The 72,089-nt window shown below is 48.3% G+C and overlaps 1 protein-coding gene across 1 annotated transcript; it reads left to right on the forward strand.

The window, feature by feature from the left end:
* The first annotated feature begins 29,571 nt into the window (after positions 1-29,571).
* On the forward strand, positions 29,572-31,428 carry LOC141165179 (beta-1,3-galactosyl-O-glycosyl-glycoprotein beta-1,6-N-acetylglucosaminyltransferase 3-like). Its single transcript, XM_073650809.1, has one exon. The coding sequence runs from the start codon at positions 29,695-29,697 to the stop codon at positions 31,015-31,017; it is 1,323 nt and encodes a 440-aa protein (XP_073506910.1). The 5' UTR covers positions 29,572-29,694; the 3' UTR covers positions 31,018-31,428.
* Positions 31,429-72,089: the final 40,661 nt, after the last annotated feature.

Raw genomic sequence — 72,089 nt, forward strand, 5'->3', positions numbered from 1 at the left:
ATCAGGTTGCAAATTGAATATAATTTTTATCTGCATCTAGCTCTGAAAAAATATTTGACCTTCTAGAAGTGTGTGGGACTTTCTCTATTAGTCCATCAGGTTGCAAATTAAAAATAATTTTTATCTGCATCTACCTCTGAAAAAATATTTGGGCTTCTAGCTGTGTGTGGGACTTGTTCTATTAATCCATCTATACAGACCTCCATCAGGTTGCAAACTGAATATATTTTTTTCTGCATCTACCTCTGAAAAAATATTGGGCTTCTAGCTGTGTGTGGGACTTGTTGTATTAGTCCATCTATACTGACCTCCATCAGGTTGCAAACTGAATATATTTTTTTCTGCATCTACCTCTGAAAAAATATTGGGCTTCTAGCTGTGTGTGGTACTTGTTCTATTAATCCATCTATACAGACCTCCATCAGGTTGCAAACTGAATATATTTTTTTCTGCATCTTCCTCTGAAAAAATATGTGGCCTTCTAGCAGTGTGTGGGACTTTCTCTATTAGTCCATCTATACTGACCTCCATCAGGTTGCAAATTCAAAATAATTTTTTGTCTGCATCTAGCTCTGAAAAAATATTGGGCTTCTAGCTGTGTGTGGGACTTGTTGTATTAGTCCATCTATACTGACCTCCATCAGGTTGCAAACTGAATATATTTTTTACTGCATCTACCTCTGAAAAAATATTGGGCTTCTAGCTGTGTGTGGGACTTGTTCTATTAATCCATCTATACAGACCTCCATCAGGTTGCAAACTGAATATATTTTTTTCTGCATCTACCTCTGAAAAAATATTGGGCTTCTAGCTGTGTGTGGGACTTGTTCTATTAATCCATCTATACAGACCTCCATCAGGTTGCAAACTGAATATATTTTTTTCTGCATCTACCTCTGAAAAAATATTGGGCTTCTAGCTGTGTGTGGGACTTGTTGTATTAGTCCATCTATACTGACCTCCATCAGGTTGCAAACTGAATATATTTTTTTCTGCATCTACCTCTGAAAAAATATTGGGCCTTCTAGCAGTGTGTGGGACTTTCTCTATTAGTCCATCTATACTGACCTCCATCAGGTTGCAAATTCAAAATAATTTTTTGTCTGCATCTAGCTCTGAAAAAATATTGGGCTTCTAGCTGTGTGTGGGACTTGTTGTATTAGTCCATCTATACTGACCTCCATCAGGTTGCAAATTAAAAATAATTTTTATCTGCATCTACAGTACCTCTGAAAAAATATTTGGGCTTCTAGCTGTGTGTGGGACTTGTTCTATTAGTCCATCTATACTGACCTCCATCAGGTTGCAAATTGAATATAATTTTTATCTGCATCTAGCTCTGAAAAAATATTTGGCCTTCTAGCAGTGTGTGGGACTTTCTCTATTAGTCCATCTATACTGACCTCCATCAGGTTGCAAATTGAATATAATTTTTATCTGCATCTAGCTCTGAAAAAATATTTGGCCTTCTAGCAGTGTGTGGGACTTTCTCTATTAGTCCATCTATACTGACCTCCATCAGGTTGCAAATTAAAAATAATTTTTATCTGCATCTACCTCTGAAAAAATATTTGGGCTTCTAGCAGTGTGTGGGACTCATTGTATTAGGCCATCTATACCAAGCTCCACCAGCTTTGAAATTAATAATAATTTTTAGCTGCATCTAGCCCTGAAAATAATTTTTCCCAATAGTGGTAGCAATAGAAATATGGGGCGCGCGCCTGGCTAACAAAAATATACGCTTCATAACACAAAACACCAGCCTAGCGCACTGCATTAATAAGATGGCATCATCGTCTCTCCCAGTGCTAGGCCTACTACGCAGGCTAGTATTCCTGTGCCTAAAACACAATGTATGGGTCCGCGCTAGCCACTATGCTGAGGGGTATAAAGCTGCTGCCAACGCTTTATAACAATTCAATTGGCAGATTTTCACAGAGCTCTTCCACAACGCCCACCCATCGGGCAACAGTTGCCCACCCTCCCTATGGGATCTAGTGGCGAATAGTTGATGCCATTAATCAGAGCGTCAGTTGCCCCGTCAACGTGGCAAGCATACGGTAAGGCATGGGAAGAGTGGACACGACTAGTAGCAGGCAGACGGGTTGACCAATGTGAACAAGCCAGATCACAAGTCACCATAGAATTTCTCCACCAGCTAATGATGAGGGGCATATCAGGGGCGTCAGCGCAGCGGTGTCTGACCGGAGTAGCATTTCACTTCCAAATACTGAATTGGGGAGATGTGACAAAGATTCATCATCAGACAATCCATAAAAGGGTGGAAAAGGGGTCAGCCAAGTCAGGAATGTAGACGTCCCGTCCCGTGTCACTAAAACTGATTTCTCACATCTTATCCCTAACACCATTAACATGACACTCACAATTTGAAGCAACACTAATGTCTACTGCATTTGTGATCGCCTTCTTCGGGGCGCTATGTATAAGCGAATTAGTCCCTCAATCCAAAATTACCACCAGTGGACGCTTATTACACCAGGAAGTAGTCATAGCCAATAATGCAATACGTGTACGCATACACCAATCGAAAACGGTTCCAGCGGGCAGGGGTACTTGGGTACTTCTACAACCCACAAACGGTACACTGAGTCGGGTAACAATAGTAAAAACATATCTAACCATCAGATCACAAAGTAATTTCTTCGTATCACACATTGATGGAACGCCATTATCAAGATACCTGTTCCAAGCTATATTTAATAAATGCATAACATCGGCAGGGAACCACCCCAAAGATTACGGGACACACTCATTCCGCATAGGTGCGGCCACGGAAGCAGCAAGAGCAGGACTGTCAGAAACGGAAGTTCAGAGGATAGGGAGATGGCGATCCACGTGTTTGGCGAGATACATAAGACCGGACTTGTTATCCTAACGTGGTTTGTTTCTTTTACAGGTGACGCTAAGCCAACAGTGTGAGTGATAGGCCACTCGTATATATATTGGGCACAAAAAAGGGTGAAAGTCCGCCCAGGCGGGAGGAAATTAGAGTTTCATAACACATATTTCAACTGGAGAGGTATTAGAGGCCTGCTATGGCCACAGGTACTAATGGAGGTAATCAAGGTAGGGAGAGAGGCAAGAGGTCCGGTCATCTTAGTTATACAGGCCGGGGGAAACAACCTAGGTCATCACAAGAGCGCATAACTAATGGCAATAATGAAACTAGACACTGAGCGCTTCAGAGAATTTTTCACAAAATTAGCTATAGTATGGTCAGAGATTGTGCCGATAGCGGTATGGCAAGGTGCGCGAGACATCACGGCCATCGAATGGACAAGGCGGGTAATAAATATTTGGATGGCAAAATTTAGAAGAGACAGAGGCGGTGTAGTGATACGACACCGACAACTGGAAGGAGATAAAGCAGGCCTCATACGTCCCGACGGTGTTCACTTAATAGATATTGGACTGGACATATTCCTGTCAGGACTCCAGGACGGAGTGGAACAAGCGTTAAGAGTGATGGGTGGGGGTCAGAGTCCTGCATACGAGTACGCTGGATCCTCCGTGGCCTGGAAATAGAAAGGACATGTTGGAGAGTTACACTTGTTGGCCAACTTGCCGGAGTGGGGACCCAGGGCATGCTGCAACAAGCTGAATTATTTTAGAAATAAAATGCCTTTCTAATGGAATAAGTATAAAGAGTTAATAAAGCTGTGACCGATCCTCACCCATCCAGTTGTAAGAGTTACATTATTGGGTTGTCCATGAAAGGGGGGCGGTAGGGGGGCTGAGCATCTGGGTTTGGTTGGGGGTCCCCACAGTCTGCCTAGGCTAGATTAATTTAAAAATTCTTATTAGATACACAGGCGGTGCAGCTTGCTTCGCAGCTGGGCTACTACGCCCAAAGTATTGCCTAGGCTAGATGCAGTTAAAAATTCTACGCTGACTAGCAGACACTGAAGATTTGGAGCAGACCTCTGAGTAAACAGCTCTTCAGACTCAACCATCTGTGTTACCCCAAGCCATAGTGTATGTAGTTTCTTACAGTTAAAAGGGGGGGGTGCGACCCAACCCACCTGGAATTGACGATGCCAACGTCACGTAAGACACAGCAAGGGGACTCCCAAAATTGTGGCACAGACACCACTTAACCCTAGAACGCATACCTGTGGCCTTGCAGGCCCGCCCAGTTAATTGTTTTCTATTTTCTGCAAGATTGCTTTAGTTAGAATTTTGAAACTTTAGGTATTCTTCATGTATATAGTTGTTTGTCATTTGAGTTTGAGTTATTCCATGTTATTTGCACACGGGCCTAAAGGGCCCCAGGTATGTGAAAGTGTAGATTTTTATGGTCATGCGTTCTAGGGTTAAGTGGCATCAATTGCCCCACTGTTGCTTAAAACAGTTGGTGAGGTGATTTTACCAAATCCCCAAGCTTTTAGTCTCCCAAGGATGACACAGGGGTAGAAATGTCCTTGCGAATCCATGATTTGATCATCTTTATGAACGTGAGTCTGTCTACATTCTCAGTGGACAGCCGCGTGCGCTTATCTGTCAGCACACCACCAGCAGCGCTGAACACACGTTCAGAGAGAACGCTGGCTGCATGGCATGACAAGATCTCCAAGGCGTGAGTGGCGAGCTCCGGCGATTTTTCAAGATTGGAATACCAAAATGAGCAAGGGTCCAGTGACACAGTCATGGCTTCGATGTTCACTTGGAGATTCTCCTGTACCATCCTCTCTAGGCATTGACTATGTGTCAGACTTCTTGTCTCCTGTGGCCTTGCAAAGGATGGTCTAAAAAAGTGGTGAAACGATTCCACAAAATTGCTGTTACCAGCAGATACTGTGTTACTGTTACTGTTTGAGTGATGAAGACTCGACAGTCCCACCGTTGGCAAGTTAGAACTGTGAGATTCACTACGTGCACCACTGGTGTTTTGTGGAAAAGCACATGTAAGATTCTGCAACAGATACTCCTGCATTCGTCAATACCTTTTTATGGCAGGAATTATTTCGGCAAATATACTTTTGTACCGGGGGTCTAAGAGTGTGGCAACCCAGTAGTCAGGATTACTTCGAATTCTGACAATCCGGGGGTCATGTTGCAGGTAGTGCAGCAAGAAGGCACTCATGTGTCTTGCGCATCCAGAAGGACCAAGTCCTTGTTGTGTTGGTAGCGAGGTAAGAATCATGCTTCCTTCCTCTGCCCTCTCCCTCCAACCTCGCACAACAGAAATGTGATCAAGGTCTCCCTCATCTGATGAGTCTTCCATGCCCATTGCCAGTTCGTCCTCCACTTCTTCCTCGGCTCCTGCACCTTCCTCAACAGTTTGGCTGCTACCATGCGCCCTGGTTAATCCCTCTCCCCCACCCTCCCATGCCTGCCGCCTTGGTGCTGCCAACCGTCTGGACCTTGGAGATGTTATCCCTTCCGCATACGACTCCTCCTCTACTTCCTCCACCTCCTCTTGTCCCACCACCTGACTCCGAATTCTGTTTAACATGTGCTCCAGCATGTAAATCACCGTAATAGTCATGCTGATAATGGCATCGTCAGCACTAAACATCTTCGTCGCCATTTCAAGACTGTGCAGAAGGGTGCATAGGTCCCTGATCTGAGACCACTCCTCCAGCGTGATTTGCCCCACCTCTGGATCTCGTTGGCCCAGGCTATACGTCAGAACGTATTGCACCAGGGCTTGTCGGTGCTGCCACCGTCGCTGCAACATGTGCAGAGTTGAATTCCACCGTGTCGGCACATCGCATTTCAGCCGGTGAACTGGCAGGCCCAACGACTTCTGTAGAGATGTAAGTCTTTGAACTGCGGGATGCGAACGGCGGAAGTGAGCACACAGCGACCGTGCACTCTGCAGAAGGCCATCTAGTCCGGGATAGTGGGCTAAAAATTGCTGGACAACCAGTTCAACACGTGAGCCATACAAGGCACGTGTGTGACATTGCCCCGGCGAAGTGCCGCACCCAGGTTTGCAGCATTGTCGCACATGGCCTTCCCTGGTTGCAGGTCCAGTGGAGACAACCTTTCATGAAACTGGGTCTCCAGAGCTGACCAAAACTCCTCAGCTGTGTGACTCACATTTCCCAGACATTTCAAAGTAAACACTGATGCGTTGAGCCCTGCTGCCAGCATAGTAAGGAGGTGTGCAGGATTCCTTCTGCGCAGTTAGAAAGCAGGTGGCATTACCAGACAGGCTTTGGGTGCAGGTGGAGGACCGAGAGGAGGTTGAGGAGGCAGAAGCAGTGGAGGAAGTTCGAGATAAAGAGGATTAACACACAACTCGTGGGGACGGTAAGACTTGGACAGCAGCCCCTTGTCCTGCTGTCACCATAGTTACCCAGTGCCCAGTCAGCGACATGTAACGCCCCTGTCCATGCCTTCCCGTCCAAGTGTCTGTGGTGAAGTGCACCCTGTCACACACAGAGTTTCTCAAAGAAGCGGTGATGTTGTGTGCGACATGCTAGTGGAGCGCAGGCACACCTTTCTTTGAGAAGTAGTGCCGACTGGGCATCTGGTACTGGGGCACTGTGACGGACATAAGGTCTTGAAAATCCTCTGTGTCCTCCAGGTGGAAAGGCAGCATTTCTGTAGCCAACAGCTTGCAGATGGTGAAATTCAACCTCTTAGCTTTCTCATGGCTAGGAGGAATGGTCTTTTACTTTTCCACATCTGAGGGACCGAGGGCTGGCTGTTGTGCTTAGACGGTGTTGAGTAGGGTGTCCCCGGCAACTGCCGGTCTGTGAGGAAGATGCAGGCGGACATGTTAGGTTGCCTTGATCCAAAGGTGGTGCTCTCGATGTCGGAGAGCGCTCAACACTAGCAGGTGTTTCCACTTCCCAATGAACTGACGACCTGCCAATCACACTGGCTGTTGCGGGTAAAGAGGTGGCAGGTCTGCGTCCAAAAACATGTGTGACTGCTGTCCCCCCAGTCACAGAGGATGAAGAGGCTGCGGATGCACAAGATGGGGCAGACGGTGGTTGGCCCAGCCGGCTAGGCCGCATTGTAGCACAGTGAGCTTCCCACTGCAACTTATGCTTCATATCCATGTGACGGTACATGCATGAAGTACTCAAACTATGTATTTTTTGGCCTCTACTTAGCTTTTGCTGACAAATATTACAGATAACACGAGTTGGGTCATCCTTATCGATCTGAATAAATGCCCAGGCTATGCAAGGCTTAGAGCCCATGTGACCTGAAGAGCCACTACGACTTGTGGTCAGAGGCAGAGTTGTGGTTGAGGATGCAGTTGTTGACGTGCTTCCAGTACTCCGTCTCTGTTCAGGAAGGCGCAACCTAACCTCGTCGTCAATAGCATCTGTGATGCCCCACTGCGCTTGGTATCACAGATCCTACAAGAGTGCATTGATGGAATCCTCCACAAGAGGCCCCCATAAACATTCACACATCTCCACCTTCCACCTCAGACCAGCAGAGGGAGCCCGTTAGGGATATAAATAGGGAAGGTGGAGCTAGGCAGTTCAGTTCCTCTGAAGAGTTCCTGCAGTAGAGAAGCCTAAGAGAGGTCAGTCTGCAGTGGAGCTCAGTCTAGTCTAGAGAACGCAGTTAATAGTTCAGCAGTGGAGCACGAGGCTCCTGCTTGCTAGATTCAGGGAGCCCAGATAGAGCTTAAGGTGTGCCGGTGCCGTAAGATCAGTGAAGCGCGGCAAGCTGCCGTTAGTGTGTATAGCCTAGTGAGGGCCTGAGTAGGCCGAAGGCGAGTGGCGAGTTAGTACATAAGGGGCAGAGGAGCTTAACCAGCTCACCCCGAAGCATTTACCGGACACAGGATCCGAGCTTACCGGTATCTCTATGACCCAGTAAGGCATAACCGGAATCCCTGGAGAACTACAAGTCCCAGGATCGCTAAGGTGCTGATATGTAACAGAGCCAGGAGACGCTTAGGCCCCGCATACTGGGAGCGTGAACTCCAAGAGAAGGCCCTACCACAAGGTCAGCCAGCGCAGGACAGAGACAAAGTTAGGCCTAGCTCCAGGCAGGTCAGAAACTTACTACGCAGAGGCAAGAAACAGGAGGCCCTACACCCGCTCATTGGGGAGGATCCTGATATGCACCCTTCACCCTACAGTGCTCCGGGATGTGCCTGAATTTCCACCAGTAAAAGGTACTGAAGTGACTACCGTGTCCATTCCCGTTCTTGCTCTGACCCAGCTGGGTCTCGCCTGTCCTGCATTCCCCCTGCATACGCTGCCCTGAGACCTAGCTCCACCTGTGGGGAGCTATACCATCGAGCTGCCTTATCACCGGCCTCAGTGGACTGCTGCAGCGCTGGTGCTTGTCACCAGATACCACAGGTGGCGTCATGAACTCTTATAAAATTAACAATTATCCACCCTTTTAAAGAGAGACCCCAGGGTACGGGCCAGGGAGCCGACCACCGCGACATCCCCAAGGCCAGGCAAATGCCCGGGTACCGAGTCATCCCCATCCCCAGGGCTAGTCACATCCTCCTCCACCTCCTCTGCTGACCTCATCGACTGTCTGACTGTGGGTTGACAGTAAGTGGGATCTCCAACCTCGTCATCATCACCCTGTGTGTTATCACACCCGTCGCCCTCAGAGCCAACCTCTTCCTGCCCTGACCGAAAAGTCAAGTTGTCGCTCCAATCAGGTATTTGAGTCTCATCATCGTCTTCATCATTGTCTCCACCAACAGGAGTTACAGTTTGGGAACAAGGGTCTACATTATGCTCAGAACCTTCTTCATCTGGTCCTGGATCCAACTTATAAAGATTCTGGGCATCGGATCAGATCATTTCCTCATCTGGATTAACAGAAGCTCTGGAGCAGACCTCCGTTTCCCAGGCTATAGTATGAGTAAACAGCTGGGCAGACTCAGCCATCTGTGTTACCCCATACTCAGACGGGCAGCTGGAGACTTGGGAGCTGTGAGGAAGCAAGTGCGATTGGGGTGACACCTCTGAGGACTGGAGTATTTGTGATGTTGAAATTGAGGTGATGGAGAGCCCACTTGAAGGAGCACTTGATATCCGTTGAAGCACCTGCTGTTTTTGTGCCTCATCTAGAATTTGTAGCGATGGGCGTGTCCGTAAGAATGGGATCGTATCACATTGTCCACGAAAAGAAGTCGACATCTTAGTTTGGCTGGAAGATGGTCTTTCTTCTGCAGATGTTACTCCCCCCCCACCGTGGGGGGCCTCGACCCACCGGCGGACAGGCACCAGTATTGGGATAGGGGGGCTGGCCGTCAGGGTCCACCGCGGCTCTGGCACAAACCCGGCGACACAGAGGTGGCACAGGCAGGAACGGACTGGCCGTGTCGGCTTCTCACTTTTTGGATTTTAGAAGGGCATGACATGCCTATATCTGTGTCTCCCCCTCCTTTTACTCCTCCACCTCTTTTCTTTTCGCATGACTATATGTACTTGTCACTTTTCCATGTGTTAGTTGTGTCTTCTGAGCAGTTTGTCAGCTTTTGGACACCTTTGAAGGTGTTTTCTATGTGTTTCTATGTGTTTTTGTTTGCCTGCCATTGGTTTTAACGGTGTTCGAAGGTGTTCGACGAACAGTTCGATGAACAGTTCGGCGAACACACGGGTGTTCGACGAACTGAACCGAACTCGAACACTACGGGGGTGGCTCAACACTAATAACCATGTTTGGGTGTGAAGAGGTGCATGGGAATACACCTCCCAAAAAAAGACGCTCTATTTGAGTTTATGTTACGCTGCTATCATTCGGTGGTGTTGAGAAGTCTGTCCCAATCCAGCCCTTGTTCATTTTTATAAGAGTCAGCCTGTCAGCATTTTCAGTTGACAGGCGGATGCGCTTATCAGTTATAATTCCACCAGCGGCCCTAGAAACCCGCTCTGATAAAACGCTAGCGGCAGGGCAGCCCAGGACCTCCAAGGCGTAGAGAGCCAGTTTATTCCATGTTATCCAGCTTGGATACCCAATAATTAAGAGGCACAGAGGAATCACGGAGGACGTTGGTACGGTCGGCAAGGTACTCTCTCAGCATCTTCCCAAACTTTGCACTCCTTGTGAGAGTACCCTGCACCTCAGGGCCTGTGCAATGTTAGGGTCTGAGAAAACTCTCCCAGAACTTTGACAGTGTTCCCCTGCCTCTGTTAGATTGCATTTGTGTCTCTCTCGCCTGTACTTACTCCTTGGTTGTCCAAACGAACTGTGACCTCTGCCTCCAGCATTTTCAGATGGGAATTTTTTTAATAGTTCCTCAACAAGGGCCTTCTGGTACTGCCCCATTTTTGTAGACCTGTCCACCTCAGGAATAAGAGATATAAAGTTCTCCTTGTAGCATGGATCTAGAAGTGTCACCAACCAGTAATGACTGTCACCCAAAATTTTGAGAACGCAAGGGTCATGGAAAGGCAGAGTAACATAAACTCAGCCATGCGTGCCAGACTGCTAACAGGCAAGACTTACGTGTTCTCACCAACAGGATGACTGACCATGCTCTCCTCCTCCTCCTCTCTGTCCTCTGACCATCCACGCTGAACAGACGGTATGACAGTTGTTCAGGTAGTACCGTCTATAGCGCATTAAACTAGCTCCTGTTCTTCCTCTTCCTCCTCCTCTTCCTCACTGTCACCCAATCCAGGTTGAGATGAGATGAGGCTGGGCTGTGTGTAGTCACCATGTATGGTTCCTTGCTCCATCTCATCGTGCTCTGCCTGCAATGCATCGTCTTTGATTGTGAGCAGAGAGCATTTCAGAAGACAGAGAAGCGGGATGGTGACGCTAATTATGGCATCATCGCCGCTCACCATCTTGGTGGAGTCCTCAAAGTTTTGGAGGATGGTACAGATGTATGACATCCATGTCCACTCCTGAGGTCTTATGTGTGGAGTCTGAACTGATTACCGACAGCCTTGTTGATGCTGGTACTCAACAACTGCCCTCTTCTGATCACAAATTCTTCCCAACATCTGCAGTGTAGAGTTTCAACGCGTGGGGACATCACATACCAGTCTGTGAGCCAGAAGCTGCAGGTGACTTTCTAAAATGGACACACAGGCGGCGTACTTTAACAAACAGCTCCAGGTAGGATTTGAGAAACCGCTTAACCACGAGGTTAAGCACATGGGCCAGGCATGGTACGTGTGTGAGCTCGCCTCGCCTCAGAGCCGCCACAGGGTTCTGGCCATTGTCACACATGACCTTGCCGGGCTGTAGGTTCAGCGGTGTGAGCCACAGATCTGCCTGCTTTTTCAGAGCTGTCCACAACTCTTTAGCATTGTGCGGTTTGTCACCTAAGCATATTAGCTTTAGCACAGCCTGTTGCTGCTTGGCCGAGTCAGTGCAGCAGTGGTTCCAGCTTGTGACTAATGTTGTCAATTTGGTTATGGAGGCTGAAGAGGAGGAGGTTGAGAAGGAGGAGGAGGTGCATGAGCTGCAGACTGTGGGAGCAACCCTGATTGACCTAGGGCCCGCAATCCTTGGCTTCGGGAGGATGTGTTACGTCCCAAAGTCCGACTGGGTCCCAGCTTCCACTGTATTAACCCAGTGTGCCGTCAGTGAGATGTACCGTCCCTGCCCACAAGCACTTGTCCAAGTGTCCGTGGTTAGGTGGACTTTCCAAGTAACTGCGTTGTTGAGGGCACGGCTAATGTATTGGGACATGTGCTTGTGTAGTGCGTGATGGCACACCGGGAGAAATAGTCGCAGCTGGGGACCGAGTACCTAGGGATGGCCGCCGCCATCAGGTAGCGGAATGCTTCCATCTCCACGAGTCTAGAAGGCAACATTTCGAGCGCAATCAGTCGTGAAATGTGGGAATTTGGTACTGTGGCCTGTAGGGCGTTGGCTGAGTATTTGCGCTTGCGTTCCAAGGACTGGGGTATGGACAACTGCACGCTGCACTGGGACAAGGACGTGGACATGCTTCCTGATGCTGCTTCTTGAGAGTGTGCAATGACAGGTGCAGGGCAGGAGGCATCTTCGCATGCACCACGGACAGGGGATTGGCTTGCATGCACAACAGCGGAAGAAGCAATGGTGCCACCCGCAGACACTGTTCCTGGACCCTGAGGTTCGGCCCACAAAGTTGGATGCTTTGCTGCCATGTCCCGGATCATGCTGGTGGTGGTCAGGCTGGTCGTATTGCCACCCCTGCTGATGCTGGCCTGGCAAGTGGTGCAAATGACCTTTTTGGTGTTATCGGCAGAGTCTTTAAAAAACAACCAGACTCAGGAACACTTAACAGTTGTACTGGCAACTTCCTTTGTGTTGGTGTTATGGGGAACGGTTGCCTGCCTTCTGTCTGTGGCCACCACACTGCTTCTTCCTGCCTGTTGGGGTGCTCTGCCTCCCTCCCCCTGTGTGCTGCTCTCCTCGCTCTGCATGTCCGCCTACCAGGTTGGGTCAGTTACTATATCATCCACCACCTCGTCTTCCACTACTGCATTCTGATCTTCCTCCTGACTTTCTGGCAATTGTGTCTCATCATCGTCCACCTCTTGTTACACTTTCCCACCGTCGCCTTCGTGTGACCGTGGTTGCTCAAATATTTGGGCATTGCTACATGCGATCTCCTCTTGCCCCGCTTCAAGTGGAGCGGGCGAGAGGCCAGAATCTATAAATGGGAAAGTGAACAGCTCTTCGGAGTGTCCAAGTGTGGGATCAGTTGTCTCTGGGCACTCGTCATGGTGGGAGGAAGAAGGTTCAGGGTGAGGAATATGCGTTCCAGACTCACAGCTACTGAGACTTGACCATGTGGAAGACAAGGTGGTGGTGGTGGTGTCTGGAAGCATTATCTGCTATCCAACCAATAACCTTTTCACACTGCTCTGTGTTCAATAGTGGTGTTGTGCCGTCCCCTATTAATTGGGACAGGAAGGTCGAGTGAGAAGATGTGGGTGTTTGTTGTGGCACAATTTCAGCTTGCCCATGGCCTCGGCCTCTGCATGCACCATCACCATCACGTCCAGTTCCCCATCCCTTGCCTCGTGCCTTGCCCATTTTAAATGGAGGACAATATCTTCCACGCTCACACAAATGACTGAATTTGGAGCGAACTTATATGTGATCCATGTGACAGAGAAAACACTACTTTAAAAACCTGGCCTGTAGGTAACTATTTTGAACAGCAATCTGGTGTCAATTGCTTCACTGACACACTGAAACAAATTTTTAATGGAGGTCAGAAATGACAGTATTTTCTGAAAACGTATATGTGATCTGTGTGACGGAGAAAACCGTTTTAAATACCTGGCCTGTAGGTAACTGTTTTGAACAGCAATCTGGTGTCAATTGCTTCACTGGCACACTGAAACAAATTTTTAATGGAGGTCAGAAATGACAGTATTTTCTGAAAACGTATATGTGATCCGTGTGACGGAGAAAACCGTTTTAAATACCTGGCCTGTAGGTAACTGTTTTGAACAGCAATCTGGTGTCAATTGCTTCACTGGCACACTGAAACAAATTTTTAATGGAGGTCAGAAATGACAGTATTTTCTGAAAACGTATATGTGATCCGTGTGACGGAGAAAACCGTTTTAAATACCTGGCCTGTAGGTAACTGTTTTGAACAGCAATCTGGTGTCAATTGCTTCACTGGCACACTGAAACAAATTTTTAATGGAGGTCAGAAATGACAGTATTTTCTGAAAACGTACATGTGATCCGTGTGACAGAGAAAACACAGTTTTAAATACCTGGCCTGTAGGTAACTATTTTGAACAGCAATCTGGTGTCAGTTGCTTCACTGACACACTGAAACAAATTTTTAATGGAGGCCAGAAATGGTAATATTTTCTGAAAAAGTATATGTGATCCATGTGACAGAGAAAACACAGTTTTAAATACCTGGCTTGTAGGTAACTATTTTGAACAGCAATCTGTTGTCAATTGCTTCACTAGCACACTGAAACAAATTTTTAATGGAGGTCAGAAATGGCAGTATTTTCAGTGCAATTATATGTGATCCTTGTGACGGACAAACCACATTTTAAATAGCTGGATTTTTAGCGCTGTAATATGGAAAGGACCTGGCTGTATTCTGCAGTGCCAACAAGCAAATGGCACAGAAAAACTGTGCTCTCTGGATGGCTTTTTAAGCAAATAATGAAGATAAAGATCCAAAAGAAAAATATTCCTGGCCCCTAAGACCTGGGCCGATTTCTAGAAATATCTAACAGCAGCAGGAGACAAAGCTGGAATGGAGCCTCTTGTCCTATGTACACTGCAGTTTGCTATTTACCCTGCCTGCCTATATACACTGCCTGCTATTCTCAACAGATGGATTAGTCCTCAGAAGGATTGTTTGTTGAGATGGATATGTGTGTCTGATATAGTTTGGTACACCTACACTAACTAGAAACAAGCAAATCTCTCCCTAGCTCAGCAGCACCTCTCCCTACACTGTCTGATTCCGGAGTGACTGTGACGAACATGGCGGTGTCAGGTCTGATATAGACCTGATGACACTGTGCGGCCAGCCAATCACTGTAATGCCACAACCAACATGGCTGCAGCATTACAGTGAGTGGCAGGCAATCCCTGCATGTTCATTGGCTCTGTAAAGAGTGCCAAACATGCAGGGAGGAGACCTGAGCTCCCGCCGAGCAACCCCAGAAATACTCGGCGAGCGCCGAGCATGTCGAGCAGTGAGATGCTCAGGCGAGCACCGAGCAGTAGCGAACATGCTTGCTCATCACTACTCTTGTCACCCAATTCATGTTGAGATGAGAAGAGGCTGGACTGTGTTGAATCACCCTGTATGGTTCCTTGCTCCATCTCATCGTGCTCTGCCTGCAATGCATCCTCTTTAATTGTGAGCAGAGAGCGTTTCAGAAGACAGAGGAGCGGGATGGTGATGCTAATTATGGCGTCATCACTGCTCACCATCTTGGTGGAGTCCTCAAAGTTTTGGAGGATGGTACAGATGTCTGACATCCATGTCCACTCCTGAGATCATATGTGTGGAGTCTGACCTGAATACCGATGGCCTTGTTGATGCTGGTAGTCAACAACTGCCCTCTTCTGCTCACAAATCCTTCCCAACATCTGCAATGTAGAGTTCCAACGCGTTGGGACATCGCACACCAGTCGGTGAGCTGGAAGCTGCAAATGCTGCTGAAGCATGGCAAGGGTGACGGAAGCTGTAGCTAACTTTTCTAAAATGGGCACACACGCAGCGTAATTTGACAAGCAGATCTGCCTGATCCGGGTAGGTTTTGAGAAACCGCTGAACCACGAGGTTAAGCACATGGGCCAGGCATGGTAAGTGTGTGAGCTCACCTCCCTTCAGAGTCGCCACCAGGCTCGGCCATTGTCACACACGACCATGCCTGGCTGTAGGGTCAGTGGTGTCAGCCAGAGATCTGCCTGCTCTTTCAGAGCTGTCCACAATTCTTCAGCGTTGTGCGGTTTGTCACCTAAGCATATTAGGGGGGCAACCCTGATTGACCCAGGACCCGAAATCCTCATCGTCGGGAGGACGTGTCCCATTCCAAGGTCCGACTGGGTCTCAGCTTCCACTATATTAACCCAGTGTGCCGTTAGTGAGATGTTCCATCCCTGCCCACAAGCACTTGTCCACGTGTCCGTGGTTAGGTGGACTTTCCCAGTAACTGCGTTGTTAAGGGCACGGCTAATATTGTGGGGAGTGCTAGTGTAATGCGGGGACGGCACACCGGGAGAAATAGTGGCGGCTGGGGACTGTGCGGCAGTGACCGGGATCGTATACGAGGGACATTATATCTCCCCCAGAATGTGTACAGAGACCTATTAAATCCATTGGAGTGCATTGCAGTCACAAACTCACCTGCGGCTGCAATGCAGGAATGAAGGTGAGCATTGACCTTGTTAGGCTATCTGTCTAAGGCAGATTAAGTAAAACCCGGCAGGGCCTTCATTTCTTGGGGGAGGCTACAGGAAGGCAGTGGAGCGGCCTCCTCCCTCCAATCCAGGTTTTTCAGTGGCTCTTGCCACAGGTCCTTTAAAAACCCTGCACTAAGAATTAGTGTTGTTCTATGTTGGAACCTGCTAGGAGCATAGCAGGAAAGCTCAACAGGATTGAGTATGGCTGAACCCTTGCCTGGGAAGGCTCTGCACCTGTCAGGCTCTGAGCGGCCCGGTGCAGCCATTGCCCACGGCAACCGTTGTTTAAGGACTCGTGTTTACCTGGCTGCGAACCGGAGGACTTTTCTGTTTACCCGTGAGTTCCTGAATAAAGCTGTTTATGTTGGTGTTGCTTGGGTCACTACCTCAGTTACTGCACGGTGTGAACACCACCGCCTTACAGCTCCTCCATTCTGTTATCCTCCATTTTGATATAGGGAAAATATACATTCTTGTACCGTGTTAGCCAGTAGATAGAAAAATATTTAGATTTGAGAGTCCTCAGTGGTTGATACCTTTTAATAGCTAACTGAAAAGATGGTAACAAATTGCAAGGTTTCGAGACTACTCAGGTCTCTTCACCAGGCATAGTATACCACAAAATCTGAAGAGTCACTTATTTAAACACAATAAGACACACAAAAAATGCAATAGGTAAGACAGGTGATGAAAAGCAGAGTTATTATGGAAGAGATAAACAGTTGTGGCTATAAATATTTTAGCAGTCAATAGATAAGGAGTGTGAAGGTTTTATTGTCCTGTGACTAGGTCCAGTGTTGTAATGGCCTTAGAGGTCTGAGAGACTGAGGAGCACATTCCTTAGTTGATGTAGAATGACATAAATCCATGCGACACATTCATTCCTGCTCTGAAAGTGTTAAAGGTCACCATCAGTTTATATTATGAGATTCTTCTTTCTCTTTGAGATTTGAAGTTACCTTTTAATACCAGTAATTTCATGTCTTTTATGCTGTGATCAGGGGAACAAAAATGCTTGGCTACAGGCAGATCTATTCTTTTTTCTTTTATTGTGTGGCGATGATGATTCATCCTTGTTCTAAATTTTTGCCCTGTCTCCCCTACATAAAGACCCCCAGCTGGACATTTGGTACACATAATTAAGTACACTACATTAGGTGTGATATTGTGTGTCTTATTGAGTATAAATATGTGACTCTTCAGATTTTGTGGTATACTATGCCTGATGAAGAGACCTGAGTAGTCTCGAAAGCTTGCAATTTGTTACCATCTTTTCAGTTAGCCATTAAAAGGTATCAACCACTGAGGACTCTCAAATTTAAAGGGAAAGGTATAATCCCCAAGCAAGATGAGGATCACTGCTGGGTCTTAAAGAGAGAGGAATTATAAAGGGATCAGGGAGATGTTTGTAAGGCCAAATGCAGCGACTTTCTACAGCCGGACACGGTATGACTGTCTGTCAACCCTGACACACCCGTGACAGTTTCCATCTTTTTACTTATCTCAGCCGGCAATATGACGCGACTGGTCCTTGTCGCATGCACCGCTTGTGTCCCGGCTGTTGAGCCGCCTTCTGTATTTCTATGTGTCCAGGTACGTCGGGTCCCATGTTTGACCGGTCCTGACGAAGGACTTCACTGAAACGTGCGTCGGGGTGGGTGCCACACTTGTCTCTCCCAGACCACCAAATAATTGCTTTACTTGCCTTCTACTATGTTTGGCTGTTTAGTGCTTCGCATCTTCCTTTTCCACCATGATGTGTCATTCTATTACAGTGCGTTACCCACCGCACAGTTATTTTACACTTGGGTAGATTGTAGTTTGATATGCCACCTTATTTGAATCGGCTCTCACTTGCTTGTGACATGTTATGACACTTCTTTTAACTTTGATCTTATCTGCTTGCTGTCACATACCCAGCCATTCTTGGCAGAATCATGCAAGATTCTTTACACTACCCTCTTTAGATTGGCCCCCCAATATATATATCTTGTCTTAACAAGCATCTATCTTATACCATCTGTATATTCTCATGGTCTTTATTTGTGCTCCATGCTGATACGCTCTCAAGTTTTTGGCACATACCTACTCCCTGTGTGGTTTGGAGCATTTCTTAAAATACTTTCTATACAATCTTATATACAGTATACATATGTACAATAAACAATTGCTGTTTTTTATTCTTGTGTGGGCACTCGTCTTTTACTGTGCCATCATTTAACCATTGTTTATTAATAAAAGTTTTTAACTTTTGAATACATTGTTCTGACTCCTTCTATGACCTTAGGTTCGTTTTTCTTCTTTGGGTATATATATTTCCTTCCGAATGGTCTACCATTTATCCGCTAGCAGATATATGTCAATATATTTATTTGTATCACTAATTGTACATATTATTTCACTTTACAGTTGGCATATATTGTCTGCTTTAGTACAGTGCGTGTTTTAAATACATAAAAAGTAGACTCATAAATCTTTATTGTGGGAGACATAAAATGGAGGGAGAAAGTAGCAGACAGTATAGGGTTAAATCTTGAAAGAATCATTTCCTTACAGAGAAGATTCCAGTGTTTCTTTCAGACAGTTTTTTTATATCACCTTCTCTATGAAAGTGACAGAAAAATACCTGTGGCATGTCCCATCACATGGAGATCTACAGAGATATGTCTGACTAAAGTTTTCTTTATAAGGTTGGCAACTGATTCCATGACACATAGAAATCCTACGGCTCTATTGTATAGAGCCTGAGCTATTGTGTACAGGATTGGATGACATGGCTTTGTCGTTCAGATTTTTTTTAATGGGATATTATGAATCTGTAATATAACATTTCCTACATGTCTACTTAAAATCAGCATAACTTTAGAACCAACTTTTTTTTTGTTAGGAAGTTCTAAGGGTTAAAAATTGACCAGCAATTTCTAATTTTTCCAACAAAATTGACAAAACCATTTTTTTAGAGACCACATCACATTTGAAGTGACTTTGAGGGTCTTTTATGACAGAAAATACCCAAAAGTGGAACTATTCTAAAAACTGCACCCTACAAGGTGCTCAAAACCACATTGAAAAAGTTTATTAATCCCTCAGGTGCTTCACAGAAATTTTTGGAATGTGGAAGAAAACAATGAACATTTAAATTCTTTTCACAAAAATGTTACTTTAGATCCAATTTTTTTTATTTTTGCGAGGGTAACAGAAAAAAATGGACCCCAAAATTTGTTGTGCAATTTCTCCTGAGCATGCCAATACCCCATATGTGGGGAAAAACAACTGTTTGGGCACACGGCATGGCTCAGAAGGAAAGGAGCACCATTTGACTTTTTGAAAGCTAAATTTGCGTGAATAATTAGTGGATGCCATGTCGTGTTTGGGGAGCCGCTGATGTGCCTACACAGTGGAAACCCCCCACAAATTACACCATTTTGGAAACTAGACCCCTCAGGGAACTTATGTAGATGTGTGTTGAGCACCTTTAGCCCCCAGGTGCTTCATAGAAGTTTATAACATTGAGTTGTAAAAATAAAATTTTCACATTTTTCCCACAAAAATGTTTTTCAGCCCCAAATTTTGCACTTTCATAAGGGTAACAGAAAAAAATGCACCATGCCATTTGTTGTGCAATTTCTCCTGAGTAAGCTGATACCCCATATGTGAGGGAAAACTACTGTTTGGGCGCACGGCAGGGCTCAGAAGGGAATGAGCGCCATTTGACTTTTTGAATGTAAAATTTGCTTGAATAATTAGCAGATGCCATGTCGCGTTTGGGGAGCCCCTGATGTGCCTAAACAGTGGAAACCCCCCACAAGTGACTCCATTTTGGAAACTAGACCCCTAAGGGTACTTATCTAGATGTGTGGTGAGCACCTTGAATCCCCAGGTGTTTCACAAAATATATAAAGTGCCGTGAAAATAAAAAAATCCCTTTTTTTTCCACAAAAATTATCTTTTAGACCCAATTTTTTTATTTTAACAAGGGTAACAGGAGAAATTGGACCCCAAAAGTACTCCTGAGTACGCTGATACCCCATATGTGGGAAAAGACTACTGATTGGGTGCACGTCATGGCTAGGAAGGGAAGGAGTGATGTTTTGGAATGCTGACTTTGATTGAATGGTCTGTGGGCATCATGTCGCGTATGCAGAGCCCCTGATGTGCCTAATCAATGGAAATGCCCAACAAGTGCCCCCTTTTTGGAAACTAGACCCCCCAATGAATTTATATAGATGTGTGGTGAGCACCTTGAATCTCCAGGTGCTTCATAGAAAATTATAATGTTGACTTGTGAAAAAAAAACACAAAAACCCCCATATTTTTTCACAAAAATGTTATTTTAGCCCAAAAAAATTATTTTCACAAGGGTAACAGGAGAAAGTGGATCCCAAAATTTGTTGTGCAATTTCTCCTGAGCACACAGATACCCCATATGTGGTTGAAAATTACTTTTGAGGCACAGTGCAAAGCTCAGAAGTGAAGAAGCGCCATATTGGAGTTCATATTTTGCTGGTCTGGTTTGATGGTGCCATGTCACATTGGCAGAGCCCCTAAGGTGCCAGAACAGCAGAACCCCCATAATAGACCCTATTTTACAAACTACATCTCTCAATGAATTTATCTGGGGGTGCAGTGAGCATGTTGACACCACATGTGCCTCATAGAATTTTACACCATTGGGCAGTGAAGAAAGAATAATTACATTTTTACCACCAAAGTTTTGTTTTAGCCCCAGAATTTACATTTTCACACTGGGAAATGGGTAAAAATGGCAGCAAAATTAGTTACACAATTTTTGCTGAAAGTAGCCATTTGTGGCTGTAGAGTATTGTTATTTGCCTCCTGGAGCGCAGATTTTCCTAGAATAGTATGCAGACTCCATATAGCGAGCGAGTCCTGGAGCTGCGCTGAGCTGAGTGAGTGACAGGACACCACTTGCTGAGTACAGCTCCGGGGCCCGCTTGCTGGAGCGAGTCATTCTCCCTGGCTCCTCGGCATGAGAGGTCAGATGGGTTACAGCAGGGGACATCTTCGGACAGGTGAGTATAAGGATTTTTTATTCTTATTTTTACACCAGGACACAGCAGGAGCAGAATACTACTCTTAACATTGTCCCTTGCTCGTGCTGATCGCAGCGCCGGCAGGGGACAATGATGAGGGCAGCGTTCAGCATCCGGCACTTGTGAACAGCGCTAACTGTACCGCTGATTCCCAGGCACCGGTATGTGTGCTCCTGGTGCGGCCCACGGGTGGCAAACAGGTGCAACACATATGCCACACAGGTGCACATGGACATACAGATATCTCCGGTACTAGATTTTTTGGTACCGGAAATATCAAGACGTGTGAAACCGGCCTTACTCTGGACTTCATCTGGCCTCTGTTTAGCGGTGTCCTTTTTTCAGAAGTTCACAAAACTGTCACCAACAGCACTTTTATGCACCCTTAATAAAAAGACGGACAATGTGGGATCACAAAGTCTTTCCTACACTGTGCGTGACAAAGTGCAACATGAAGGGATGAGGGGACGGGAGCCAAAACACTAAGGAAAGAGGGGGTGGAGACCTCCTAAACTGATCTGATATCACTCTGTCTTCCCTACTGTCCCAATATCGCCGATCAGGAACCTAAAACCCGGTATCTCCCTAGAGCTATGACCTGGCTAGGGAAGGGGGGTGAGCACAAGTCAGTCCCCACTAACAACTAAAAAAAGTATGGGTAGACAGACATGGGGGGAGTAACTTAGCTTGAGCTGATTTCAGAGAGATCACACACACGGCCTCTTAGCACCAGAGAGGAAGTAAGCAGAGTGCAACAGCTCCAAGCCTTCACAAGGGGTCATGTGAATATCACCAGCACCTGCCAGTAGCAAACAGCAAGTATTTAAACACTCAGGCCTGGGTGTCAATTAGCAGGAAGGAGGTAGCCACTGGGTCCTAGAGTGAGACAGATCTGATATTCCAGATTACCATCAACCATTATTGGGGGCGGCGGTAAGGGTGAGGGCTCAAGAGGTTCCACATATTTTTTGAATAAGGATCTGTGAAAAACACTGTGGACCTTAAGGGCCTGAGGAAGCTCAAGACGAAACGCTGCTGGGTTAATAACGGCGGTTATTTTGTAAGGACCAATCAACCTAAATCCCAGCTTCCAAGAAGGGACTTTCAAATTGATGTTCCTGGTAGACAACCACACAAAGTCATTCACATTCAGGTCCAGACCTAGCAAGCATTTTCTGTCAGCCATATGTGTACACCTGTCTCACATGATCTTTAAAATTACTCAGTACCCCCCTCCACACCGAGGAGAGCGACAAAGCAAAACGTTCCTCCTCAGGAATTCCCGACGCTCCTCCATCACTAAAGGTACCAAACTGTGGGTGGTAACCGTATGTACCAAAGAACAGTGACCTGCAAGTGGATTCTTGACAATTATTATTAATGGAAAATTCTGCCAGCAGTAAGTAGGATGCCCAATCCTCCTGATTTTCAGAGACTAAACATCTGAGGTAGGTCTCCAAATTCTGATTCACACGCTTGGTCTGTCCATTCGACTGTGGGTGGAAGGCAAAGGAAAAGGACAGCTGCACCCTCAATTGAGAACAGAATGCTTTCTAGAACTTGGAAACAAACTGGGTCCCCAGATCCGACACCACATCAGAGGGAACGCTGTGAAGCTTTACTATCTCATTTATAAACACCTGAGCAAGTGTCTTGGCATTTGCACGTGCGTGTAATGCGACAAAGTGAACCATTTTACTCAACCTATCTACAACCACCAAAACAACAGTTTTGCATGCAGAAACCGGTAGGTCAGTAATAAAAATCCGTGGACAAGTGTGTCCATGGCCTACTAGGGATAGTTAGTGGAAGAAGAGTACCAGACAGATGGGTATGCAAAACCTTAGAATGCGTACAAATACTACAAGCAGATACGTGTTCAATCACATTCAGATGCAACCCCAGCCACCAAAAATGACGAGACAGGAGGTCTGCGGTTGCTTTACCACCTGGATGACCAGAAAGCACAGAGTTATGATGTTCCTTAATTACTTTGTAGCACAAATTAGATGGTACAAATAACCTTCCTGAAGGGCAGGAGGCAGGGGCGTCCCCCTGAGCCTCCAACACCTCACCCTCCAGTTCAGGAAACAATGTCAAAATGACTACCCCTTTCTATAATATTGGGACAGGGTTCTCATCGTCACCACCACCAGGGAAGCTCCGGGACAAAGCATCAGCCTTGACATTTTAGACCCCTGGACGAAAAAGTGACAATAAAATTTAACCTAGTAAAAAAAGGGACCATCTGGCTTTCCTAGGGTTCAGAGAGATGTTTAGATGACTGGAGATATGACAGGTTCTTATGGTCAGTAATAACAGTAATAGGACGGACAGTCCCCTCCAACCAATGTCACCATTATTCGAATGCCAATTTGATCGCCAAAAGTTCCCTATTACCCACATCATAATTTCTCTCAGCCAGAGACAATTTTTTAGAAAAGAAAGCGCATGGACGCCATTTACCAGGGGACGGACCCTGAGTCAACACAGCCCCAACCCGCACATCCGACGCATCAACCTCCACAATAAAGGGTTGGGAAACATCTGGTTGGCTGAATATAGGTGCCGTGGCAAAACAATTCTTCAAGGAAGAAAAACCCTGGAGGAAGACATCCGATCATTTGGAAAAATCAGACCCCTTCCTAGTCATGTCAGTAAAGGGTTTCACGATTACTGGGTAATTTTGGATGCATTTCCAGTAGAAATTAGAAAAGCCCAGAAAATGTTGTAGAGCCTTCAGATTCTTGGGATGGTCCCAATCAAGGACTGCACGGATCTTCTCCAGATGTATCCGAAAACCCAAAGATGACAACAAGTACCGCAAGAACTACACCTCCTGAACGGCGAAAATACATTTTTCTAGTTTGGCATAAAGTTTGTTATCCCTTAGTATCTAGAGTACCTGTTTAACATGTCCCCGACTTGTCTCAAAATCAGGTGAGTAAACCAAAGTATCATCCAGAAAGAGCATCACAAACCTCCCCACCAAATGATAAAAGATATAATTTATGAAATGCTGGAACACCACAGGTGCATTAGTCAAATCGAAAGGCATAACAATACTCTCGAAATGCCCTTCAGGGGTATTGATTGCTGTTTTCCATTCGTCCCCTTCTCTGATTCTAACCAGATTGTAGGCTCCCTTTAAATCCAACTTGGAGAATATCTTAATGCCCGCAACCTGGCTGAACAAATCTGGAATCAGAGGAAGAAGATATGGATCTCGGATGGTAATTAAATTTAATTCCTGGAAATCTAAACAGGGACGTAGACAGCCATCTTTTTTCTTCACGAAGAAGAACCCTGCCGCCACAGGCGAAGATGAGGGCCTAATGTATCCCTTCTCTAGACTTTCCTCAATGAAACAGTCATATGAACGATGAGGAGGCAAATCCTGACACCCGCTCTCAGAAAAAATGTCCTCGAAGCCAGACAAAAAAGCAGGTAATATATGGTAATATTTCTGTAGAGACTGTGGCAAGTGAAATATCTAAACAGTTCTCTTCCCCAGTCAATGATCTCCCCAGCTTGTCAATCTACCAATGGATTATGTTTAACAAGCCAAGGAATACCCAAAACAATTGAGGTGGGAAGACTTCCAGGACATAACAAGGGATTATTTGACAATGAACCGACCCCACCCTCAGTATTAAATTATGTACAATCTGAGTTAATGCTTTCAGTGCAAGTGGCACTGAGTCAATGGGAAGATGATAATAGGTTTAGCTAAAGTACAGGAAGCAAGTCCATGAGTTTTCACAAACTTAGCACAAACCATGCTGACTCCAGCTCCACTGTCAACAAACATAAATTTTCTCGGTTTTGCTCTCTAGCACCACCTCTGCTGTCAGGACAATCCAATAACTACAGGCTGGCAATAAATTCACCCCTTGCTTATCCAAATCCAGAATACCAAGGGTTAATTGAGTTTCCTTTTGCTTAGAAATTGAAGGACAGGCCCCAATAAAATGGCCCTTTCTCCTACAAAAAAAATGTACGCCTTTTTCTTGTGAATCTCCTGGAAAATATATGATGTAGAGGAGCCCCCTAACTGCATGGGTTCCTCCAACTCCCCCAGCACTGGTTCACTGCCAGACCTCTCACCTGGCAAAAGGTAGACAACATCCACAAGAAGGCCCGGAGAAGATGGTCTCACCCGCCTATCCCGAAGGCGTCTATCAATACGTATAGCCAACGACATGGCAGCCCCCAAGGACTTAGGGTTTTCATATACTGCCAAATCATTTTTTAACCTTTCAGTAAGACCCTCACCAAATTGGCTTCTAAGGGCTGAGTCATTCCATTTAGAATCCATTGCCCATCTATGGAATTCAGAACTGTACGTCTCCACTGACCGATTGCCCTGCTGAAGGCGACGTAGCCTATACTCTGCTAAGGTGACTCGGTCAGGGTTATCGTAGATAAGGGCCAGGGCCCCAGAAAAACCCTCCACAGACTGGAGACAAAACAAATCCTGTGGTAAAGAAAAAGTCCTGGATTGAGAATTTCCTTTCAATAGTGAGATAACAATTTCCACTCGTTGCTCCTCACTTCCGGAGGAGTAAGGGCGAAGTTTAAAGCACAGTTTGCAGGCCTCCTTAAAACACAAAAAAATTGTCCCTACCTCCTGAAAACCTGTCTGGGAGGTCAACCTTGGGTTCAGGCTGGACAGGCCTACCTGCAGAGGCCCACACATTAGCGACCAGTAGCCGCTGATGCTGTTCCTGAACCTCACAGCAGAGGCCATTCACATCCAGAGAAATACCGCACTGCTGCTCTGCAACTGAACCCATACCAAGGAGAAAGGAAAAAAAAATGCCCGAGAAAAAACCCCCACACAATTTAACCAAAGTTTCAGTTTTTTTTTTATTTTTTCTAAATGTGCATGGCCGGAGATAATGTCACACACAGTGTAGGAAAGACAAAGCGCAACACGAAGGGATCCCAAACACTAAGGAAAGAGGGGGTGGAGACCTCCTAGGCTGATCTGATATCACCCTGTCTTCCCTACCATTCTTATATTGGTTTCTCACCAATTGCCGATCAGGAACCTAAAACCCGGTATTTGCCTAAAGCTAGGCCCTGGCTAGGGAGGGGGGGGGGTGAGTGCTAGTCAGTCCCCACTAACAACTAAAGACAGCAAGGGGAGACAGACACGGGGGAAGTTACTTAGCTTGAGCCGACTTCAGAGAGATCACACACACGGCCTCTTAGCACCAGAGAGAAAGTAAGCAGCATGCAATAGCTCCAAGCTTTCACAAGGAGTCATGTGAATGTCACCGGCACCTGCCAGTAGCTAACAGCAAGTATTTAAACACTCAGGCCTGGGTGTCAGTTAGCAGGAAGGAGGTAGTCGCTGGGTCATAGAGTGCGACTGATCTAAGAAGGTGTCTGCAATGTCAAACGAATAAATCTTCTGCAACCATTTGCAGGGTGACTGTCTGTCACATCTGACACATTCGTGACATACAGGCCAGACGGTGTCCATGGTGCCTCCATCTGACTCTGATTTTTTGATTTGGGAGGCAGAATGAACAAATCAGCAGCAGGTGAAGATATGGTTTTATTTATTCTTCACGCCGTTCCTCATGTGTTATAAGTGATTAAATGACTTTATTCTTCGGGTCGGTGCGTTTATAGCAATACCAGATTTATACGGGTTTTTATGTTTGTCAGCTGTCACCCACTACAAAAATAATTTTTTTTATGCAAAGACTAGTATTTGCATTGCCATATTTTGAGAGCTATAATTTTACCATATTTCTGCCGACAGAGTCATATAAAGCCTTGTTTTTTGCGGGACAAGTTGTTGTTTTTATTGGTACCATTTTCGGACATGTGATATTTTTTGATCGCTTTCTATTCTGATTTTTGTGAGGCAGAATAAACAAAAACCAACAATTCAGGTAAACATGATAAAGCAGCTTCATTCTTCTGGTCAGTACGTTTACAGCGATACTACATTTATATCATTTTTTTATGTTTTGGCGCTTTTACACAATAAACTATTTTATAGAAAAAATATTTTTTTTGCATCGCTTTATTCTGAGAGCTATAACTTTTTTATTTTTCAGCTGATGGAGCTGTATGGCGGCTTGTTTTTTGCAGAATAAAATGTAATTTTCAGCGATAATTTTTATTTACATTCTTCTTTTTGATCCCGTTTTATTCCACTTTCTGTTTGGCAATATGATGATAAAGCGCCGTTTTTTGCTTTGTTTGTCTTTTGTTTTATCTTGTTCACTAAAGGGGTTAACTAGTGGAACAGTTTTATAGGTTAGGTCGTTCCACATGCAACGATACCAAATATGTGTACTTTTATTGTTTTTTTTCATAATAATATTATATTTTATATATATATATATATATATATATATATTTCTTTTTTATTTATTATTTTTTGATTTTTTTTTTTAAAAATATTGTTACAACTTTTTTTTTCCACTCTTTTTTACTTACTCCCACAATGGAACTTTCACTTTCTGCACTTTGATCTCAGGATGTGCATGATCAAACGACCTTGCTAGTGCCTGGTGACCCAGATGTCATCATGATGACATCGGGTCACCATGGCAACCATCGGGACCCCGCGATGACGTTGCGGGGTCTCAAATCCAAGAGCAGTGGGTTTTTGTCCCTCTGCTCACTCACTAAATGCATTTATGGGGTTAAATTGCTGAGAGCGGTGCAGGAACCGCTCCTGGCACTGAATGCAGGCTGTCAGCTGTCAAAATCAGCTGATACCCATCGGCGATCATGCCCGCAAAGCCTCTGTGCGGGCACTATCCGTGAGCCATAATAATACGTACCTGTTCATTAAGGCCAGGGCACAGGGATGTATTATTATGGCTCACTTCAGAAAGGGGTTAAAATTGCAAAATGATTTTGAAAACAAGCTCTTTGTAATGTACCACCTATTAAAAATTCCTCCCATGAGATAACGAGGCATATCTGACCTAAATCAAGCACTCCTTTGTACATAACATTATAAATATGTGAATAAATGCAGATACTGATCTTAAAAGGAGGTTTTTGGCCTCGACCATCTTTATTAAAGATTGTCAATCAACCATAGAACTTTAAATAACTAATATTACTAGTAAAATTTACACACACACACACATATATATATATATATATATATATACAGTATATATATATATATATATATATATATATATATATATATATATACACAGTACAGAGCAAAAGTTTGGACACACCTTCTCATTTAAAGATTTTTCTGTATTTTCATGACTATGAAAATTGTACATTCACACAGAAGGCATCAAAACTATGTATTAACCCATGTGGAATTATATACTTAACAAAAAAGTGTGAAACAACTGAAAATATGTCTTATATTCTACGTTCTTCAAAGTAGCCACCCTTTGCTTTGATGACTGCTTTGCACACTCTTGGTATTCTCTTGATGAGCTTCAAGAGGTAGTCACCGGAAATTGTCTTCCAACAATCTTGAAGGAGTTCCCAGAGATGCTTAGCACCTGTTGGCCCTTTTGCCTTCACTCTGCGGTCCAGCTCACCCCAAACCATCTCGATTGGGTTCCGGTCTGGTGACAGTGGAGGCCAGGTCATCTGGCGTAGCACCCCATCCTCCCAGACCTGGACTAAAGCACCTGGACTACTTTGAAGAACCTAGAATATAAGACATATTTTCAGTTGTTTCACACTTTTTTGTTAAGTATATAATTCCACATGTGTTAATTCATAGTTTTGATGCCTTCAGTGTGAATGTACAATTTTCATAGTCATGAAAGAAAAATCTTTAAATGAGAAGGTGTGTCCAAACTTTTGGTCTGTACTGTATATAGTCTAGCCAATAGACTCATACCAACTACCAGATATCATTGTTTATATTCACTGGCATGCTGTGAGCAAATTACCCCTCCATTTAATAAAGAGGCCATGACATAAAATAGAAAATTACCAATAAAACTAGAGGGGGGGGGAGCAAGATCCAGCTCATGGTCAATTCTTGAGCTGATAAACCCAGCAGCTCATGATAGAAAAATCATCCAGTAACTAGAGAAGAGATCCACAGAGTGATGTCTATAATCTCACGTGGATTCCTCCTTACAGTACTGGATCAGTCTATTCTCCAGAATGGAGGTATACATAATTTTGTTTACTGCATGTTGCCTAAGTTACCAGCAACCTCTGCAGTCTATCAACTGTAGCCAATCTCCTTGTCAGGGAGAGTAGCTCTTGCAAGCTCTTTCCTAAATAGCTTGCAAGCTCTGCTCTGTAGCTGGCAGGATCACTAGATACAGCCGGTTTCAGTGCCATTGTGCTTCTCAGATGCAGCAGAAGCAAAATTGCCTCTGCTTGCATCATCGGAGAGCTTACAGTCCAGACCATTCCCTTGCTTTGAACTATAATTAGCAAGACCTCACTGTTCCCTCTTGGAAGCAAAAAGCTAGGACAATGGGGAGTGATATGTTCTTCAAGAACTGATGAAAAAACCCTTTAAATAGCTTTTTTTTAATAAAATATAGAGTTATACTTTATTTGATATGGCAAAGCATTTTCCAGCAGGCTGTGGCCAAAAGAATTGCTAACATTTTCATTAGACAATGAACTGTCTGCACCATAGCACTGTATGACATTTCATCTAGCTTCTCTATTGAGAAAAAGCCTTGTGTATTTTGTCAGAATATGGGTGGAGAGACTTAAAAAACAGGATCTACCAGTCTTTTACAATAGGCAATGCTCAATCTGCTCAATCTAACTGCAGCTACTGCCGGTTAAGGATGGGATTATTAGATTTTTGTTTCCTATAACATCACAGAAACAGAAAATGTGGCAAAATTTCCAGAGAAAACTATGGAGACTGAATTCAAACCAAATTTTTATTTTTGTCAGCTCTGCATTCTGCATTACAATGATGATGATATATTATTCACTGGACTGTAAACTGGACTTTAGCAAGCAGAATGATGATTTAAGGAGTGAATACTGCAGATACCTTTACTACCAGGAATTAAAGCTTCCAGCCTCTGGGAGAAAGAATTGCTCCAAAATCATCAGTGGTGACCCGGATGAGGTAAGAAAGACTCTGATTGACAATTTAATTGTTGCAAATAGAAGAGTTCTTGCCACAGAAACAGACTACGTAGAAGTAACGAAAGACTGCACAAATTTTACAAAACTGAAAAAATATGTCATGTTCACTCTCAGTGAGGAGGAAAGAGATTATCCTATTGCCTATTCCATGGTAATCCATAATGACATTGAGATGTTTGAAAGGTTGTTACGGTCCATTTACATGCCTCAGAATGTTTATTGCATACATGTGGACATGAAATCTTCAGAAACTTTCTTTGGGGCAGTGAAAGCCATAGTTTCATGCTTTCACAATGTATTTGTGTCATCTAAGAGGGAATCTGTAGTCTATGCGACATGGTCTCGTGTCCAAGCTGATCTAAACTGCATGGAGGACTTATTGAACATCAATGTTGGCTGGAAGTACCTAATAAATACTTGCGGAACAGATTTCCCTTTAAAAACAAATGCTGAAATTGTCAAGAAATTAAAGCTTTTAAATGGCAAAAACAACATGGAGTCAGAGAAACCCCCTTCATATAAGAAGAAGCGATGGGAATATCATTATGAAATAAATGATCATGCAGTGCTGACAGATATAAAAAAAAATGCACCACCCTTTAATATTCCAATTTTTAGTGGTAGTGCCTATGTATTGCTCACCAAAGATTTTGTGAAGGCCTTGTTTGAAAACCCAATAGCAAAAGAACTTATGGAATGGGCTAAGGACACATACAGTCCAGATGAGTTTTTTTGGGCGACACTTCAAAGACTTACCGAGATGCCTGGATCTCTACACAAGCACATTAAATATGATATATCAGACTTAAATGCATTGGCCAGACTGGTGAAATGGCAAAACCTAGAAGGAGACATGAAGAATGGAGCCCCTTATTCTGTATGCACAGGAAAGCATAGAAGAGACGTGTGTGTGTATGGAACAGGCGACTTGCACTGGCTGGTCCAGCAGCACCATTTATTCTCTAATAAATTTGATCCAAGAGTTGATGATCATGCTATTCAATGTTTGGAGGAATATCTAAGATACAAATTGTTTTATGGGAAACGTATAATATAAGCAGAAATGATAATTTATTAAGCTCAAATTGCACTTCCGATCGCTAGCAGTTGTTAATTAGTCCTTTTTTTTTATCTACAGAATGTATAATTGATTGTGCATAATTAAAATGTTTTCTTTTGATATTTAACAGTTTTACGGAAGCATGTAGTGAATATATGAAGGTTGAAACAATAATTACATCATGAGATAGAACAAATGGAAAGTAGTTCTCAAATCACTGTAAAAAGTTTTGTTAAACAACTGAATGAAAAAAAGGAATTTCCCAGGAGCTCTGTTCTCGTGATTCACTATGACTAAGGGTGGCTACACGCCAGAAACGCATCAGATGTTCTCTATGGAATATACACAATAATACAACATTCTGTTTTTTAAATTAAGATGGAATAAAATTTGGATGTTTTTATACAAGGAGTTGTGATGTGCAATTTTCTCTACTTTTTCTACTGTTCTGGTGATTTGTGGGTGTCCTGACATAGGTGATCAATAGAAATAAAAACACATTTGTTTTCCTAGTTTTTTGAGGTTTTCCTAGGTTAAGCCGCTTCAGCAAAAAGCCAGCAGTTTTTTTTTCCTTAAGCAGCTTTGTTGGCAGTTTGGCCGTCATTTTTGTGGTGACTATGCCAGCGCAGATTTTTTTTTCTATAACTTGAACTATAATAAGCGGGTGGCTTCCTTTGGTATGAACATGCTACATTTTTTAACAACTTCTCAATTTCCAAACCCTGAGGGTATGTGCCCATGATAAGGAGCCACTGCGACCCCGACGCTACTGGACAGGCACGCAGCTTCCACCCTCATTATGCAAATGAGCGGGCGCGATTTTTTTTTTTTTTTCCCATGCGGACTTTCATGGGCACATACCCTGACCGAATGCTGACCAAATACTGAAAGTGGGGCCATGGCCTTATGGTGATTGACATCACTCACTTTGGAGCGCTGTCTGAACTGAATCCTCACCTCTGCACACAGTGACACTACAGGAGCCAAGAGCACACAAGTATATACAGGTGCATTCTCATCCCTCTCCTGTGTGTAGCAGCCATTCAAGGCATACAGAATGACAAAGCAGCAGGTGATCGTTGCTGACAGGAAAGGGCAATGAGAATGACCACAGAGTCAGCATATGCTCATTCTCAGCTCCTTCTACGGTCAGCATTGGCTTCCCATTGCTGTGTGATCCTCTGAGCAAAGAGCAGGAGCTACACACAGGAGCAGGATGAGAACGCTCCTGCACACACTGACATTGGGTACTCTTGACTCAGTGTCAATGCATGCAAGGCTGGAGATTTAGATCAAGGAGTGCTCCAAAGTAAAAGATGTTACTCACCACCATATGGGGAGGAAGTGTGGAGAATTGTAGTTAAGGGGGCAGAACAGAGCACTGAATCCTTAGCCACGCCAAGGGAGCATTGAGATCCTGTCATCATAGGCGGATTATAATGAGGGCAATCCGGGCTACCGCCTGGGGGCCCCGAGCCTGCAGGGGGCCCGCGGCTCCGGGCGGGGTGTCTAATGTCGGATTGCCCTCATTATATGTGCGGGCCGCCGCGGCACATACCGGTAGCAGTGGTGGAAGGGAGGGCCCCGGACCGCTCCCCCAGCAGTGGCCGCCGCTACTTCTTCATCGGCCGGGCCAGCACTGCAGCAGTTAACTTCCCTGTGCTGGCCCGGCAGCATCACTGCTAGGAGACACGGCCCTGTGCGTGTATAGATGGCTACGTGCGGCCTCCTGCTGAGTATAGATGGCTACGTGCGGCCCCCTGCTGTGTATAGATGGCGCCGTGCGGCCCCCTGCTGTGAGTAGATGGCGCCGTGCGGCCTCTTGCTGTGCATAGATGGCTACGTGCGGCCTCCTGCTGAGTATAAATGGCTACGTGCGGCCCCCTGCTGTGTATAGATGGCGCTGTGCGGCCCCTGCTGTGTATAGATGGCGCCGTGCGGCCCCCTGCTGTGTATAGATGGTGCCGTGCGGCCCCCTGCTGTGAGTAGATGGCGCCGTGCGGCCCCCTGCTTTGTGTAGATGGCACCGTGCGGCCTCTTGCTGTGTATAGATGGCTACGTGCGGCCTCCTGCTGAGTATAGATGGCTACGTGCGGCCCCCTGCTGAGTATAGATGGCGCCGTGCGGCCCCCTGCTGTGTATAGATGGCGCCGTGCGGCCCCCTGCTGTGTATAGATGGTGCCGTGCGGCCCCCTGCTGTGAGTAGATGGCGCCGTGCGGCCCCCTGCTGTGTGTAGATGGCGCCGTGAGGCCTCTTGCTGTGTATAGATGGCTACGTGCGGCCTCCTGCTGAGTATAGATGGCTACGTGCGGCCCACTGCTGTGAATAGATGGCGCCATGGGGCCCCCTGCTGTGTATAGATGGCACCGTGCGGCCCCCTGCTGTGTATAGATGGCGCCGTGAGGCCCCCTGCTGTGTATAGATGGTGCCGTGGGGCCTACTGCTGTGTATAGATGGTGCCGTGCGACCTCCTGCTGTGTATAGATGGCGCCGTGCGGCCTCCTGCTGTGTATAAATGGCTACGTGCGGCCTCCTGCTGAGTATAGCTGGCTCCGTGTGGCCTCCTGCTGTCTCTGGGGGGGGCGCCGTGCGGCCTCCCGCTGTGTATAGATGGCACCATGTGGCCTCCTGCTGTGTATAGATGGCTATGTGCGGCCTCCTGCTGAGTATAGATGGCGCCGTGCGGCCTCCTGCTGTCTCTGGGGGGGCGCCGTGCAGCCTCCCGCTGTGTATAGATGGCGCCGTGCGGCCTCCTGCTGTGTATAGATGGCGCCGTGTGGAATCCCGCTGTGCATAGATGGCTACGTGCGGCCTCCCGTTGTGTATAGATGGCTACGTGCAGCCTCCCGCTGTGTATAGATGGCTACGTGCGGTCTCCAGCTGTGTATAGATGGCACCATGCGGCCACCCGCTGTGTATAGATGGCACCGTGCAGCCCCCTGCTGTGAGTAGATGGCGCCGTGCGGCCCCCTGCTGTGTGTAGATGGCGCCGTGCGGCCTCTTGCTGTGTATAGATGGCTACGTGCGGCCTCCTGCTGAGTATAAATGGCTACGTGCGGCCCCCTGCTGTGTATAGATGGTGCCGTGCGGCCTCCTGATGTGTATAGATGGCGCCGTGCGGGCCCCTGCTGTGTATAAATGGTGCCGTGCGGCCCCCTGCTGTGAGTAGTTGGCGCCGTGCGGCCCCCTGCTGTGTGTAGATGGCGCCATGCGGCCTCTTGCTGTGTATAGATGGCTACGTGCGGCCTCCTGCTGAGTATAGATGACTACGTGCGGCCCCCTGCTGTGAATAGATGGCGCCGCGCGGCCCCCTGCTGTGTATAGATGGCGCCGTGCAGACCCCTGATGTGTATAGATGGCTCCGTGAGGCCCCCTGCTGTGTATAGATGGTGCCGTGCGGCCTCCTGCTGTGTATAGATGGCGCCGTGCGGCCTCCTGCTGTGTATAGATGGCGCCGTGTGGCCTCCCGCTGTGCATAGATGGCTACGTGGGGCCTCCCGTTGTGTATAGATGGCTATGTGCCGTCTCCCGTTGTGTATAGATGGCTACGTGCAGCCTCCCGCTGTGTATAGATGGCTACGTGCGGTCTCCCGCTGTGTATAGATGGCACCGTGCGGCCACCCGCTGTGTATAGATGGCACCGTGCAGCCCCTGCTGTGAGTAGATGGCGCCGTGCGGCCCCCTGCTGTGTGCAGATGGCGCCATGCGGCCTCTTGCTGTGTATAGATGGCTACGTGCGGCCTCCTGCTGAGTATAAATGGCTACATGCGGCCCCCTGCTGTGTATAGATGGCGCCGTGCGGCCCCCTGCTGTGTATAGATGGCGCCGTGCGGGCCCCTGCTGTGTATAGATGGTGCCGTGCGGCCCCCTGCTGTGAGTAGATGGCGCCGTGCGGCCCCCTGCTGTGTGTAGATGGCGCCATGCGGCCTCTTGCTGTGTATAGATGGCTACGTGCGGCCTCCTGCTGAGCATAGATGGCTACGTGTGGCCCCCTGCTGTGTATAGATGGCGCCGTGCGGCCCCCTGCTGTGTATAGATGGCGCCGTGCGGCCTCCTGATGTGTATAGATGGTGCCGTGAGGCCCCCTGCTGTGTATAGATGGTGCCGTGCGGCCTCCTGCTGTGTATAGATGGCGCCGTGCGGTCTCCTGCTGTGTATAGATGGCGCCGTGCGGTCTCCTGCTGTGTATAGATGGCGCCGTGCGGCCTCCTGCTCTGTATAGATGGCTACGTGCGGCCTCCTTCCGAGTATAGATGGCTCCGTGTGGCTTCCTGCTGTCTCTGGGGGGGGCGCCGTGCGGCCTCCCGCTGTGTATAGATGGCGCCATGCGGCCTCCTGCTGTGTATAGATGGCTACGTGCGGCCTCCTGCTGAGTATAGATGGCGCCGTGCAGCCTCCTGCTGTCTCTGGGGGGGGCGCCGTGCAGCCTCCCGCTGTGTATAGATGGCGCCGTGCGGCCTCCTGCTGTGTATAGATGGCGCCGTGTGGCCTCCCGCTGTGCATAGATGGCTACGTGCGGCCTCCCGTTGTGTATAGATGGCTACGTGCAGCCTCCCGCTGTGTATAAATGGCTACGTGCGGCCTCCCGCTATGTATAGATTGCACCGTGCGGCCTCCTGCTGTGTATAGATGGCACCGTGCAGCCTCCCGCTGTGTATAGATGGCTACGTGTGCTCAATATTGAGTCATACAATTAATGTAAGGCTATGTGCCCACGATACAGAAATGTTCCGGATTTTTTTTGAGCGTTTCTGCATCTCTCTGGCAGAAAAAACGCATGCGGATTGTACATGCGGATTGTACATGCGGATTGTACATGCGTTTTCCTGCCAGGGACATGCGGATGTGAAGCGTTCTTCACTTGCATTTCCGCATGCGGGTTGACAAGCGCTTTCCAAGCGATTTTAGCATCACTTAGAAAGTGCTAGACAACTTGGTTACACTATATAAATCCATGCAACTGTGACACCCCAGGGGTCTGGTTGCCACAGTAATAGAGATATTATGTCTGAGAGCAAGTGGGAGGTTTCTCTGGTCAGGAGCCCTAAGCATGCAACACGGCCCACCCAGACCTGGGAGGGGAGGAATCTGCCCTTATAAACTGGGTCTGGGGCGGGATTAGGTTAGACAGAGACAGAGCCTGCAGAACATGCAGAGTAGTCAGAGCCTGGAGAGGGAAAGTGAGAACAGGAGCTCTGTAGGAGCAGCAGCTGAAGGCCAGGGGCTGTGAGCAGAGATATAGCTCGCCCTGGCTGAAGTTACTAAAACCGGACACAGGAGTCCGAGGCTGTGGGGACTGATATATACCCAGCAGCAGAAACCAGCCGGCAGGGGATTCCAGGTCCTCTGGCCATAGAAGCCCAGAGGCTCAGTCACAAAGAAGGGACCAGCGCCGCCATCCAGGAGCGGAGGCTAACAGAAGGCCCCAAGTCACCAGCCATACGGGTGAGCACCACACGGTATACTCAGGGACGTGGGCTACTTGTAACCGCTGACATCAAGGTAGCCAGGAAGAGTGCAGATAAACGGGGAGGCCTACAACTCCACCTGGCCAGGGGAACTCCTGCTTGCTCGCAGACTGACCAGGCCCCTTATACTAGCCAGTACTCCCGGGAGGGTCTGCCTTGTACCATCAGTAAAGACCCTGAACTGCACCTTACGTCTCTGTGATTCCTTGCCGCACCAGCACCATTAGCACTGGGACCCTCACACCATCACTCCCATCATCTCTCACATTAGCTGCCCTGAGGCAATACTTCTCCCGTGGAGAGTTATCCCATACTCGGCTGCGCAAACAACATCAGCCTCAGCGGTCGGCAGCGCAGCGGCGGTCCCCACTGACCGCAATCCACGGGTGGCGTAGTCGGTCATTTGCTATACATTAAGACTGCCACTGGTTTGACCACCCTGGGCACGGACCGGGTCACCGCCACACGGAGACTACAACCCCCAGCATTCTACAACCGGCCCGGTTCCGGGTTCCCCTGCACAACTCAGGCCCAGGGGGTGCGTCAACTTTGGCGTAGTCGGCAGGATTTCGTGCCCGCAACCACCGGGTACTGCGTGCCTGAAATAGAGACTTTTATACTTACCTGTGGTGAAGTTTCCCGCCGTCCGGAGTCGTTTCCCGCCATCCGGAGCCGATTCCCGCCATCAGACGCCATCTTGGACCGTTTCTCGCCGTCTTCTGCCTTCTTCCCGCCATCCGCAGCTGCTTCCCGCCTTCGGACGCCATCTTCGGGACGCCGCACGGGAAGAAGAGGGGCGTGGACGCCGAAAGCGCGCGAGATCCGAAGCTCCGCCCCACGCTCTGACGCTGCGCAAGGTCCTGGAAGGGAGGAAGAGCGACGCTGACATCATCGGAGCGCGACGCCAGGTCCTCAACCCCGACGATCGACTGCGGAGCCGCGGTCTACGGAAGAAGAGCATCGCAAGGTAGGCCACGGTCCACTAGGGGGGAGGAGGATGCCGGATACCGAGGGGAGCTCCACTGCCACAGCCACCGCCAGCGCAACCGCTGCAGCAGTCATGCCATTCACCATGCCCTATATCTCGGGGGCAACCTGGCTACCCCAGTACTCAGGGGAGTCACATACTCTAAATGACTTTAGAGAAAGACTGGATAGCCTCTTCCAGGTGTACCCCCTCACAGAAGAGCAAAAAGTCAGCATCCTGGTGGCCCAATTAATCGGGGCAGCCCAAAGGGAGGTAAAGTCCTGGCCACCTGGGAGGAAGAGGACTGTCAGAGAAATACTAGCCCGGCTGAAAGACACATTTCATACCCGCACCTCAGCCGAAATAAAGCTCAGATTTTACGGGTGTAAACAGCGGGCACATGAGAGTATAAGAGACTATGCTCTAAACCTACAAGAGGCCCTGAGAGCCATTAAGCAGGCAGACCCTGACAGCGTGGGAAATGAAGATAAGCTGTTGACTGAACAATTTATTGAGGGTCTACTGTGCAATGCCCACCGAACCCAGTTGCGGGCAATGGCCTTACAGGACCCTGACCTGGACTTTGCACAGTTCAAGGACAGAGCCATCCGGGTGCTCCGAGAACCGGCACCAGGTGGCGCGGTGACCCACAGGCGCCCTGCTATCACTTACCACCAGGAGACGGCGCCCTTGTCTGCAGGGCCTGTGGGAGCTGATGCGCAGGCTTTAAACAGTGACCCGGCTACAGACCTGCACCATCAGGTCCAAGAGCTGACTAAGAGCGTTGCCGCGCTAACCAGAACTGTGCAGTCTTTACAGGTCTCTTCTCCAGGAAAGATCCAGCTGGCAACCGGACCGGAGGACGTCCCGTGGCGCCGACTGAGGAGGACCCCACCGGCCAGAGGAAGACCCAGCGACAGATACAACGAGGACGGACGACCCATCTGCCGCCGCTGCAATCAACCCGGACATGTGGCAAGGTACTGTCATTTAAACGGGCACAACCTGGGGTAGAGGGCCAACCCCCAGGCATAAGACCATCAGGCCCATCAAACTGGTGTGATAAATACGTAGGGGGACGTCCAATCTTGCCTGTGGTACTGGATGGCATTCCTATGAGTGCCCTACTAGACACTGGGTCACAGGTGACCACCATCCCGTACGTGCTCTTTAAACAGTACTGGAATGACTCGGACATAACCCGCTACCCAGATGACGACCTGAGTATCATCGCCAGCAATGGTCAGCCCGTGCCGCAGGTGGGATTCAAAGAGGTGACCATTAAGATCGGTAAAGTCGAACTGGCGGCACAAGGACTGATTATAGTGGACATAGACCGTCATGAGAGTCACCCTAGAATAACCTTGGGAACTAATGTGATTGAAAATTGTCTTGCAGAGGTGATTCTCATTTTACAGCAGGTTGCCAAGAACGCCAGTTCCGGCCAGCAGCGTGTGCTCCAAAAAGAGATCCGGGCACTGATGAAGCGGCAACAGGTGGAACTATCTGGTGGTGAGATAGGTAGCGTGAGAATGTGTGACCCGTTCCCTATTGCCATGCCCCCAAAAAGTGAGATGATGATTTGGTGCCGGGCAGCTATTGGTCTAAGAGGTAGAGACTACCAAGCAATGGTAGAACCCGTCTACTCAGACAGTAGGCCCACCATTTTGACAGCACGGGGGGTGGTCGATGTACGCCATGGGAGGGTGCCCGTTCGCATCATAAATTTCGGGGAGAGAGAAGTACACCTGCCCCGGTATGCCACGCTAGCCAAATTGTTCACCATCAACCAGAACTCTGTACAGGCTGTGGAACCCTTGCCTCCATCTCAACCAGAGGAAGGTAACGGCTCTAAGAAACCAATGGAGGACTGGTGTCAGCAACTGCATTTGGGTACTGACTCCACTCCCTCACACCAGAAACAGGGAGTCTATCGGGTGGTTCGAGAGTACGAGAGAGTGTTTAGTAAACACCCGCTAGACTTCGGGCGAGTAAAGGGGGTAGAACACCACATCCCCACGGGAAACCATCCTCCCATAAAGGAGAGATACCGACCCGTACCCCCGGCACACTACCAACACGCCAAGGGGATGCTTAGAGACATGAAGGAGGCTGGGGTAATCAGGGACAGCTGTAGCCCCTGGGCAGCTCCACTAGTCTTAGTGAAAAAGAAAGACAACACCATGAGAATGTGTGTAGACTACAGGAAGGTCAACCGTATCACACACAAAATGCGTACCCGTTACCAAGGATAGAAGAGTCCTTAGCTGCATTAAAATCTGCTAACTTCTTCTCTACTTTGGATCTCACTAGCGGTTACTGGCAGGTTCCTGTAGCAGAGGCGGATCGGGAGAAGACCGCATTCACCACCCCGATGGGTCTCAGGGAATTTAACTGTATGCCGTTCGGGCTCTGCAACGCACCAGGAACCTTCCAACGGTTGATGGAATGCTGTCTGGGACACCGGAACTTCGAGACGGTCCTGTTATACCTGGACGATGTCATCGTCTATTCCAAGACCTACGAGGACCACCTGAAACACCTGGCAGAAGTGTTTGAAGCTCTGGCAAACTACGGTCTAAAGGTGAAACCCTCCAAGTGTCACCTCCTGAAACCAAAGGTGCAATACCTGGGACACGTGGTGAGTGCTGATGGAGTGGCTCCTGACCCTGATAAGATCACCGTGATTAAGGACTGGCCAAGACCCTCCAGCATAAAGGAAGTGCGGCAGTTCCTCGGGTTGGTAGGCTACTACCGAAGATTCATTCCCGGTTTCACCAAAGTGGCAGCCCCTATGCAGGACCTCCTGATAGGTCAATCTCGGAAAGCCAAAAACCAGAAGCCGCCCTTTAGGTAGGAAAAGCTGGAAGAGGAGTCCTTCTGCCAGCTGAAGATGGCCCTCACGGGGGATGAAATCCTGGCATATCCAGACTACAGCCAGCCCTTTATCCTCCACACGGACGCAAGCAACATCGGGCTAGGAGCCGTACTGTCCCAGATCCAGCAAGGGAAAGAACGGGTAATCGCTTACGCCAGCCGAAAGCTACGGCCCACGGAGAGGTACCCTGAGAATTATAGCTCATTCAAGCTGGAGTTCCTGGCAGTAGTGTGGGCAGTGACCGAACGTTTCAAGCATTACCTTGCCTCCTCCAAATTCACCGTGTACACGGATAACAACCCGTTGACACACCTGGACACTGCAAGGCTCGGTGCCCTGGAACAGAGATGGATGGACCGCCTGTCCAACTTTGAATTCACCATCAAATACCGGGCAGGACGCTCAAATGCCAACGCGGATGCCCTGTCTAGAATGCCGAACTTACCGGACGTAGGGGAAGATCTGGAAGAAGTTGAGCTCCCTGCGTTCCACCGTCATGGGATTACCCTGTATTCCCACCGTGTGAAGGACAGGCGCTCCGTGACGTTCAATCCCTTGCCCCACTACAACTGGGCGGAGACGCAAGACAGTGATCCCGCAGTCCATTTGGTGAAGGAAATGCTGACCCAGGCCGATGCCCGTCTTGACCCAGATGCTCCGGAGGAGACCAAGCAACTGTGGAAGGAGAAAAGTAAGCTGTTCCTCTACAGGGAGAAGCTGTGCTGGAGAATGGTTAACTCTCGAACACATGAGTTGACCTGGCAGGTAGTGGTCCCAAGACGAGACGCGGCTATGGTTCTGGAGGCATACCACAACGGAGCAGAGCATTTCGGATGGAAGAAGCTGGAGTTCTTGTTGCGTGAACGGTTCTACTGGGTAGGCATGAGAGGAGCCATCGAGAGGTGGTGCAGAGACTGTGGCCCGTGCCACCTGAGAAGAAAAGACCGAGCCAGCCAGAAGACTCCCCTGCAGCCCATCATCACCAGACAGCCACTGGAACTGGTAGCCCTGGACCATGTGAAACTGGCTCCAAGCAGATCTGGGTATGTCTACGCCCTCACAATCGTAGATCATTACTCCCATTTCCTGGTGGTGGTCCCGGTCAAGGACTTAACGGCTCAAACAGCAGCTAGAGCCTTCCAGCAGCACTTCTGCCGTCCACACGGGTACCCGGACCAAGTGTTGACAGACCAAGGACCAGCCTTCGAAGCGGAGGTCTTCCAGGAGTTCTGCAACCTGTATGGCTGCAAGAAGATAAGAACAACGCCCTATCACCCTCAAACCAATGGACTCTGCGAGAAGATGAACCAGGTGGTGATAGATCTGCTAAAAACATTGCCCCTGGAAGAACGCAGTCTGTGGCCTGAGAAACTGCCCGATCTGGTGGACCTGTATAACCACATCCCTGTAGGTTCCACCAACTGTACCCCGGCTTACCTAATGAGAGCAAGACCTGGTAAGCTGCCTATTGACCTGGATATGGGAGTCCTGACGCCTGAGGACACCTCGCCAGAGGCAGACTGGGATACAGAACGGCAGCAGCAGTATCGGAAAGTACAGGAGAGCGTCGAGCGAAGTCTGTCTCAAGCTAGAGAAAGGCAAGAGAAGGCTTATAACCAGTATGCTCCCGCTGTTCCCCTGGTACCTGGAGAGCAGGTCTTGAAGAGGAAGAGGCGGCTCCACAAGTTGGACGACCAGTGGGAGAAGGACCCGTACACCGTACTGCCATCAAGCCATGAGAACCCAAAAATCTGCGTAATCAGTAAGGATGGAGGAGAAACCACAGCCATTGTCTCCAGAGACCACCTGAAGAAGTGTCCCGAGCAGCTGCAAAGCCCTGAAGAAGATCAAGAAAACCCTCAACCCGCAGAGGAAAGGGAAGAAATGATCAGTACCGTACTCGGAGACTTCCCCCGGTCTTGGACACAAGTAAACGGCGCTGTCGTCGCACCCGTCCTCACCTTTCTCCAGCCAGCCCCGCAAGTGCCTACAGAGGAACCGGTAGAGCTGGAAGAGCAGCCGGCCCAAGAGGCAGAAGGGTCCACACCAGCAGTACAGGAGGATCAACCCTCTGCTAGTAATGAGCCTGCCGTGCCCCTAGTGAGCCAAAGAGTGCGCAGACAGCTGCCCAGCTTACCCATAACACCTCCTACACCCTGTAGTGCAGAACCAGTTAGTGAGCTCCGTAGGTCCACTAGAGTCACTAGAGGTCAGATGCCCGCTCGCTGGAGAATCTAAACTAATGCACTGTGAATTTATCTGCTAACTGTTTATGGTTTATGTTTGTTGCCTGTTATTAATTATGTTTCTCAGTTACCCTGCAGATTTTTATGGACTAACAAGTTATGGACGCTGGATAACCGGAACAGTTTTGTAGATAGTTGCACCTTGGTGCCTCTTGCGAAGACGGCCGCGGAAGAGAAAACCTGTCTGGCGTCGCCTCCTTGCGGCCCAAAGTAGTTAGTCTACCCTTGCAGCCACGCCCAAGGACAACGCAAGGGGTTTGCTTTGGACAGGTCCCCTACTTCGCTTAAAGCTTCACCTTGGGTGATATGGACACCCGGTTGCGGACACGCCGTGACCTTTAAAGAACTAAAGCTTCTTGTAAACATGTTATCGTATTATTGTTTATACCCTGTTATTATGTTTTAAAAATGTGTTTAGTCCCGGAGTACTAAAATTTACTAGGGGGGAATGTGACACCCCAGGGGTCTGGTTGCCACAGTAATAGAGATATTATGTCTGAGAGCAAGTGGGAGGTTTCTCTGGTCAGGAGCCCTAAGCATGCAACACGGCCCACCCAGACCTGGGAGGGGAGGAATCTGCCCTTATAAACTGGGTCTGGGGCGGGATTAGGCTAGACAGAGACAGAGCCTGCAGAACAAGCAGAGTATCATAGAATCATAGAATCATAGAATGGTAGAGTTGGAAGGGACCTCCTGGGTCATCTGGTCCAACCCCCTGCTCAAAGCAGGATTCACTAGATCATCTCAGACAGATGTCTGTCCAGCCTCTGTTTGAAGACGTCCATTGAAGGGGAACTCACCACCTCTCGTGGCAGCCTGTTCCACTCATTAATCACCCTAACTGTCAAAAAGTTTTTTCTAATATCTAATCTGTGTCTCCTCCCATTTAGTTTCATCCCATTGCTTCTAGTCTTTCCTTGTGCAAATGAGAATAAAGATGATCCTTCTAGAATGTGACAGTCCTTGACATATTTGTAGACAGCTATTAAGTCTCCTCTCAGTCTTCTTTTTTGCAAGCTAAACATTCCCAAATCCTGTAACCGTTTCTCATAGGACATGGTTTGCAGACCAGTCACCATTCTGGTCGCTCTTCTCTGAACTTGCTCCAGTTTGTCTATGTCTTTTTTAAAATGTGGTGCCCAAAACTGTACACAGTATTCCAGATGAGGTCTGACCAAAGAGGAGTAAAGACCGATAATGACTTCATGTGATCTAGACTGTATGCTTCTGTTAATACATCCCAGAATTGTATTTGCCTTTTTTGCTGCTGCATCACACTGTTGACTCATGCTCAGTCTATGATCTATTAGTATACCTAAGTCTTTTTCACATGTACTGTTGCTTAGCTCTATTCCTCCCATTCTGTATATGCTCTGTAGTCAGAGCCTGGAGAGGGAAAGTGAGAACAGGAGCTCTGTAGGAGCAGCAGCTGAAGGCCAGGGGCTGTGAGCAGAGATATAGCTCGCCCTGGCTGAAGTTACTAAAACCGGACACAGGAGTCCGAGGCTGTGGGGACTGATATATACCCAGCAGCAGAAACCAGCCGGCAGGGGATTCCAGGTCCTCTGGCCATAGAAGCCCGGAGGCTCAGTCACAAAGAAGGGACCAGCGCCGCCATCCAGGAGCGGAGGCTAACAGAAGGCCCCAAGTCACCAGCCATACGGGTGAGCACCACACGGTATACTCAGGGACGTGGGCTACTTGTAACCGCTGACAGCAAGGTAGCCAGGAAGAGTGCAGATAAACGGGGAGGCCTACAACTCCACCTGGCCAGGGGAACTCCTGCTTGCTCGCAGACTGACCAGGCCCCTTATACTAGCCAGTACTCCCGGGAGGGTCTGCCTTGTACCATCAGTAAAGACCCTGAACTGCACCTCACGTCTCTGTGATTCCTTGCCGCACCAGCACCATTAGCACTGGGACCCTCACACCATCACTCCCATAATCTCTCACATTAGCTGCCCTGAGGCAATACTTCTCCCGTGGGGAGTTATCCCATACTCGGCTGCGCAAACAACATCAGCCTCAGCGGTCGGCAGCGCAGCGGCGGTCCCCACTGACCGCAATCCACGGGTGGCGTAGTCGGACATCTGCTATACATTAAGACTGCCACTGGTTTGACCACCCTGGGCACGGACCGGGTCACCGCCACACGGAGACTACAACCCCCAGCATTCTACAACCGGCCCGGTTCCGGGTTCCCCTGCACAACTCAGGCCCAGGGGGCGCGTCACAACCAGCATGGATTTATATAGTGTGACCGTAAAATAATGGTAAAAAATAAAAAATATATACTTACCTTCTGATGGCCTGCCGACGTCAGCGGTCGCGTGACACGTCACATGACTAAATGACGTCACGGCAGGTCCTTTTCAGACCATCGCGAGCTGCCGGAAAGTCAGGACACATCGGATAAAGACACCGGGGGCCATCAGAAGGTAAGTATAATATTTATTTTTTATTTTATTCTTATTTTACAGGTTCTATGGTACCTGGGTCTGGATGAGAGTCTCCTCTCCTCCACACCCGGGTACCATCCGAACATTGAAACGCATGGATTCCGCATCTATAGATGCAAGGATGCGGATTCCATGCGCGCCAATGCAAGTCAATGGCGGCGAAAACGCCGCGCTTCCGCAAAATAATTGGTAATGCTGCGGATTTTTCCGCAATGATAATCCGCAGCGGAAATTTCCGCAGCATGTACACAGCACATGCGGATTATCATTGGGGAACATGGCAGGCTTTCTACCAAGCGTTTTTTAAGCGTTTCTGCAGCGGAATTGCAGCTGCGGAAACGCTTAAAAAACGCATAATGGGCACACAGCCTAAAAAAAAATATTATAATTAATATTGTGCCAAATTAATTTCACGTGAACTATCACATGATCTATCACAGGGGATCATGTGACATGTCACATGATAAATCAGGTGTGTGTGTGGAGGGGGGGGGGCCCGCGCCTTCTAAACTGCCCGGGGCCCTTGCTACTCTTAATCCACCCCTGCCTGTCATTTACATATGTAATAAAACAATTTTTATATAAAATGAAATTAGTAAAATCTACAATACAGTTATGATTTTTTTAGGGTCCTCTATATGGATGTCTAAATAGTTCAATTTGCATTTTTGGGGCGACAGCCTCCCTTTAATTACCTCTATGATAGAGCTGCAGGAGAAATAATCACTGCTGAACTTCCCACCATAACACTTTGTGATCAATTTATTGTCAATGGGTCTTTGCAACAATAAGGGTTCCTACAAAATAAACTCCTTTTCTTTCTCTTGACTGTGTTGTCTGGAATTTTTTTGCTTCTTGCACAGTTTACTTAAAACGTTTGTGTTTTTAGCACAATACATAAAAATCAAAACTGGTTTCAGTATTTCCCTAATTCTTTCTTTAACTATCTCTTATCCCTTCTGTTAATTTAAAGGGAACCTGTCATCAAAAAAATCAATATTTACTTGCAGTCATAGTGGTAATCTGCAAGTAAATATCATTTTAAATATGTGCAGGTGACTAGTTGAAAGTGCGGCGGCAGGAGAAAATGACGCTTAGGCTGGTTTCACACGTCTGTTTATTTCCGGTACCGGAAAAACGGTACCAGAGCTGTCCATGCCCATGTGTCCGTGTGTCTGTGTGTGTTTTACGTGTTGTATCCATGTGCTATCCGTGTGCTTTCCATTTGTCCATTTTTTACATCCGTGTGGCATCCGTGTGCTTTCTGTGTGAAAACGTACTGTAAGGTTAAATTATGTTTGGGGAAAAAGGGGTTATTCCTTCAATTACAAGGATTTATCTAGAAAAGGTGCGCCAATTTACTAATTAGCTTTGCCAAGGCTTAAAAACACAATAAGCGCACACATTTTTGCTTTGGCTTGTGTGTTAGTCGGTCTGTGGTTTGCCAAATATGTCTGTTTCCAATGAGGCGTTGTTGTGGTTGGCCTGGATTGTTTCCCGTCATTTTGGGGTTCACTGCCATATGCTTGGTGAAGAACCATGGCGTCCCAAAAGACTATGGGTTCACCCTCTCATCTTGCAACATGGGGCATATGGTCATTTTCATACATTATATAATGAACTTCGCAAGTATCCTGCAAAGTTTGTTGCTTTCTGTCACCTGTCCATGTGTTGTTTTGACAAACTTCTTGATGATTTGCGTCCTTTCCTACTTAAACAAGACACCTGCTTGTGACTAAGCATTTCTCCAGAGGAGCGTTTGCTAGTAACCATAAGGTAAGTTTGTTTATCATTCATTTTTGGGGTTTGAAATTTTTGCCTATGTATTTTCACTGTATTCCCCATTTTTAAACAAAATCTGTGTGCATTGCTTATTTGTGATCTGAAATAAGTTAGTCATTATGTCTGTTTTATTTAATCCATATATTTTTTTTAAATTACAGATTCTTGGCCACTGGCAATTAATTTAGTTCGCTCCATTTTCAGTTCCTACTTGGCACTTCGACGATATCCCAGATTGTGCCGACAACTTGTGATATTATTTGGGACAAACTGAAGGGCCGGTTGATGCCTCAGCCAACCACACATGACTGGGTGAGGATTTCCCATGAGTTCATGGAAGCAGCACAGTTTCCAAATTGTATAGGTACACTGGATGGGAAGCATATTCGTGTCAAGAAACCGCCAGACTCAGGCTCACGATTCTTTAATTACAAAAAATATTTCTCATTAGTGCTGCTGGCCTTAGCTGACAGTAACTACTGTTTTGTAATTGCTGACATTGGTGCTTATGGGAGTGCGTTGGATGCTCGCGCCCCCTGGGGCCGTGGGGTACTCAATAGCCAGGCCAGTTGGTTCTTTTTGGGGTAGTTGTAATGCAGGTGCCGGAATGCAACTCACAGAGACACAAGGCGAGAACAGTCAGAGATGTTTGTAAACAGTTTTATACAACAGGTATACTGAAACAAGGGATTAGCAACAAGGGTAATGAACAATGGTTTGAAATATCAGAAAAATACAAAATTTCTCAAAGTAAGGCGCAGTCTCTTAAAATAAGGCGCAGTCTCTTAAAGTAAGGTGATGCCCTCAAGCATGAGAGACACCACACAAGTTATTTAACCGTGAATTTGGCCCTAGCGGGGGTCACCGGTTATTCCCGCTAGGCCGTGAGTCTCTTTCCGGATAAATTCAATTAAATCACGTTGTGCTACTTTAGCCCCAACCGTTCCCCTCCCAACCTGAGTACTTAAACCCAATTGTCCCCGGTACCGTGGGTGAGCAGTGGAAGTGACGGCCCTGCTCACGTATGCAGCTCCTCTCTGCTTGGCCGTTGGAGGCAGTCTCTCGAGCCTTGGATAGGGGGGTCCAGGCCTCGCCTGTCGGCGTCCGACGTCGGGTTCCGCGAACTCACTCAGCACCGCGATCAGGTTCCTAGTATCCTCAGCAGGCACAGCACTCGGGTCACAACTGTGAGGGATCCGGAGCTCTTTTACCGGTGCCCGGCTGGAGCACCTCTCAGGCCTCTGGATTTGGCCTGTCACGCGGGGTTTCTCAGGACGCAGGGAGCACGTCTGCTCCTCTCTGCTGCTTGGCGCCAAAGACTCCTCAGGTTTGGCACACTGGCCTCTTATCTCTCTGAACTCCTTCCTGGAAGTCACCTGATCGGGTCCAGCATCTGAATCTGCCCTCTCTGCAACTTCCCTTGTATATTTTGGTTCCGCTTGACTGTCTCTGGCCAGTAGATGGCAGTCTCACTCCATCCTTGAAACGTCATGTTGTAGTTCTTTTACAAGCTTTCTTGCTCGCTCTACATTCCTCCCTCCTTTTTGCTCGCCAGTCCTCGGGTAAGTGGACTCCTCGCAGAATTGATGTCTCCTTCCAGGCAGTGCAAGCTCAGACAGGAGTTGGGCACACTCCTGCGTTTTCTGTTGGATTCGAGACCAGATAAACTCTTCCTGAGCATACCGGTTAGGAGGAATTCCGGCATTAGCCCGCTCAGTTCTGCGGGGCTCTTCTTGCGGAGGAGACTCAGGGAGATCCGAGGAATCAACTACTGGGGATTGCAAATCATTTCCTGACTCATTCTGACTTCCACTCGGGAGTGGCACCAACGGTTCTGACGGGCCCAACTGCATTGTGGCCCACCCTTCTTCATCCCCCAAGGTTCCTGTATGTGGCACTTCAGCCAACACGTCTGAGGGCGCAGCCCCGTTACAGACTTCAGCTTCAGAGGAGCAAGGTCGCAACATATTACGGTGCAACACCCTGGATGTCGCGGCGTCATCCCCTTCGGGCCTAACCTCATAGACGGGGTTGTCTGGGTGGACCTTCTTCACCACCCGATATGGTATTGCCTCCCAACGATGGTCCAGCTTACTCCCAAATCGTTTAGCCCTCACCAGCACTCGGTCTCCTGGCTGAAGCGATCCACCTGTGGTCGGGGGCCGAACTGCATGCTCTACTTCCTGAAACTTCTGAGCAACCAGTTTTCTCACGGTATGGAGTCGACGCTGGTGTTCTCGAATCCAGGTACTTGGGCTACTGCCCGGACCGGGGTCTTCTGAGTCTAGCTCCAGCTCGGCGATTTCCCGGCCACTTCTTCCAAACAGCAACATGTAGGGGGTGTAGCCGGTGGTTGTATGAACTCGATTATTATACACCCACACCAGCTCGGACACGAATTCGGGCCACTTCATCTTTTTGTCCGCTTCCAGTGTTCGCAACATTTGCAGCAGGGTTCGGTTAAAGCGCTCGCATGCACCGTTCCCTTGCGGGTGGTAGGGCGTTGTCCGGGAACGGTCGATCCCATAGATGCGGTATAGCTCATCCATCACTCGTCCTTGGAAGCAGGCCCCCTGGTCAGAATGTATTCGCTTCGGGCACCCATAAATCCGGATGAAATCTTGACAGATGGCCTTGGCTGCGGCTTCTACCATCTGATCTTTAGTGGGCGTCACTACTGCAAACTTGGTGAAGTGATCAGTCATGACTAAACAGTGTCCATAACCGTTGTATGAAGTTCCTACCATCAAGTAGTCAATCATCAAGACTTCCAAGGGGGCAAAAGTTCGGATGGTCTGAATGGGAGCTCTTTGCTCCGGGGGCTTGTTCAACTCACACTGGCGACATGTTCGGCAGACCCCCTCGACTTCTTGTCGCAGTTGAGGCCAATACACCAGCCGTTGCAACCACCGGAAGGTCTTTTCTACTCCGAAGTGAGCACCTCTTCTATGAGCTTCTTGGGCTAGCTGTGTTACTAGCGCTCCTGGAACTACCACTTGCCAGGTAACATCAAACTCTCGAGGCAGCTGGATTCTTCGGCATAGCAAGCCGTCCTTCAGGAGGAGCCTCTCCCACTGGCCTAGGATTTGTAGGGTAGTTGGAAGTGAAGCGGCTCTGGTTTCCTGGTCGGGTCTCTGATTAAGGGCGACCCATTCTCTCAACTTTGCTAGCTCCGGGTCGGATTGCTGCAGATGTATCCATTCGTCTCTTGAACGGCCCAGAATCTGAGTGGGCCTCGGCTCCTCTCTGGTCTCTTGGGCGTCGACCACAGCAGCGGCGAACTGGCTGGAATCCGGGATCTCGTCGCCTTCGAGCTCCTCATCTCTGTCCTTTTTCGGCCCCGCCTGAGTGACCCGGGACAGGGCATCTGCATGTGTGTTCAGGGCCTTGGACCGATAGGCGATTTTATACTGGAATTTGGACATCCTTGCGACCCACCGCTGTTCTAACGCGCCCAGTTTAGCGTTCTCCAAGTGGGCCAAAGGGTTGTTATCTGTCCGCACTTGCACTTCTGACCCTGACAGGTACTCAGCAAATTTCTCGGTCATGGCCCACACCAGTGCCAGTAGCTCCAGCTTAAACGAACTGTAGTTGTCCGGATTCTTCTCCGTATCTCGGAGTGACCTGCTGGCATACACGATCACTCGCTCTTTCCCTTCTTGTACTTGAGCCAGCACTGCTCCCAGCCCATGTAAGCTTCCATCAGTGTACAACATGAAAGGCTGCGAAAAGTCAGCGTAGGCCAGAATCGGGGCATCTGTTAGCACCATTTTCAATGCTCAGAATGCCTCTTCTTGTCGTGGGCCCCACTGAATGGGCTGCCACTTGGCTCCCCCGGCTGTTCCTCTCAGCAATTCATTGAGCGGGATCGCAATCTTAGCGAAGTCTTTAATGAATCTGCGGTAGTATCCAGCAAGCCCCAGGAATGCCCTTAGTTCCCTTAGATTGGCGGGCGTGGGCCACTTCTGCACGGCAGCTACTTTCTCTGCAGTGGGGTGCACCCCTGCACTGGACACAGTGTGCCCCAGATATTCAATTTCTCGTTTGAAGAGACGACACTTACGAGGCTTAATTTTCAGGCCGTGCCTTTGTAGCCGTTCTAACACTTGTTCCAATCGGCGGAGATGATCCTCAAACGTTGCGGAATAGATAATTATATCATCCAGATATATTAAAGTGGCTTCAAAGTTGAGGTCCCCCAAGCATCTCTCCATCAGCCGTTGGAAAGTTCCTGGCGCGTTTGTTAGTCCGAACGGCATTCGATTGAACTCAAACAGGCCCATAGGGAGAACAAAAGCTGTCTTCGGACGATCCTTCTCAGCTACTGGGACCTGCAAATAGCCACTGGCCAGGTCGAGGGAGGAGAAGAATTTGGCGCTTCCTAGTGCAGATAGAGACTCTTCGATTCGGGGGAGTGGATAGGAGTCCCGTACTGTACAGGCATTCAGCTTTCGATAGTCTACGCAGAATCTCAGGGTACCGTCCTTCTTTCGGACCAGCACGATCGGAGCCGCCCAGGGGCTCTGGCTTTCACGGATCACACCATTCCGCAACATGTGGGCCAACAGCTCTTTCACCTCCTGGTACATTTGAGGCGGGATCTGCCGATATCTCTCTCGGATGGGAGCAGTATTTCCGGTGGGTATTTCGTGCTGAATGTCCCGAGTGCACCCGAAATCATCTTCATGCTGTGCAAACAGTCCCTGATATCGCTGTAGAAGTTGTTCGATCTGCCTTACTTGTCCAGCAGAAAACTCAGTCAGATTAGCTTCCATTTCTTCCAGGAGGTGGCGTCCAGCCAACGGTTCTCTTCCATGTTCCTGGCTATTGAGGGACACCTCTAGGGTCCATGGTTTTCCTTCCACAGGTGCCAGCCCTATAGCGTCAGCTCTAGTAAGGGCCTCCGGCATTACGCACACTCGCGCCACCTCTTGTCGGGGCAACAACTGTAAACTGGTGCCACTTAAATTGATGCAGCGCACGGGTACTCGACCGTGCCGCACGGTGGCCAGAGTTCGAGCAATCAGGAGTCCAGAGGGCGCTTCTTCTCCCTCCATTGGTTCAACTTGAATGTCCACGCCCTCTAAGGACATATGTGCCAGCACCGGCAAAGTGAGTACAGTCTGTCCCACCGGCAGTGTCATTGTGGCTTCGGGCGGTATCGATACCTTACCAAGGTACTGGGAGGTAGTGGGCAACTTTTGAATCTGACTGACCCGCACGAGGTGCTGGAACACTCTCTTGTTAGCTGGGTCTCGAGTGGCGCGGGTCCAGTTATTTTTGCTACAGCCCTCAGCCAGGAACTGTCAGACTTCTTTCAGCACATTCATGCCCAGGGTTACAATGGGCCCATCGCCTCCGGGCCCGGTGGTCAGTACGATCCCTTTTCGACCGAGGTCCTTTCCACAAGCCCGCATGGACATCCATACTACTCCCGCTACTGGGATAGGTAGTTTATTAGCCGCCACCAGTTTGACAGTGGGTTCCCGGCAGGAACGAGCGACTTCAGGAAAGTGACTTTGGAAGTACGTCTCAGGCATAGTGGTCACTTAAGACCCGGTGTCCATCAAACAGCGGATCCGCTGCCCATTGAATTCAGCCCAGATAATGGGCCTCTCGGAGACAATATCTTCAGAGCTCCCTCTTCTACTCTCTGAAGCTCGAGACCCCACGGTATGCTCCACAACCGTGGGGCATTTTAGTTTAACGGCTGTCCGCTCCTCCTCCTTTCTCTGTTGGGACAGTCTTTGGAGATATGCCCCCTACCTCCGCAGGTCCAGCACTCCGGTCCTCGTTCTGCCGATAGGTCGGGTACATGTCGTGCTGGGGCCGGATAGGAACGTCTTTCTCGTTCTGGTCTCCGTCCGCGTTGAGCAGTACGGTCCGTCGGCAAGGGGGCAGTAGGAGTCTTCCTAATAGAATTCAGCTCACCCCGAATGTCTCGAATTTCCTGACGTATTTCCCGTACCCAATCAGGCTCTTGGTTGGTGAATCCAGGAGCAATTGCCTCATGACTTCTAACTGTGGCTTTGAGAACAGGAACTTCTCTCTCCAGGACTCTAGCTTCAGCCCCTACCTCCAGGAAGCCCATATCAGGGCTCAATTGCAGCCGCTCCTACAGGATCTAACTCAGGGAAGGGTCTTTCAAGCCAGCAATCAGTTGGTCACGCAACACCTCATCCAATGGTCCCAGTCCTCGGTTCCCATCTCGAGTTTTCTTAGTGATATGGGCCGTCACTTCCTGTAATGCATTAACATACTGATTTACTGTCTCATTTTCCCCTTGGACCCGCTGAAACAACCGTAAGCGCAAGTGTCCCAAATCTGTAGTGTCACCGTGCATGTCCTCTAGAATTTTTATCACTTTATCCACGGTGTCACGGTCCCCAGGTGGGCAGTACATCACAGTTTGTCGGGCCTCTCCATCAAGGGTTAGGAGGGCCAGCTCCGCCTGGGCTAGAGGGTCAAGGGGATACATACGTAGCATACTTCTCAGTCTTTCTGCCCAGTCCCAAAGTGACATGCCATCCCCTGTAAACTTGGGAAGATGGCTGAGCATAGCCCCCAGGGGTATATGGCTCCGGCCGGACCCAGCCACAGACTGATCCGCCATCTCTGCGTCTGAATGTTGCATCCTGCCGACTATGCCAAATGTAATGCAGGTGCCGGAATGCAACGCACAGAGACACAAGGCGAGAACAGTCAGAGATGTTTGTAAACAGTTTTATACAACAGGTATACTGAAACAAGGGATTAGCAACAAGGGTAATGAACAATGGTTTGAAATATCAGAAAAATACAAAATTTCTCAAAGTAAGGCGCAGTCTCTTAAAATAAGGCGCAGTCTCTTAAAGTAAGGTGATGCCCTCAAGCATGAGAGACACCACACAAGTTCTTTAACCGTGAATTTTGCCCTAGCGGGGGTCACCGGTTATTCCCGCTAGGCCGTGAGTCTCTTTCGGGATAAATTCAATTAAATCACGTTGTGCTAGTTTAGCCCCAACCGTTCCCCTCCCAACCTGAGTACTTAAACCCAATTGTCCCCGGTACCGTGGGTGAGCAGTGGAAGTGACGGCCCTGCTCACGTATGCAGCTCCTCTCTGCTTGGCCATTGGAGGCAGTCTCTCGAGCCTTGGATAGGGGGGTCCAGGCCTCGTCTGTCGGCGGCCGACGTCGGGTTCCGCGAACTCACTCAGCACCGCGATCTGGTTCCTAGTATCCTCAGCAGGCACAGCACTCGGGTCACAACTGTGAGGGATCCGGAGCTCTTTTACCGGTGCCCGGCTGGAGCACTTCTCAGGCCTCTGGATTTGGCCTGTCATGCGGGGCTTCTCAGAACGCAGGGAGCACGTCTGCTCCTCCCTCTGCTGCTTGGCGCCAAAGACTCCTCAGGTTTGGCGCGCTGGCCTCTTATCTCTCTGAACTCCTTCCTGGAAGTCACCTGATCGGGTCCAGCATCTGAATCTGCCCTCTCTGCAACTTCCCTTGTATATTTTGGCTCCGCTTGACTGTCTCTGGCCAGTAGATGGCAGTCTCGCTCCATCCTTGAAACGTCATGTTGTAGTTCTTTTACAAGCTTTCTTGCTCGTTCTACATAGTCACGGTAGCGTGACCCAGTCCGTGGCCCAGGGTGGTCAATAAATAAAGTAAAGAGGGGAATAAAGTTTCGTGACACCACCGGTGGTATGCGGCTATAGGTGGACGCCGCTGCTGTTCAGATCCACTGGGGCTGTTGATAACGCAAGAAAGATGGTTCAGCTCTCCACGCGTAGAGCTAGGCCCCAGGGCAGTTAAATAGGAGATTTTGGATGTTGGTGGTGTAGTGCAAGGCAGGTGACGCAGCAATTAAATCTAGGACACAGCAGGGTGCAGTCTTCAAGGGTTTACTCACAGTTCTTATGATGTTCCAGGTTACAACTGCCAGCAGGTTATAACAGCCCACTGAGTCCTGTGTCCTCCGGGGAAGTGATCCAGCTAACTCTCAGATAACCTGGGTGCACTTGATCGGGACCCCCTTCTTGTGCACCTTCCAGGGTCGTGTCTCTGCACTCGCTCTCGCCCTCCTGCCCGGTGCCTCATACACAGTGTCCCGAGCCAGTGGCAGCGGGCCTTGTTGGGCAACTTCCTCTATGTCCCCTTGGTCCTATATGGCCACCTTTTCAGCGAATGTATGTGGTTTTTGAAGATACCGCAACCTCTGGTTTGCTAGCTGAGTCTTGCAGTCCTCCACTAGGCTGGGACCGGTCCCCTGTTGCGACCTGATCTCTTCACGGTCGGCGTGAACTCGGGCGCACGGGTGGACTCCGCACTTCCCGTGCCCCTAAGATCCTTTCTCTCTCTGGAGCCCTTCTCACTGCTTCGGTACTCTCTCCTCACTCTCCTACTGGGCCCTCACTCCACCTGGACCCTACTCTTCAACGGTCCTCACTTACTGGCTGCTTCTAGATCTTTCTACCTGTCTTTTATATTCTCTGTCATGTGACCCACGTCACTAACTGTCACTCTATGTGGTCCCTTCTACCTTCAGTCCTTCCTTCAGTGCTCCCCTAAACTACTTCCTCCACCCACCCCTGTACTTAGTTCCATCCTCCAGACAGGGACCGGGTCTGTGCTCTCCCTTAGGAGCAATCTTGCCCTTCCCTGAAGGAGTGGTGTAGTGTTGGGTGTGAGTGTGTGGGTCCCGGGTAGTGCTCCCTCCGTACCTGAGAGTGGGGTACCATACCTCTGGCTGAGATGCAGTACCTCTGTGGCAACAGGACCCGCAGGGGCACCACATTTGCAAGGCGGCTTGCTGAATCAAATGTCAACCTTTCCCATCCATGTGCACTTCCAGGAGCCTTTGGTTCACCTGCACCATTTACTATGGTTGCTGATGAGGGTTTTGCGCTCTCAAGCCATGTTTTGAGGCCATTTCCACAGAGAGGTTTGGACACACGAAGGAGCATTTTTAACATGCGACTGACAAAAGTCCGTCGATTTGTTGAGTGTGCTTTTGGCTTGTTAACCTCTAAGAGGCATATATTTGAGAGTGCTATACAAATGCATCCGGCCAATGTCAGAGCAGCCATAAAGTCAAGCATCCTTTTGCATAATTTTTCAAGAACACATGAAGCATCCTTGGATGATGTTGAGATTGTGACAATGTTAGGAGTGGCAATACCACAGGACATTCCGCGTGGTCCACAAGCTGGTGCTCCTGGCCTTCGAGTCAGGAATATTTTTTCTGATTATTTTATGTCACCAAAGGGTAGTGTTCCATGGAAAATGTAGTGAATTTAAGAATGTAATCTTTAGATAGAATTGTAGGGTAAGATATTTTTATTTGGCTATTTTTCCAAATTTTTTAGGCACATTAGTTAAGGACGTGGGACGTATAAGACAATGAGGATCCTTGACGTGGGTTGCGACCTTATTTTTGTATGTGGAAAATGTTACACACCCTTCGCAAAGCCTTCCTCTTTCCCGGACAAAATAACCATTACCTCATTTCCATATTTTTGTAAGGTTAACCTACAGTTTTTTTGCTTTTAATTTGAAAATTAAATTTGTCAATTTATTATTTTTCAACTAGGCTGATTTGTGTGTTTACATAATAAATGTTTAAAGTTCCACATTGTCTGGGTCATTGAAGCATCGTCTGATCCGTTAAAAACATCTGGTGCACTCATAATGGGTATTGCAAACAACAAATGCATCGATGAGGATCACAGTTTGTACTAATAAATATAAGAACATATTTTGTATGAACGACAAATAAGGATGGCATGGTGAAGTGAGGCTAGGGTGCGCCACATAATAAAATGAGTCAGCATTATTAGGATTGTTGCTTATTAGTGATGAGCGAACGTACTTGCCCGAGTATCTCACTGCTCGAGATGCTTGGCGCTCGACGAGTATTTCCGGGTTGCTCGGGAGGGAGCTCGGGTCTCCTCCCTGCATGTTTGAAGCGCTTTAGAGAGTGAAAGAACATGCAGGGATTGCCTGCCACGCACTGTAATGCCATAGACATGTTGGTTGTGGCCATTACAGTGATTGGCTGGCCGCAAAGCATCATCAGGAGTATATAAGACTGGACGCCGCCATGCTCGTGACGCGCCCCCTGGGCCGTGGGGTACTCGGTGCCGGGCCCGTTGTTGCTAGGGGAGATGTCACAGTGGCGATGACCCGGTCCGTGACCCAGGGCGGTCAATAAAAAGGTGATATTTACAGGGGAATTAAAGTTCTTATATACAGTTCGTGACACCTCCTGTGGTATGCAGCTTAAGGGAGCCGCCGCTGCGGAGCAGGTCCTCTGGAGCTGTTGTTAATGCAGCAGAGGTGGTTTAACTCTCCACAGGTAGAGCTTAGCTCCAGGGCAGTGTAGACGTTGCTGCTATGGTGTAGTGCAGAGGATGGCGCAGTTAATAATCAGTCCACAACTTAATGGCAGTTTCCTCTTATCTTTACTTGTGGTGGTTAGGCAGACCGGGGCACGGGTACTAGCTGGTAGTAGAGGTCCGGGCGGCCTGGAAGCAAGTTGGGGGATCCACCTAGCCAGGTGGGGTTGTAGGCCTTCCCTTTGCACTACCTCTTTGGCCCTGCTGCATATAGCTATGCTGCAGCCCTCGTCCCTGAGTAAAACGTCTTTGTGCTCACCCGTATGGCAGGCAGCTCGGGCCTTCCTGGAGTGTCGCTCCCACGTGGCGGTGCTGGGCCCTATCGTGCTGCTGAGCCTCCGGATGTCTGATGGGGCCAGTAGCACTGCAGTCTCCTGTCCTCCGGTTTCTGCTGCTAGGCTTTCGGTGCCCCACAACCTCGGACTCCGGTGTCCGGTTCTTCTGCGCTTCCTCTGGGGTGAACTGCCGAGCAGCCCCACTCCCTAGGTCTTTCCTCTCTGATGTCCTGACTTCAACTCCATTCTGTTCTCCTCACACTAACTAACCCCGCCTCCAGATCCCAGTTGCTAATGGGAGGAGCTCCCCTTGCTGGTCTGGGGCCAGGAAAATGTTGCATGCTAGCAAAACCTGATTAGGGGACCCTTCCTTGCTTCCAGGCATGGCATCACTCCTTGTGAGGGAGGCAATGCCACTGTGGCAACCGGACTCCCGGGGTGCCACACTCGACACAGTCTATCCCGAAATCAGGCAGAGTAGGGCGAGGTGCTGTTGCGTCAGGGAGAGATTTGCTTGTTTAGAGTTAGAATAGGTATTCCTCAACATATATCTATAATATCCATCTGAACTAACAGTCCTTCTGAGGACTAATCCAGCAGCATATAATCCGTTCTAGGCAGGCAGGCAGTGTATGTTGCAGACTGCAGTGCATGATACAGCACAAGAGGGTCCATTGAATGTCCTGTTAGTATAGGTATTCCACAACATATATCTACAGTGGGTACAGAAAGTATTCAGACCCCTTTCAATTTTTCACTCTTTGTTTCATTGCAGCCATTTGGTAAATTCTAAAAAGTTGATTTTTTTTCTCATTAAAAGTACACTCTGCACCCATCTTGACTGAAAAAAAAACAGAAATGTAGACATTTTTGCAAATTTTTAAAAAAAGAAAAACTGAAATATCACAGTCATTAGTGATGAGCGAGCACTAAAATGCTCGGGTACTCGTTGCTCGGGTCGAGCAAATTGGAATACTCGGGTGCTCGACCCGAGCAACGAGCCCAAAGTAAGTCTATGGGAAACTCTAGCATTTTTCAGGCGGCTCCCCCCGGCGGTCTGCAGAGGGCCTAAAAATTGCCCAAATCGATGGGAACAGTGCTCAAATGACATGGGAACAGCATGGGAAAGAACCCTGGAAGCATTTCTGACTCCCAGGTCACTGCTGTCAACAACGTTGTCAGAGTATTATGCCACTTTTACGGACTCACAATAAAACATACAAAAACGAAACCAAAATGGATTTTCCTGGGAAATATGTTAAGGAACATCCTTTCCAGGGTAATGACTTGTATATAAGTCAAAATAAATAGCCAAAACCCAAAATACTCCTCCACACCTTGGGCTATGTTCACACGTAGCGTTTTTGATGCGTTTTTGCACTTTTGCATTGCTTTCAACAAAGACAAATGCATTCACTGGGAAATGGCATTTTAACATTTAAAACATCCTTTTCTGGCCATGTGGTGTGTGACACATCATCAGACACATGCATATAGTGCTGAAAAGACATGGGAACAGCATGGGGAAGACCTCTGGAAGCATTCCTGACTCCCAGGTCACTGCCTAAAAGTGTGCCCATCATAAGTGATCCTTGGCGCATGTGAAGATGCCTTCCGCCATGCATCTGTTGTTGCAGACTTGCAACAATCACCGTCCAAGTCCTTGTCCCAGTGCAGCGTTCAGTTGTCCCTACCCCATTCCTTGGAATGCAAGCGCAAGTATGCAGCCAGCCACCCATCCTCCCACAGGCTGCAATACTATACTACCAAATTTTTGACAGCTGCTTGCACTTGAAATATGGCCTTTTAGGCTCGTGGAGGCGGAAGTGTGGCACCCCAGAGGGTCTGGTTGCCACAGTGGTATTGCTTCCCTCAAAAGAAGTAATGCCATGTCTGGAGGCAAGCAGGGGTTTCCTGGTCAGGAACATAACACATGCAACACTTCCTGCCTCTAGACCTGCAAGGGGAGGACCCTCCCCTTGGCAACTGGATCTGGAGGCGGGGTTAGTTTAGCTTCGTGTCGGGAGTCGAGTTTAGGACTTTGAAGAGAGAGGAGCTAGGGACTGGAGCTGGAGATAGCTCATCCTAGCCAGAGGCTCAGCAGTAGTGTTGAGCCACCCCCGTAGTGTTCGAGTTCGGTTCGGTTCGTCGAACACCCGTGTGTTCGCCGAACTGTTCGTCGGACCGTTCGTCGAACACCTTCGAACACCGTTAAAACCAATGGCAGGCAAACAAAAACACATAGAAACACATAGAAAACACCTTCAAAGGTGTCCAAAAGCTGGCAAACTGCTCAGAAGACACAACTAACACATGGAAAAGTGACAAGTACATATAGTCATGTGAAAAGAAAAGAGGTGGAGGAGTAAAAGGAGGGGGAGACACAGATATAGGCATGTCATGCCCTTCTAAAATCCAAAAAGTGAGAAGCCGACACGGCCAGTCCGCTCCTGCCCGTGCCACCTCCGTGTCGCCGGGTTTGTGCCAGAGCCGCGGTGAACCCTGACGGCCAGCCCCCCTCTCCCAATACTGGTGCCTGTCCGCTGGTGGGTCGAGCGAGCCCCCCTGTGGTGGAGGCAGCTCTAAGATTTTTAATTTAAATTGTCTCTCTTATTAGAATGAATACACTTTAAATCCATTTACAAGGATCTATTGGAGGGCAAGTCTCATGCCAGCAGCCGCGTAATTCCAGCTCCAGTAGCGTCCACTAAAGCTGCTGCAGTTAAAAAGCTTTTATAAGGATCGAGCTCGGCTGTCCACCGCAAGGCATCCTACTGCCAGTCCCAGCCCCTATGCCTGGGGTTGCCTCCTGATGCTCTTCACTGAGTATCCCGTGGTCCCGAAGCATTTCCTTTGAAAAAATTAAGTGTCCAAACTACAGGTGGTGTAGCTTGCTTAACAGCCGGGATAATCCGCTGACTAGCAGACACTGCTACTAGGCACAAAGTATTTCCTGGGCTAGATGCAGTTAAAAATTTGTAATTAGATACTCTCGTTGGATGCTGAGAAAGCATTCCATAGAGTCTCCTGGCACACCATATATGATTCTCTTAAAAAGCTTGGGGTAGGGGTCTAGGGGACCCTTTTATAGCCAAAATCACGGCCCTGTATCGCAATACGTCACCTAGGCTGAAGATAAATGGAACTGTAGCACCCTGAGGGCTCGGTTGCTACAGAGGTATTGCACCTCACCCAGAGGTGTGATATCTCACTCTCAGGTAAGGATGGAGTATGGATCAGGACCCGACACCTGCATGCATTACACCACATTGCCGTGGGGCAGGGCGACCAATATGCCCCTGAGATTGGCACGACAGTCCCTGTCCCTGGCTGGAGTGGGGGGAGGGAACACTGAGGAAGGGGAACCCTGTAGTGCAGGAGCAGGGAGGAAGCAGTTCCTGGGTGCATTGAGAAGGGAGTATAAAAGGTGGGCACCATCTTAGTTCAGTGCAGAGAAGTCTGAGCAGAAGTGACAGGGAGCAGGGGCTCTGCATGAGCTCTGCTCTGGAGGCGGGCCTAGTAACAGAGGCCCAGGCCTGGAAGAGGGAGAAGGAAGGAAGAGGAGCGGAGAAGGCTCCAGGAACGAGGAACGAAGGGGTCCCAGGGGTGCGGACGGGCGAGTCGCCACCGCACGCCCGAATCCACCTGCGTGGAGGGGTCAGGCCAAAGGGGGAGACCGGTCCCCGAAACTAGTGGAGGCAGGAAACGACCCTCAGCTAGAAACCGGAGGCTGTGACATTTTATGTGGCGCAGCCCCTCGCTACACCCGCTAGGAAAGCACCACATAGGGTCAGGGAAACTGGCGCCAAGTTTACCAAGAGGAGGCCCGAGGCAGCCGGACAGAAGGGTTGGTAAGAAAGGCCAGACAAAGGACACACAAAGGGGGTCCTGTGAAGCGCTCCAAAGTTATCTGGGAGTTGTCTGAGCCCCTCACCTGGTGAGCACAGTACGACATGGGCAGCCGTTACCTGCAGACGTGGTCTGGATAATAAGAACTGTGAGTAAAGGCCCTGGACTGCATCACTGACTCCATGTCGTTACTGCTGCTGCCCTGCACCATCACCCCCATCCTCCGCATACACTGCCCTGAGGCTATACTCCTCCCGTGGGGAGTTATGCTACGCTCTGCTGCACCCACAACACCAGCCTCACCGGTCTGCCCTGCAGCGGCGGTTCACTCTGACCGCAATACACGGGTGGCGTAGTTGGACATTTAAAGATCAAAACCACATAAATAGTTCCGCCACTGGTTTGACCGCCCTGAGCCACGGAACCGGGTCGCCGCCACGGAGACTACAACCACCAGCATCCACCAAAAAGGGTCCGGCTCCGGGTGTCCCAAGGCCCAGGGGGTGCATCAGAACATTTTCATCACCTTTCACAATCACCAATGGGACAAGGCAGGGATGTCCTCTGTCCCCTCTCTTATACATCCTAGTGACGGAGCACCTGCTCTCATCAATTCGCCATAACCCCAATATTAGGTGGATTGAGGTGGGAGGCACCGAGTACAAGTGCTCTCTATTTGCTGATGATGTCCTAGTATATATCACTCAATCACATATATCCATCCATGCTGTTATGGCTGAAATAGATCACTTTGTTACATGGTCAAATTTTAAAATCAATGCAGCGAAGTCTGAGGCCCTCAATGTCTCCCTCCCCAAATCCATACAGGATTCCATCCAGTCCAACTTTCCCTTTGCCTGGCCCTCACAGGGTATCAAATACTTAGGAATTCCTATTCATAGAGACCTCTCCCATCTATGTTATCTTAATTTTGGGCCCTTTATTGAACAACTCCATACAGACCACGGTTGGCAAGTTAGAACTGTAAGATTCACTACGTGAACCACTGGTGTTTTGTGGAAAAGCACATGTACACTGTGTTCCAAATTATTATACAAAAAGTGTTTAGGAGTGATAAGGGAAGAATTTGTTTGTTTGTCAGTTAAACTCATTGATGGTGATGTGTGTCAGGGCTCTTTATATCACTGTAAGCAATTGCAGACACCTGTGCTAATTAGTTTGGCAGGTGTGTCCAATGAAAGGCAAGACTACTTAAGAAGGCTGTCCCACATTATTAAGCAGCCTACATTTTCTGCCAAAATGGGAAAGAAAAAGGATGTGTCGGCTGCTGAGAAGCAACAAATTGTGGAGTGTTTAGGTCAAGGCATGACTACAATCAACATTGTGCGATGATCAGGATGAAGTGTCTTGGCAATCAAGAAGTATGTAGCTGATTCACAGTACACACGTGTGCGTGCTGATAAGGGCAAATTGAGGACTCTTTCCTACAGGCAATTACGTCAGGTTAAAAGAGCAGCGGCAAAAAAGCCTTGTCATAGCAGCAGACAAGTTTTTGAAGCTGCTGGTGCCTCCAATGTCCCCCGAACAACAAGACGCAGGGTCCTTCAGAGGTTTGCAGCTGTGCATACGCCATCCTGTCAACCTCCTCTATCCACTTCACACAAGCAGAAACGGCTCCAGTGGGCCAAACATTACAAGAAGACTGATTTCAAAACTGTTTTGTTCACGGATGAGTGCCGTGCAACGCTCGATGGTCCAGATGGATGGAGTGGAGGATGGCTGGTTGATGGACACCCCACGCAAACACGGCTACAGCGCCAACAAGGAGGAGGTGGAGTAATGTTTTGGGCTGAAATCATGGGGAGAGAGATTGTCGGCCCCTTTAGGATCCCTGAAGGGGTAAAGATGAACTCCATAATGTATGTGGAGTTTCTCAAACAGCACTTCCTGCCATGGTTCAAGAAGAAGAACCGTGTATTCCACAGCAAGATCATTTTTATGCATGATAATGCACCATCTCATGCTTCACATAAAACATCTGCATCTCTGGCTGATATGGGCATAAAAGGGGACAAACTTATGGTGTGACCCCCATGCTCCCCTGACCTCAACCCCATTGAGAACATCTGGAGCATCATCAAAAGGAGTGTCTATGATGGCGGGAGGCAGTTCACATCTAAGCAACAGCTCTGGGAGGGTATTCTGTCCTCATGCAAAACAATTGAAGCAGAAACCATCCAAAACCTGACAAATTCAATGGATGAGAGAGTTCAGAAGCTCCTTTCGAACAAGGGGTCCTATGTGAAAATGTAACATCACCTAGAATAAAGTTTTGAGTTGAAAACTGTTTGATTTCAGTTTCTAATAACCTGCTAATGCTTATAATTTCAAAAATGACCATTTTTTTGGTCTTTATTAAAATGAAAAGGTTGATCGAAAAGTTTGGGGGATCTAAGAGTGTGGCAACCCAGTAGTCAGGATTACTTCGAATTCTGACAATATGAGGGTCATGTTGCAGGTAGTGCAGCAAGAAGGCACTTATGTGTCTTGCGCATCTCGGAGCCCCAAAATTATTTTCCGGGCTAGATGCAGCTAAAAATTATTATTAATTTTAAATCTGGTGGAGCTTAGTATATATGGCCTAATAGAATCAGTGCTGCACACTGCTACAAAGCCCAAATTATTTTCCAGCCAAGGTACAGATAAACATGATTAGTAATTTTAAATCTGGTGGAGCTTAGTATAGATGGCCTAATAGAATCAGTACTGCACACTGCTACAAAGCCCAAATTATTTTCCAGCCAAGATACAGATAAACATGATTAGTAATTTTAAATCTGGTGGAGCTTATTATAGATGGCCTAATAGAATTAGTGCTGCACACTGCTACAAAGCCCAAATTATTTTCCAGCCAAGATACAGATAAACATGATTAGTAATTTGAAAGCTTAAAATGGTTGGTGAGGTGATTTTAACCAATCATCAAGCTTTTACTCTCCCCAGGATGACACAGGGGTAGAAAAGTAGTTTCGGATCCATGATTTGTTCATCTTTATGAACGTGAGTCTGTCTACATTATCAGTGGAGAGCCGCGTGCGCTTATCTGTCAGCACACCACCAGCAGCGCTGAACACACGTTCAGACAGAACGCTGGCTGCGGAGCATGACAAAATCTCCAAGGCATAAGTGGCTAGCTCCGGCCTTTTTATCCAGATTGGAAGCCCAAAAAGAGCAAGGGTCCAGTGACACAGTCATGGCTTCAATGTATACTTGGAAATACTCCTGTACCATCGTCTCTAGGCGTTGACTATGTGTCAGACTTCTTGTCTCCTGTGGCCTTGCAAAGGATGGGCTAAAAAAGTGGTGAAATGATTCCGCAAAATTGATGTTACCAGCAGATACTGTGGTTCTGTTACGATTTGAGTGCTGAACACTCGACGGTCCCACGGTTGGCAAGTTGGAACTGTGAGATTCACTACGTGCACCACTGGTGTTTTGTGGAAAAGCACATGTAAGATTCTGCAACAGTCTCTGCTGATACTCCTGCATGCGTGCATCCCTTTCTATGGCAGGAATAATTTCTGCAAATTTACTTTTGTACCGGGGATCTAACAGTGTGGCAACCCAGTAGTCAGGATTATTTCTAATTCTCACAATTCGAGGGTCATGTTGCAGGTAGTGCAGCAAGAAGGCACTCATGTGTGTTGCGCATCCAGGAGCACCAAGTCCCTGTTGTGTTGGTGGCGAGGTAACAATCATGCTTCCTTCCTTTGTCCTCTCCCCCCAACCTCGCACAACAGAAATGTGATCAAGGTCTCCCTCATCTGATGAGTCTTCCATCAGTTCGTCCTCCACTTCTTCCTGGGCTCCTGCACCTTCCTCACTAGTTTGGCTGCTACCATGCGCCCTGGTAAAACCATCTCCCCCACCCTCACATGCCTGCCGCCTTGGTGCTGCCGACCGTCTGGACCTTGCAGATGTTAGCCCTTCTGCATACAACTCCTCCTCCTCTACTTCCTCTACCTCCTCTTGTGCCACCACCTGACTCCGAATTCTGTTTAACATGTGCTCCAGCATGTAAATCACCGGAATAGTCATGCTGATAATGGCATCGTCAGCACTAAACATCTTCGTCACCATTTCAAAACTGTGCAGAAGGGTGCATAGGTCCCTGATCTGAGACTACTCCTCCAGCGTGATTTGCCCCACCTCTGGATCTCATTGGCCCAGGCTATACGTCAGAACGTATTGCACCAGGGCTTGTCGGTGCTGCCACAGTCGCTGCAACATGTGCAGAGTTGAATTCCACCGGGTAGGCACATCGCATTTTAGCCGGTGAAGTGGCAGGCCCAACGACTTCTGTAGAGATGTAAGTCGCTGAGCTGCGGGATGCGAACGGCGGAAGTGAGCACACAGCGACCGTGCCCTCTGCAGAAGGCCATCTAGTCCGGGATAGTGGGCTAAAAATTGCTGGACAACCAGGTTCAACACGTGAGCCATACAAGGCATGTGTGTGACATTGCCCCGGCGAAGGGCCGCACTCAGGTTTGCAGCATTGTCGCACACGGCCTTCCCTGGTTTCAGGTCCAGTGGAGACAACCATTCATGAAATTGGTTCTCCAGAGCTGACCACAACTCCTCAGCTGTGTGACTCACATTTCCCAGACATTTCAAAGTAAAAACCGCCTGATGACGTTGAGCCCTACTGCCAGCATAGTAAGGAGGTGTGCAGGATCCCTTCTGCGCAGTTAGAAAGCTTGTGGCATGACCAGACAGGCTTTGGGTGCAGGTGGAGGACCGAGAGGAGGTTGAGGAGGCAGAAGCAGTGGAGGAACTTTGAGATAAAGAGGATTGACGCACAACTCGTGGGGACGGCAAGACTTGGACAGCAGCCCCTTGTCCTGCTGTCACCATAGTTACCCAGTGCCCAGTCAGCGACATGTAACGCCCCTGTCCATGCCTACTCGTCCAAGTGTCTGTGGTGAAATGCACCCTGTCACACACAGAGTTTCTCAAAGAAGCGGTGATGTTGTGTGCGACATGCTGGTGGAGCGCAGGCACACCTTTCTTTGAGAAGTAGTGCCGACTGGGCATCTGGTACTGGGGCACTGCGACGGACATAAGGTCTCGAAAATCCTCTGTGTCCACCAGGCGGAAAGGCAGCATTTCTGTAGCCAAGAGCTTGCAGATGGTGAAATTCAACCTCTTAGCTTTCTCATGGCTAGGAGGAAATGGTCTTTTACTTGTCCACATCTGAGGGACCGAGGGCTGGCTATTGTGCTTAGACGGGGTTGATAAGGGTGTCCCCGGCAAACTGCCGGTCTGTGAGGAAGATGCAGGCGGACATGTTAGGTTGCCTTGATCCAAAGGTGGTGCTATCGATGTCGGACAGCGCTCAACACCAGCTGGTGTTACCACCTCCAAAGAAAATGATGACCTGCCAATCACGCTGGCTGTTGCAGGTAAAGAGGTGGCAGGTCTGCGCCCCAAAACAGGTGTGACTGCTGTCCCCCCAGTCACAGAAGATGAAGAGGCCGCGGATGCACAAGATATGGCAGACGGTGGTTGGCCTGGCCGGCTAGGCCGCATTGTAGCACAGTGAGCTTCCCTCTGCAACTTATGCTTCATGTCCATGTGCCGGTTCATGCATGAAGTACTCAAACTATGTATTTTTTGGCCTCTACTTAGCTTTTGCTGACAAATGTTACAGATAACACGAGTTGGGTCATCTTTATCGATCTGAAAAAATGCCCAGGCTATGCAAGGCTTAGCACCCATGCGACCTGAAGAGCCACCACGACTTGTGGTGAGAGGCAGAGTTGTGTTTGAGGATGCAGTTGTTGACGTGCTTCCAGTACTACGTCTCTGTCCAGGAAGGCGCAACCTGACCTCGTCGTCACTAGCATCCTCCTCCACCTCCTCTGCTGACCTCATCTCTTGGCTGACTGTGGGTTGACAGTAAGTGGGATCTCCAACCTCATCATCATCACCCTGTGCGTTATCACACCCGTCGTCCTCAGAGCCAACCTGTTCCTGCCCTGACAAAAAACTAAAGTTGTCGCTTCAATCAGGTATTTGAGTCTCATCATCGTCTTCCTCATTGTCTCCACCAACAGGAGTTACAGTTTGGGAATGAGGGTCTACATTATGGTCAGAACCTTCTGCGTCTGGTCCTGGATCCGACTCATAAAGATTCTGGGCATCAGTGCAGATCATTTCCTCGTCTGGATTCACAGAAGCGCTGGAGTCGACCTCTGATTCCCAGGCTATAGTATGAGTAAACAGCTCTGCAGACTCAACCATCTGTTCTACCTCATACTCAGACGGGCAGCTGGAGATTTGGGAGCTGTGAGGAAGCAAGTGCGATTGGGGTGACACCTTTGAGGACTGGAGTATTTGTGATGTTGAAGTTGACGTGGAGGAGAGCCCACTTAAAGGAACACTTGATATCCGTTGAAGCACTTGCTGTTTTTGTGCCTCATCTGGAATTTGTAGCGATTGGCGTGGCCGTAAGAAAGGGATCTTATCACATTGTCCGCTAAAAGAAGTAGACATTTTAGTTTGGCTGGAAGATGGTCTTTCTTCTGCAGATGTTACTGTTGCTTTAACACCTACCCCACGGACACAAGCTTTTTTCCCCTTCCCAACACGCCTATTCCCCTTTCCACCAGCAGCAGGCCTTTTTCCACTCATTTTGGTGGTTAACTAATTCACAACTCTGGAGTTGTTTGCACAAAAAAACAATGGATGGGAACCGAGCAGAGCTGAGTGGCCAAACTGTGGTATTAGGCCAAAACTATTGGCTGGGTTAAATGCAGAAAAAAATTATTTTCAATTTGCAACCTGATGGAGGTCAGTATAGATGGACTAATAGAACAAGTCCCACACACAGCTAGAAGCCCAAATATTTTTTCAGAGGTAGATGCAGAAAAAAATTAGATTCAGTTTGCAACCTGATGGAGGTCAGTATAGATGGACTAATAGAGAAAGTCCCACACACTGCTAGAAGGCCAAATATTATTTCAGAGCTAGATGCAGACAAAAAATTATTTTGAATTTGCAACCTGATGGAGGTCAGTATAGATGGACTAATAGAGAAAGTGCCACACACTGCTAGAAGGCCAAATATTTTTTCAGAGCTAGATGCAGACAAAAAATTATTTTGAATTTGCAACGTGATGGAGGTCAGTATAGATGGACTAATAGAACAAGTCCCACACACTGCTAGAAGGCCAAATATTTTTTCAGAGCTAGATGCAGAAAAAAATTATATTCAGTTTGCAACCTGATGGAGGTCAGTATAGATGGACTAATAGAACAAGTCCCACACACTGCTAGAAGCCCAAATATTTTTTCAGAGCTAGATGCAGAAAAAAATTATATTCAGTTTGCAACCTGATGGAGGTCAGTATAGATGGACTAATAGAGAAAGTCCCACACACTGCTAGAAGGCCAAATATTTTTTCAGAGCTAGATGCAGACAAAAAATTATTTTTAATTTGCAACCTGATGGAGGTCAGTATAGATGGACTAATAGAGAAAGTGCCACACACTGCTAGAAGGCCAAATATTTTTTCAGAGCTAGATGCAGACAAAAAATTATTTTGAATTTGCAACGTGATGGAGGTCAGTATAGATGGACTAATAGAACAAGTCCCACACACTGCTAGAAGGCCAAATATTTTTTCAGAGCTAGATGCAGAAAAAAATTATATTCAGTTTGCAACCTGATGGAGGTCAGTATAGATGGATTAATAGAACAAGTCCCACACACTGCTAGAAGCCCAAATATTTTTTCAGAGCTAGATGCAGAAAAAAATTATATTCAATTTGCAACCTGATGGAGGTCAGTATAGATGGACTAATAGAATGATGCTATGCCCAAAAGATTTTACTTCACTAGGTGCAGTAAAAAAATTGGTATTCTATACACAGGTGGTATATCTTGCAACACAGATAGGCTACTCCACTGACTAACACACTCTGCAATAGGCCAAAAAGGTTTAGCTTTGCTAGATTCAGCCAAATGCTGTGAAAAAAACTTGCACAGCACTGGCACAGACCTGCCTGGCAAAAACTGATAGGAACTGATGTAACCTAGTCCTGAAAAGGACTGCAATTACAATTAGTCTTTACTCCCACAACCTATCTATTTAAGAGCACAGACCTGCCTGATAAAAGTCGTAGGAAATGCTGTAACCTAGTCCTTAAAAGGACTGCAATCACAACTATTCCCTACTCCCAAGCTATCTGTAGATTTGTGCGAAAATTGGCTTGAAATTAACAAGGTATAGCGCACACAGCAACAGCGGTGCCGTCTAACACGCAGCTGCAGCAGTGAGAAAATGGTGGCGACGGGGAAAATGGCTTGGTCTTATAGGGCAAGGACATGTGACATACACTGCCAATGACACATGCCCTTGCTTGTGTGAAAAAAAGCACTTCGCTCCTTGTGTGCACTGCTGATAGGCTGACAGATTGCACCTCCCCACTGTAAATGCGGGAAAGAGAAAAAAAAATGGAGATCTTCATTATTCCTGCAGAGATCCATCCCCTGCCCCTCCCCCCACCCCGCTGTACACTCAAACTGCCTATTAACATTAATTTTCATCATTACTGAGAAAAAATCCAGTTATGATTTTGGTGCACGAACAGTTATCGAACATAACCTCGAACAGCCGAATTTTTCTCAAATCGTTCGTGTTCGCCGAACGGCTCGAACACCGCCCAAAACAGCTCGAATTTGAGATTGGCGAACAGTTCGAGTCGAACAACGCTCATCTCTACTCAGCAGCACAGAGGGACCAGCACCGCCACGGAGGAGCGAAGCATCCACAAGGCCCGCGCTACCAGCCATATGGGTGAGCACCGCACGTTACACTCAGGGGCGTGGGCTACAACGCAGCTACAAGCAGGGAAGCCAAAGAGTATAGTAAGAACAGCAGGCCTACAACTCCACCTGGCAAGGAGGACTCTATGCTTGCTTCCAGGCTGACCGGACTCTTATCACTAGCCAGTACTCCAGTCCAGGCCTCTCTAAAGTGTCATCAGTAAAGACCCTGGGACTGCATCACACTGACTCCGTGTTTATTATTGACTTCCTGCACAATAACCACAATCATCCACACACACAGCCCTGAAGCTACACTCTTCCTGTGGGGAGTTATACCACCCTCGCTGCCAAACCATCAGTTTCAGAGGACTGTTCCGCAGCGGCGGCCTCATTAGCCGCACTCCACAGGTGGCGTAGTCGGACATTATATCACCTACATATATATATTACCCTTGGATTGACCGCCCTGGGTCACGGACCGGGTCACTGCCACTGTGACTACAACCCCCAGCATCTACCGGCCCGGCTCCGGGTACCCCACGGCCCAGGGGGCGCGTCAACTTTGGCGTAGTCAGCAGGATTTCATGCCCGTTACCACCGGGTACTGTGCGCCTTCACGAACTGTGTCACGTACCGTGGCGAAGTTTACCGCCAATTGCCGCTGTTTCCCGCCATTGTCAGCCATTTCAGGGTCACCGCGCAGGAAGAAGAGGGGCGTAACCGCTGTAAGCACGCGAAGCCCAAGCCCCGCCTCATGCACCGATGCAGCGCCAGGTCCTGGAAGGAGCCCCAGCAAGCGCTGACGTCAGAAGCAAGCGATGCCAGGTCCTCAAAGGAGACTATCGCCTGCGGAACTGCGGCCTACGGAAGCAAAGTGAAAGAAGGTAGGCCACAGTTAACTAGGGGGGAGGAAGACGCCCAATATGGAGGGAACTTCAGCCGTAGGCGCGGCCGCTGCCGCGGTAATGCCATTCTCCATGCCATATATACCGGGGGCGGCGTGGTTGCCCCAGTACTCAGGAGAGTCACACACCCTGAGTGACTTTAAAGAAAGACTGAGCAGCTTGTTTAAAGTGTACCCCCTGTCCAAGGAGCAGAAAGTGAGCATCCTCATAGGCCAGTTAATTGGAGCAGCCCAGAGAGAAGTGAAGTCCTCGTCAGCCAGAGAAAATGGGACTGTGACAGAGATACTGGCCCGCCTAAAGGATACCTTTGACACCCATACTACAGCTGAGATAAAAATGAAGATTTATGGGTGCAACCAACGGGCGCAGGACAGTGTATGGGACTATGCTTTAAACCTGCAGGAGGCGCTAAGGGCCATCAAACAGGTAGACCCCGACAGTGTGCGAGATGAGAACAGACTGTTAACTGAGCAGTTTATTGAGGGTCTACTGTCCAGCGCTCACCGGACACAGCTACGCATAATGGCTCTGCAAAACCCTGATCTGGACTTTGCACAATTTAAAGACAGAGCCATCTGGACGCTACGAGAACCAACACCAGGTGGCGCCACATCCCACCGGCGCCCAGCTATCACCTACCACCAGGAGGTGGCATCCTTTTCCCCAGAACCTGTAGGGGCTGATGCACAGACTCTAGACAATGCCCCGTCTACAGACCTGCACCTTCAGGTCCAGGAGCTGACTAAAAGTGTAGCTGCACTAGCCAAAACGGTGCAGTCCATGCAAGTGTCCCCCAAGGAAAAGATCCAGCTGGCTTCCAGTCCGGAGGACATCCCGTGGCGACGACAGTGGATTCCACCGATCAGAGGGAGGAACAGCGACCGCTACGATCAGGACGGACAACCCATCTGCCGCCGCTGTCACAAGGCAGGACACTATGCAAGATACTGCAATAATTTAAACGAGCAAAACCTGGGGCAGAGGGCCAACCCCCAGGAGTAAGACCACCAGGCCCACAAAGCTGGCGAGATAAGTACGTGGGAGGACGGCCGGTCCAACCTGTCGTGCT

This window comes from Phyllobates terribilis, unplaced genomic scaffold (genome assembly GCF_046119375.1).
Source record: "Phyllobates terribilis strain yellow unplaced genomic scaffold, ASM4611937v1 Scaffold_11__3_contigs__length_659146591, whole genome shotgun sequence".
In the NCBI taxonomy this organism is placed as follows: domain Eukaryota; kingdom Metazoa; phylum Chordata; class Amphibia; order Anura; family Dendrobatidae; genus Phyllobates; species Phyllobates terribilis.

Bases quoted from the DNA above. Each gene is read 5' to 3' on its own strand.
- LOC141165179 (XM_073650809.1), top strand. From the start codon at position 29,695: ATGTGGCAAAATTTCCAGAGAAAACTATGGAGACTGAATTCAAACCAA.